The 70,952-nt window shown below is 42.8% G+C and overlaps 3 protein-coding genes across 4 annotated transcripts; 2 read left to right on the top strand and 1 right to left on the bottom strand.

Moving 5' to 3' along the window:
- Positions 1-14,330: 14,330 nt before the first annotated feature.
- On the bottom strand, positions 14,331-25,075 carry cmpk2 (cytidine monophosphate (UMP-CMP) kinase 2, mitochondrial). Of its 2 annotated transcripts, none has more exons than XM_072365383.1 (5): positions 24,418-25,075; positions 24,077-24,191; positions 23,507-23,708; positions 23,130-23,363; positions 14,331-14,473 (listed from the first exon to the last, which is right to left on the bottom strand). In XM_072365383.1, exons 1-5 carry the CDS (start codon positions 25,009-25,011, stop codon positions 14,386-14,388), a joined length of 1,233 nt encoding a protein of 410 aa, XP_072221484.1. In that variant the 5' UTR covers positions 25,012-25,075; the 3' UTR covers positions 14,331-14,385. The 2 variants fall into 2 exon arrangements, with proteins under 2 accessions (XP_072221484.1, XP_072221483.1); XM_072365382.1 differs by lacking the exon at positions 14,331-14,473 and adding an exon at positions 20,776-21,934 and having other exon boundaries at positions 24,418-25,074.
- A 696-nt stretch (positions 25,076-25,771) lies between these two features.
- On the top strand, positions 25,772-27,953 carry rsad2 (radical S-adenosyl methionine domain containing 2). The gene is made up of 6 exons (XM_072365597.1): positions 25,772-26,176; positions 26,260-26,421; positions 26,554-26,783; positions 26,873-27,022; positions 27,382-27,414; positions 27,647-27,953. The coding sequence occupies exons 1-6, from the start codon at positions 25,852-25,854 to the stop codon at positions 27,809-27,811; spliced, it is 1,065 nt and encodes a 354-aa protein (XP_072221698.1). The 5' UTR covers positions 25,772-25,851; the 3' UTR covers positions 27,812-27,953.
- A 1,988-nt stretch (positions 27,954-29,941) lies between these two features.
- rnf144aa (ring finger protein 144aa) lies at positions 29,942-58,451 on the top strand. The gene is made up of 8 exons (XM_072365088.1): positions 29,942-30,562; positions 45,948-46,098; positions 46,628-46,732; positions 48,455-48,515; positions 49,675-49,891; positions 50,827-50,974; positions 51,419-51,508; positions 53,173-58,451. Exons 2-8 carry the CDS (start codon positions 45,964-45,966, stop codon positions 53,302-53,304), a joined length of 888 nt encoding a protein of 295 aa, XP_072221189.1. The 5' UTR covers positions 29,942-30,562; positions 45,948-45,963; the 3' UTR covers positions 53,305-58,451.
- The last annotated feature ends 12,501 nt before the right edge of the window (positions 58,452-70,952 follow it).

Here is a 70,952-nt window from a genome sequence, read left to right on the forward strand (position 1 = left end):
TTCTTTTATGACCAGAGGGCAAGCTGAGTTTTGTGACAGTAGCAATGCGCGGCAGTAATTACGCTGAGTGTCTGCGGCCCTTCTTAATTGCTGGGAGAAGTTCCTTTGTGCCAGCGGTCTTCTTCAGAGAGGAGGGAAGAGGAAGAAAAAAAAGACAATAAGTCAGAGACAGAGAATATTGAGAGAGAGTAAACAATCCTTCTCTTGCTCTTTCCATCTATCTTCCCATTCATATCCCCTTACTATGCTCCTCATCACTGAGATTTCCTGTACCGGCTCTCTGTGCCTGTGTTTGCCGCTCTTGAGTAGAATATTGATGCTAATGGAATTAATTACTTATGGTGTTTTTTTCTTTCAACATGTGCATCCTAACAGTTTGGTCTGCTGGGGGAGTGAAGAGGAGGGGGTGGAGCGCAGGGAAAGCACAGCGGACTTTGACTGAGGTGGGAAATTAAAAAAGAGAGCTCTAAAAAGGAGATAAGTTGATGTGTGCAGTGAGGCCTCCAGACCTCAAGGACCTACTAGGAATACCACGCTCCTGATTAAAATCACAGCTATCATTAAAGCAGCCCGACTCGCCGCTTTTAATTGAAGGGTTTTAAACAGACTCTGTGACTTGACTATAAAACACCGAGAGCAGAGATTCAACCTGAAGGCGCTTTCTCTGTGTTTTCAGCCAGCACAGGCCACTGGTGTCGATGATAGATCCTCCTGCTGTTTTAGGCCAGCAGTGTTAATGATAAGCCAATTAATTTTTCCAAAGGAAATTGCATGACAGATACCCTGTGAGTTTTGTGCACAAACATCTCATCAGAGTTGCTTCCTTTTCTTCATGATGCTGTTTCTGCAGGCGTTGCTCTCGGTTTGCAGAGGTGCCGGTTAATTGTTGTTGTATTTTTATTTTTCTCTTATTTTACAGTCACTGTACAACCAAAATCCCCCAACTCAAGCCTGTTTTTCTTCACTCAGATCCCCTGAGATTCTGTTAGCGAGACTTACGAGATAATCTCGTTCATTGGCCGTGGCATGAGCTGAAACAGGATGTCAGAAGTATAGCCGACAAGAAAGCAAGAAAGCACTTTGTAAAATTTTATTATGCCTTGATGGACGATGTGCACCTGTTCTGATTACAGCCATAAAACAAAGATCCAGGCTTCATCATCCATCTCTTGAAGCGGAATATGCTTGGCGCTTAACTCAAATCCCCTACTGTGAGATAATAACACAACAGAAGACTTTTGTGCTTTGGAGGCTTTGGCAGGATTGAAAGTTTTTATTTTTTATTATCTGTTATTTGGCAAGGAAGATTACCTGTTTTCTGCTGTCTTCTCTTGTTAATTACCTCTAACAACAGTATGGTTATAGTTTGTCTGACACATTAAGCCATCCTAGCTTCTCTCATCATCCTGTCCCATCTCTCTTCTCCTTTACACTCCCATACTTTTGCAGTGTAGCTAGAAACTTAACCGGAGGCCTCGCTGCCCAGTATCGATCTGCGTGTCGTAATGATGGCTGAGAGATTGCTTGCACCGGGGAGTGATCTGGAAGCTGGAGTAGGATTAAGGAAGGCATGGATTGCCATCGATTTCTATCTGATACAATCATTTCATTTGGGCTCAGATCTCCTTCCTGGTGCTTTTTGACCCAATCCACAGCAGAGATCTTTTAATTCTCCCCCTCCCCTCCTCCCCTTAGAAGAGCCTAATGCTATAACATGCCACTCTGCTAACAGGGTTAACACCTCCTGTTGTTCTTGCCATTACAACAAAACTTATTAATTAAGGCCAAGCTCAGGATTGAGACCCCTTGAGAGACCTGAGACGGAATGAGGTCTTAGAGAAGATCTCGTCTTGACCGGCAGATTGGTCTGATAGTACACAGCAGTGCTCTGCTGTGACAGATTTGTGAAAGGCACAGTCATTTACTTTGATTGATTGTTTTGTGTGGAGAAAGCCCTATTTTCCCCCTGAAAATAAGGCCAATCTATTGAACAGTGGCGCATCGTCTGTGAGTGTTTTTAATTTGTTGTCTCGCCGTATCACTGCCACAAGATTTATGTCCACAGCTCAGCATGCAAGGGAGCCTTTTACCACTCACACTCACCGTACAGTGTGAAAACATAGATTGCTGGTGTGATAGATAAGTGATGAGGAACACTGACACAGTACATAGAGCCATTGAAATGATGCTTTCATGCTTCTTAGGAAATAGAGTATGAGCTCTAACTCTATAATCAAAACTCAGTGGTTATCGCCACAAAGTATGGGGATGGATGCTATCAGCTCAAATTCAACTCATATTATGTTTGCCCCTTCTGCTTTTCTTTCTAGGCTTATAGCAGCTTATTATCTCAGTCTTTTGCACTTCTGGGATGATGAATTTCAGATGTAAGTATCATGCTGACACATAGATGCTTTGTAAGGGGCTTGCTTCTAAGCATGCTCTTCAATTAGTCCAATTTATGTAGCAGGGCCTGGATTCACCTTCAAAGCAGGGGAGCAAACAGCCAGGCTACTATTGATTTGGCCCTGCTTTTCCTCTCGACCATTGATTAAATCTCCAGCATTATTTGCAATACAGGCCAGGGGGATGGCGTTATTGCTCTGCTCCGCCGTTACCCGTCAGTTTTCCAGGCCTATGAGACAGAGAAATAAGGCCACCAGAGCTAAAGTAGAGAGAAATGTGATGAAAAACAAGGAGCATCAACCACTTTACTCTCCCTCCCCTACGTTTTTTTTTTTTTTTTTATCTCCAGGAAGAGATTTGCTCCTAAATGAAGGTCTCACAGCGGAAACTAGAATTGTCGGGCAGAGTTTCCAGGAAATGCCCTCTCTTCCTGGGCCAGCTTACCATCACAGCCACTGGAGATGACGGTGCCCTAATCTAAGTGTTTGACCCCCTCGGATTGATTTATCGTAATCAACTGTGGACCAGGAAGAATCCAGAAGGATGCCTGTGTAGTGGGGGAAAGGCACCTTGGGCCCATACAGACAATCGCTAGACCCTCCATCAATTTACTCATGACAGGATCCAAAGACAGAGAGACACAGAACTGTTTCTGGTGCAGGTTGGAGAGAGGGGGGTGACCAAGGTGGGGATGGATAGATGAGTGTGTAGGTGTATGTGGTTGGCTGGTGATAGTGGGATATACAATAGAGGGTCCCATGGGTGGAGACAGCTAATTAGCTTTGTGAGAAAACGATCACACTAACAAGGCAAACAAACTTATTATACTACTCTCATTATCCCTCTTGTTCTCTGAGGAACATCACCAAAGCGGTAGTTTGAAAGACAGCTCTTCACCTGCAATTGCATAATTACACCTTTACACACTGCTCCTCAACAAAAAAAATAAAAAAGAGGACTGCCCTGGTTTGGAAAAATGCTCGTAAGTGAGGTATTTTGTGCTTTCACAGAACATTCTTTTAGTCACCTCTAAACTGGTCTTTGCAGGATGCGAGACCGGTTCAATCAAGTGCAAGATACAAAGGGAAATTACTTCAAAAGCACCACCTCTCACTTTCTCCAGGCATGACTGCATCACTTGCTTTATGTCAGTGGTGTATAGTACAGCTCAGTGATAAAAATAAGCTTTCCATATAAAGCAGCATCTGCCGGCGCAATCCGCACCAAGTGGCCAGTCTCAAGCAGCCACGAGAAGCACAAATACACAAATACATACACAAATACATGCTCTAATATCAGAGACAGGAACGTTAAACAGACCAGGCGACTGATATTAAAGGAATTTACAAAGTGTCAAAGCAACCAAGTTGAAGTTACTGAGACAGACTTGTAGATGGTGCACTCCGGAGGAGAAAGCAGTAAGGAAGCACAAGAGGAAAACAGGTGGGTCTTGAGGTGTTCTTGGAATTGTGATTTTTAGCTAATAAACTAAGCTTTACTGACTGGAAAAGGTTTTCCTGATGAGCATAACATAACAACCTTCCAGAGCAGACAGCAGAGTGCAGGGTGGGGAGACAACAGGTGAGTAACTCAAAGCTGACTGAAGAAGTTTCCTCAGGTGTCCAAAGGAAGTCTGTGCTTCTCAAATCCTGGCTCATTTTTAAACAAACAGAAGGTCCTAAATGCACACGTGTACAGAATCCCGGAAACAGGCAGAGGGAAAAGGAAAAAAAGAATTATCTCACAAGTAATCTTCACAGAACACAAGTCTTTTTTGGCCGGTTTTGGCCGTACAATAGTGCATGAATGTAGACAAACTGGAAGCAACCAAACGCGCAGACCCAGGCTCATAAAGAGAAGGACGTCAGTGCAGCCACAGGTGAGTCTAATGTGTCATCAAGCAGCACCGTATAGCCACGCTTGTGGGAAGGTATGAGCCGGAGGGAAAACCAATCAGAAAAAAACAAAAACACAGGAAAACACACAGATCCTAACAGTCGTGCTACTGTGGCTTAAACACACTGATTATCCAACATAAATTCTTGAACAAAGAAGGAAGGTCACCAATTTAGAGATGTATTTACCCATCAAGAGAGGTAGCCCCTGCATTTATGAACACATTCACAGCCTCAAGTGTATGGCGCAAGCACACAAACAGCCACAAAGTCAAACTCGAAAGCTCATAATCAGAGATGCATTCATTCAAGCACATCACCCCTGTGAAGCAGCATGGCCACTAAGTTCATGTAGGCTGGCACGACTGGCATATGGGCGCATGAGATATGTCATGCTGAACATAAAGGGACCAGGGTGTATAGTGAGAGCAGATGCAGTCCTCCAAGGGTGTGGTTGGCACCAGGCTGCTTTCCTTGGCCACAGTCCATGTTCTCCCACTGCTGCAGGACTATAGGAGATGCCTTTAATATGGCTTTAAGTCCCATTGAACAGTGGGAAACCCAGGGATCCAATTTAATACCGGCCAGCTGCCCAGCTCGTCTGATTGCAGTCTGCCATATGTAGTCCTCGCTGTGAGTGAGTGAGTGTGAGCAACTTGTGCGACTGTATGTGTGCGAGTTTCCATGTTTTAATGATGCATGCATGAGCGATGAGCACACAAGTGCCTCAAAGTTTCCTTATGTTTGTCTATTTACTTTCCTTTATGCTGTAGTTCTTTGACCAGCAAGCATAATGTGTAAAATGAATGTTCTAAAAAAATCAGTTGGAGAAAAAAAATCAAACACACAAATTCATTGACAAGCCTTATTGAATCAGAAAACCCAATAAGTATATGCCCGATACAATGAATTCAATAAATGCCCTTCTGCCAATGTAAAAGGAGGTGAGTAACAGACACCAGCCATAGTAAAAAAAAAAGGGAAATTCTAACAACAAAAAGGCCCCACTGTGCTCTGACTGTTTTAGGCGAAATGCCAAACCCAGCTACCCAGTTTCTGCTATGAGAGGGGCAAGCGACTGTTAGAGCTGAGGCTTGACACTGGGCCACAAGAGACCAGCTAACCTAACCTCAACAGTGACCCTCAAACCGCTGCAGGACTCCTGAGGCCACCCTCACTCCAAACAAGCAGATGACATTTATTGTACAGTGGAACTCACGGCTCCATCAGCGGTCTCATGTGGTGTCTATGCGCGTGAACAAACGCACGTGTGTAGTTTCAGGTCTGTAGCTTTTACAACAGGAGAGAGAGGTCTGGCCTGCGAAAACCTTTTTCGAGCAGAGCTGTGCCACTGTTAAAGCCAGATGAATTGATACAAATGTGCAGTGCTCCAAACGGTGATGAAAGAAAGATACATGAGAAGATAAAGTGTTTTTTGGGTGGATGTGTTTGTGTATTTGTGTGTGTGCCTGTGGTGTGTGCAGAGTAATGATGTGCTGTGTCTGATGGGAAAGTCACATCTTAATGATGGATGGTCGATTATGGAGAGATCTTTCTGCTCGTCCCGGGCCCAATGTGCTCTGCTATTAGCATGCATATAAATGGATCATACCCAGCAGCCTCTTCGCTCTCTCTTGCAACTTCTATTAGATATGCAGCCCTGTCTCTCCATCAATAAAGCATAGTCATACTGGGAATTAGCATTTGTGTGTTGTGTGTGTACATGCGGCATGTGAATATGAGCTCTCGGCTCTCATTAACTCTTTCAGACTATAGTGTCGCAATAACCTCTCCCCTATCAGGTGTCATGAGGGTTTCTTTCCCAGGGTTGTGTACATGCATGTGTGTACGGGAGTGTGTATAAGTGAGGAATGAGTGTTTTTCCAGACTGCGATTCTAACCCCATTTTTTTGTGATGTCAGGGGTTCTTAAAAAAAAGTGAAACTCTGCATTGTTAAAGAACTGAAAACTCATTTCACTGGAAGAAAAGCATGTTTTGTGCAGGGTGCAGTGAGAATCTGGATTCTTTAACATTCATTTTTACTATATATGAGTTTCCATGTCCGTGTGTCTTTAAGAATATTGTGTGTATCCATGCAAATACATCAGCATATATTGATGATATTGCTGCTCAAGCCTGTGACTGAACATAGTAATAAGCTGCGAGTTTCTGTCTGTGTGTGTGTGTGTGTGTGTGTGTGTGTGTGTGTGTGTGTGTGTGTGTGCATTGAGAGTACACTTTTGCCAACAGGCATTTCCTAATTTACTACCTGGCAGTCCTCAGCATGGAAGAAGCACGCCATCCAGGGATGCATAAATCTCTGTAACATTCAGGTTATTGCACTTTTTATGTTGAAATTCTGCTTGCCTTTGAATGTTACAAACAATGTTTCCTTTAACAGCACAATCTGTTCTACACAACTGCCATTTGTTTTATGGACTATAGGGGTTACAGCCGAGTGTTATCAACTGTCTCCCTCCTCGTTAATCTACAAAGGGACATCAGCATCATATTTAAGAGGGGAAAAAGAGTGAATTATGTAAAAGGTCTAGCAGTATTTTACATTTCAGATTGTTGTGGTAAATCATTAGTGAGCATAATTGAGATTGCTCCTGCAAACAACAAGATCGCATAAATCTCTGTGTCTAATATAGAGTGTGCATATGTGCATATGCCCATGTCTGTGAATGTGCTTCAGAAACCCCTCTTAATGATGTGGTGTGTTTACAGTTTGAGTCACTTTTTGCCAATTTATGATACACATAATTACAGACAACTAAACACAAGTGTCTATGAAGTTATTTGTAGTTTTCAACAACTGAGCAACTCATAATGTGTTCCTGCCGGCTTTCATTGAAGCAACTGGTGATAGTCATTTTCCATGCTGTAAGAAAGTGCTTCCCAGGATGCTCTCCAGAAATAACCGAAGGCAAATAAACAAGGCAGCAGTAAACACATTTGACAGAATTTGAGCTTTCCTTCACCCTGAGCATTGTTCAATAGTGCAAAATCCTCAGACCTCATCCGGTGTCAGTGGCATGAAACTGGAGCTTCAACACCACTCTCAGTTGGACAAATGGGAACATGGCAAGAGGTACATCACTACAAGCCATTTCTTAACCTTGTGAACATAATTCAGGAAAATCTTGAGGCTTGACGCGTCTTTGGTCTGTTTGGTATGCATGTCAAGTCGAATACACAAACACTACAACCCAATAACTCACGTGTTTGCACTCGAGTGGCAGGATAATCGCTGTAAAGATGTTGAGTGTGTGTGTGTGTTCAGTTGGTAGGACAGCAGGAAAGGAGAAGTTGGAGAACAGAGGGATAAGGCATGGTGCGGAGGGTGAGGTGAAGGGCAGTAATGGGGTCAGCCTCAAAGGTGAAGACTATAATCCATCAGTAACCTTTCCTCCCAGATGCAAGCCATACTGCCATGTGCAGAGTATGCATCTGTACATGTAAGCACACTCACATGCCGTAACCCCAGCATCAAACTCCAGCCCAGCGTCTGTTGTTTGATGAAAGCCAGAATGCCCCGCCAGATCACACAAATCCTCCTTTAACTTTCCAACAACTTTAGCATTATAGACCGAGCTGCGTCTGTGTTGACAATATTTAATGCCCAGGGATTATCCTTAGGGTTCAACAAAGATTTTAGACCACTGCTGTCTCACTGTGGGTTTACACAAGCTTTTGATGGATTCTATTAAGCAGCTGTGTGCTGTAGGTGTAGTTGTACCCTCTGGAGTGCTGCATCGCTTTTTAGTGCACTGTAGTTTCATGTTAATTGTAGGCTCCCTGTAGGTGCCAGCTGGAAAGCAGGGAATATCCCAAGCTGTCATCAGCAGCTTGCACTTAAGCCCCAAAATCCTGAGTTTTCATATTCAGTCATCTGCCCTTTTTTGCAAAGCTGAACATGCTAAAATGTTTGCCTCTTTTTTTTTTCTTCAGTCACCAGATGAGATGTTCAGCAACTACACCCTACTGAGATCTGTAAAGTAGGAAGCCAGATACAGTGAGGAACCACAAAATTAAATTTTCAGCACAGAGGCTGAAGTAGTCATTTTTCCTTTTAATAGTAAATTAAGGAGATTGCAGGATGTTGTTGGAATAATTCATATTTTGTGTTTGCCACTTCGCCTAAAGGGTGTATAGGCATTGAAACTTGGCTGGCCTTACAAGTGAGAGGAATGAGAGCTTTAAACCTCCGGCCAGGTTTTTCCTGGAACAAGGCAATCTCCTCCGCTCACAGAGCCTGCATTTTTAATGAGAACATCTGCTCCGGTGGCCCTCTGGTGGAACCAAGGCTTGCTTAATCACACAGTCGAGCCCCTCAAGTCCCTCACAGTGGGAACTGCTCAGCCCAGTGATCAGACAGAGCTAGCCACTTTGCACCAGAGCAAAGTACTAGCTGCTAGAGAGAACAGAAATGTGGAGGAGAGAGTACAGATGAGATACTATATCAGATGCAAACTTTACCCGTATCTGGTGGAAGTTAAGATGAGACACTGTAACAGACAGCAATCTTGTATCTGTCACTTACCTTTTCACTTGGAAAATGAGGTTCATCTATAATGCTGTCCTATGACTATCAGCACACATGTCAGCATAACCCTTTTTCCACACACTGTAAGTTAAAGCAACATTTTTTGTAAACAATACCTTGAACATAACAAATTGGTGTTAAATAAGTGCAGTTTTATTGTTTGTTTTTTTTTTTAAAAAAAGGTATGAGAAAGAAGTTAAATCAGGCTTATCTATTTTCAAGATTTTCAAATCATATAAATCAGTATATGAATCAGGGTCATGAACACTAAACATTTCACTTGCTTTTTACATTCTCTACACATTGTTTGTATTCACACATACATTGTTAAGTTTATTGAGCAACAATATGCATGATATGAAGATATTTTGTCGTCAAAGGATGGGAATGTGCAAAACAGCTCAGCCAGTTTGAGTCTGGTTGATTTAATACCTACAGAAGTAATTTGATCTCAAACCGCCTTGTCTGGGTGTGTTCATCTGATTTCGAGAGTTTGAAATACTATAATTCACTTCAGTCCAATTTTGGCCTGACCAACAGGATAGTTTGTGTATTTTCTTGTGTTGTGACAGCCCTTATTTAGGTGTTGACAACTGCAGTTAGGAAAATATCATGGCCTGGTTCACAGCTTCTACCACCTGTTAGAAAGCTCTGTTTTCCACAAACAACAGAGGATACTTTGCATACTTTACTTGTGCTTAGTGTCACAAAAAAATGGACAGTTTAACTAGTTTAGAGAGATAAACTAGATTTAGTTTAACGAGTATCTCAGTGTTTGCTGTGTGAAAGGACTGAAAGTTATTAATCATTCAATATCTGTTTAAAATAACATTTCTGCTCCTGTTAGGCTTTGTTCTGAATCTGTGTTTTAGGACAAGACGGCGCGGGGAAGTTCAATAACTCAGTATTTTTAATATGGAATTTATAGTCTCAACATACAATATTTCAAACCGTAATCCAAGAACAAACACGTACTTGGTATTTGGTAATATAGCAGTGTATTGATGTTCTTACCATACAGCACAGCCTTTCTCCATCTCATACATTGTATTTTTTACTGATGAGCTTTTTGTCACATAGACTAATGTGACTCTTATACGCATATCGCATAGAGCACACAAAGTTCAAGCTTGTCATCCACATTGTGACACACCTTATTTGGATGAAAAGACTCCCCCAAAGAAAGGGATTTGAGTCAGTCTGAGTCCAATTAGGCCTGTTTTATTCAAGACAGAAATGCATGAGCTCTTTGAAAGGCCGCATCTTGGATTCAGCTTTCCTTGTTTACTGTGTTTGTATTAGCCTGAGTTCTTACTGAGCCGCAATCAGTAGTTTCCTAAGATTGCATATTATCCCTTTAAAAGAACTGTGTGTAAGATTTTATTGATATCTGGTGGCAAAACTGCAGACTGTAACCAAATGAATTTGGAGAAAAATACAGAAAGCTTTCTCTGGAGCCGGTGTTTGGGTTTCATACTCAGGCCACTGTACAAACTGAGTGGTGAAACAATTTTAAAATAAAAAATAAATAGCAATAATTGTTCGGCTAACTAAACATGAACATGGGTATTTTTTAAAAAAGGGTATATTTCCCTCCTCGGTTCTCTGCCAAAAGAAGAGAACATAAATTACATCTACACAGCAACATTTACAAAAAGATATTACCAATCCAAGTGAAAATGCACGGACACAATTGATGCTAAGTAGTACACTGTGCTTACAACTTTTGCTTGACGTTGCAAGCTAAAAACCGTGAATTAGTTTGTCGTGATGGTGGTGTACAAGATACTTTTATTTGCAAAACTAGATGTGCACAGATATATTAACCCACTCCCCTTTAAGTGTGTGAGTGCATGTGTGTGTCCCTCTCAGTCCACTGAGTGCAGTGAAATACGAGCTGCTGGGATGCCGTGAGACTTCTAGCCTCTGGTTGAACCTCGAGTGAGGCCAACCTCTGCCTCCACCTCCACCAATTAGGAGGAAGCATAATGCAACCTGAAGGATGCACTGAGCCTGGCTGCTTTAAAAACACCCTCCCTGTGTATGACTGGTGCTCACAGCTTCATCTTTTCAGCTCAACTTTGAGCGTGGGTGTAAGTGTGTGCATCAGGCATGACTGTGTGCGGCTGCTGAGAAAGATAGATCCTCCCTCCAAGGGATGCACTCCCATCCTGACACTGAGTGTTATAGTTATTGCTCTTTCTTTCTCTCTCACAACCTTTTTCTCTCCTGACTACATTATCTTATCTGATTACTCTCTCAGCCGGGATGCGCAGACATACTGGAGACTGCAGTGTCATATAACATGCCTGTATATGACTTGTGGTTGCTACATGAGATATGCCACCACACACATCATACCACCGGTAACATCAGACTTTTCTACTTGCCTCTGAGACCTGACAGCTTCATTGTTATTAACCATACACACGAATTGAAGCAGAGACAGTCCCGCATATCAATGCTGCAGCAAAACACTGTAATTACATCATAAATCAAAGCAATCTCCAGCCAAGCTCTGACCAATTTGTCTGCAGACCTAGATTTAATGTGCATAGTGAGGTTGTCTTGCCCTTTGACTTGTGTACACCTCAGAAGGGAATAAGGAACTGTGAAAAGCACACTGCACGGCAATGAATGATACCTCCTCCTCGTGTTCTCTGTATTTTCAGCTGAAAAATAGCTTTCCCAGCTTTGGCTCATAAAAAGCCTGTGAAACTGTAGCTTACTATCAGTATACAGCACTATTAAATAATCCATATTGTTTTCAATGGCCCATGGGGACGATAGGATGGTATAAACATTAGACTCAGGAACAACCCTCCTGTAAGCCTTTTTATACGCCATGAGAACAGGTGTGAATGCTGCTGCCTCTCTGCTTTCAAACAATTGTTAGAGGTAATGAGAGATATCAAGCTTAGGATTCTGCTGCAGGTTGCCACAACACTTTCACATTGAAGTAATCCAAATGATGGTTTTCTTAAAGCGGTAAAATGCCAGCCAAAGAATATCATCTGAATTTTAAATAAACTACAGCTTTCAGTCTCTTTCTACGCATGCAGCTAACAGACTTGCATACTGCAAGACATAGCGCTTCATTGCATCATATGTAGTGTAAAGTGGAGGAGTTAACTTTAAATGGGCCACCGTGTTGCACCAATCCATCATTTTGAGAGCAGACTGACTTGTTTGAGGTCAGACAAAAGAAAAGATCAGTCGTTTAGGAGGGCAGAAAATCGAGGTCAGAGGGAAAGAGGGAAGGGAGTGTGGGGTGATCAGGAGGAAAGTGAATGAAAGACACTTATACACACACAGCTGCATCAGTCACCATTGTAAAAGGAGGATACACTTTCCTTGTGAAAAATTTTAACTGGGGTTTCCTTAGATTAACTTTTTAAGGACAAGTTGCATTCTCCTTTGAAATGTAATCCTGCCGTAAACCATTTTAGAAGCTATCGAATGATGGCAAACAAAATGTTCCATATTTATTTGCTGTTATTTGATATGCAGCCTTTCTGTTTCTCTTTGTTAGGCCCTTTTGTTTGTGCCAAAGTAAGCAAGTGAATGTTATCCTTTGGCTTCTTCATCGTTTTGATACTTTTTTACTATTTTATGTAACAAGAACGACAGATGATATTGTTGTTTTAAAAACTGCAGCAACCAGAGATTAAAGAAAAATATGCCAATGCTTTTTGGTTAAATAACGTGGTGTCATGTATTCCTGGAAAACAGGGTGGTTGTCTCTGGGCTGACTGGGCCGTAACAAAGCAATCGAAAGGACGACTGACTTTACAGATTAAAATGGTGCACTATGCGTATCATTCATGCCAAGACGCATAATACACTTTAAGGGTGTCTTAAGTTTCTTCCCATGAGCTATCCTCGTGTGGGAGTGTTGAACTAGAATTGGTTTTGCTTACATCTGGGTCTTACAGTAGATTTGCACTCCTGAATTTTTACTGTTTTCCATTTCCACCAGTCTTCCTCATAATGAAATGCTTGTCACAGAGATTTCCTCCCATGTTATAAATGTTAGCCCGTGTTGATGTTGGTGTGACTGTGTGTGTAGTCTGCGTGGAGTTCGATGCATGCATCTGTAAGATAGATTTAACCTCGTAACAGTATCTCCGCCTTTTGTTGCTAAACTTCCCTCAAGGTAACCCAGAGGTCAGTCTTTGTCAGGTGGTTTTGAGATTTACCAGTCGCATTTGCCTTCTACTCTCTTGTGAAGATGACTCAGTTGCTTTTGATCTAATGCCATTTCTGTAGTACTGTTCTGGGAACACATGACCATGTTGATACTGCACAGTACTATAGGTTGATTTGCTCTATAATTAAGCTAAAAAACTTTTAAAACCAGTGCAGCCATTACCATACATCCATTCTGGAGCCTATCCCAGCTGCCATTGGACGAAAGGCAGGATAGACCCTTGACAGGTCACCTGTCTATTACAGGGACAACACAAAGACAAACAACCACACATACTCACATTTGCACAGTCAGTTTAGAATCACCAATTAACCCTACATGTATATTTTTGGACTTTGGGAGGAAGCCAGAGTACCTAGAAGGAAACCATGTACAGTGAAAACATGCAAACTCCACATTGAAAGGCCCCAGCCAAGATTTGAATCCAGAGATGTGAGGCGCTGTGAGCTGACACTTCTGACTACCACACCACCCCTAGAAAAATGTATTAGACACGCAAATGCATTAGATCTCTGACTTCAGGCGAGATCTGCTCTGTTTTAAATTAGCTGACTCCTCCGCAGGGTCCGTGAAGGCATTTTGGAAAATTCGTTTTTTAAAGAAAACAACAAATCATTTAAACAGAAATTAATTCAAAAGAAATTCCAATTTTTAGAGTTTAGTTTACTGTTCTTCTTTGCTGCACTCTGAGAATGCTTTAAATAGAGGAATATCTACAGGGATGCCACTGTGTGTGTACAGTACGGGGGTTTTAAAAGACTGTCTCAAATGATTGTTAATGATATATCATTCAAAACTCCAACACAAAGAAAAAAAACGAGTGTAAAACTAAAAGCATACCTACAAAAATACTCGCTGCTAGTGTCATGACTTGTGCAATAAAATCCATTACATCTCTTGCTGGAAAAAAAGGATGTAATTCTCCAACTGTAATTGTTTTTTTTGGTGTGTTTTATGATAGTAAACCATAATTATATTCTTAATTGCAATGTTTAATGCTGCTATGCTCATGTGTGACAAAAATGCTAATTTAATTCAGCCTTTTATGTTACTTTTTAGTATTTAATGAGTCTTTCACACCAAAATTGCAAAAGATTTTGCTTCATGTATGCTGGATGATTGGAAAACGTTACCAACACCACAAATAATCTAGAAAATTGGTGTGTAAAAATCTATCTGGTGCTGTAAATTTTTAAGAAGTAAGCAAAACTATACAGCATTTTCTACAACAGGACTTCGTGCGAAAGCACAATACACACCTCTATCAGATAAAAACAGGCTGTTCTAACTCAAACATGATGTTGCATCCAATAGGCAGGATTAATCATCTTCCTGCAACAGAGCTATAGCTCCATCTTGGCCCGGAGGAGACATCAAACGTACTCTCCCTGCCCGTCTGCCTACTGTTTCCCCTGGAGAGACAGAGATGGGTTAGAGAGTGGAAACTGGCCTCTGGTAGTGCAACTCTCTGTGGAGTCCATATTGATTACACCTGCCACCGGCGGCTAGCTGGAGCTGTGTGCTCTGACAGCTGGCAGCGCAGGCCGAGATGGATAACTGCTCCAACCAGGCTTTAGCCAGGAACATCATCACTTGGCTCCATAGAGGGTGTTAAGAAGGCAAAGGTTTTTTTGTTTTTTTTTGGTTTAGTTTTAGTTTTATTTCTTTACCATGTGGTTAATCTGTGTGGAGTCTTGTTTTCTAAAATTTAAGTTTTGTGGCACACTTTTCATTTAAGACATGGAGAATTGAGATTTGTTTTTTTTCATCTTTGTTTTTTTCCATTTCTCCATTGGCAAGAAATGTAGTTAGAGAGAACGAAAAGAACTGAAAGCCTCTGAGTCAAACATTTTCAGGTCCTGTTTCTCAAAGCCTTGAATACATACAATCTGAACATTTCTCAGCCTTAAAATCCTGAAGTCAGTCCCACCTCATCACATGGCAACTCTTTAAGAGAAGCTTGCAGGGTTTTGAAAGGCTTTTCTCAGCACCAAACTATGGTCTTTGACTTTTCATGGATTTTGGTTCATAACCTCGTGTTTTATTTCTAAATGTTTCCTCCTTGTACATCCCAGTTAGTCTTGCTTCCTGCCTTCAGTTTTTCCACCTGGTTTCAATCAGTTGATTACACAACACTTGTGTTCTACTGATTGATTACCCTTCCTTGTATACACTCATGTTTTCCTTGTTTTCTTGCCAGACTGCCTTTGTATTCCAGTCAAGACATTTTGCTACTCTTTTTTTCTGATATTTGTTGCTTGTTTTTCTTTTTTTCTTTTCTCTTTTTCAGCTGTTTTTGGATTTAGCTCTTTTGCCTACTCTCTAATACTCCTGTCTTGTACCTGGTTATTTTGACTATTTAATTTTGCCACGTATGGCTTTTGTTCTGTACATAATTCAATTCTGGACCTATAGGGCGGGGGATTTTTCTCTCACCACTATAGTCGGATGCCAGTCTCCCAGAAAATTATAAATTATATCTGTAATTTATCGTAAATAAAACTTTACTCTTGTATCTGGGTTGCCTGTCTTACAATAATCTTCATATCACAGTTTACACATTCTAGATTTCAGTCTTTGACCCTTTAAATGTTTTCTAAGCATCTTTGAAACTGCCTGAATTAAGTGAATTGAATGAATTAAGTCTGGAGTTTATTAAATTACTCCTTCTCCTCTACCAGCCTGAGGACTTCTCACAAACTTTGTTTAGAAGGTACATGGGAAGATCTGGGAGATGAAGCCACTGTGAATTCTTACCCCTGTTCGCTCACAGTCCCTTTAGCAGTCTGCTAGGTATGTGGTGTTGATTATGGAGATGAGCAGCTATGAGCTCAATATTTTCCAAGGTGCAGTGCGAGGACTGTAAAGCAGGCAAAAGCCTCTGCTCCCACACAGGAGAGCCGTAGTGAGCTAACTAAATGGGTGTAGAGGGATTCAGACGGCTTAGTCAGGATAAGGAACTGGCTTCAAGTGGTATGTTTCTCTTATTTGTACTTCTGTCTCTCTATCTTTTTCCATCACTATGTGTGTTCACACCTCAAAGGTCTTATTTACAATCCTCTACTTCTCACAATGCATTCTGTAACAAGAGCAGCTGAAGGCTAACAAAAACTGAAGGCTAAGTCTCACTGGGTCATGTGGTTTCACAACGCGCACTCAGCTTACAAAAACGTTTGGTACGCTAACTTAACATTAGAATTAAAACGTCAAATTATATCCTGCATAACACAATGTGGTGCACTTTTACAGCGTTGTCCCCCTGAAGTTGAGCAAATGTTTGCTCGCCTTAATGATTCATGTTCTTCTGTATTAGTCTCACTTTCTTTGTCAGTCTGTGCATTGTAACTTCTTATTTCCCTGTAAGCACAGCATCCCCCAGCCACCATGCATCTGTCTTTGCAAGTGTTCATCAAAGAACACTGGCTCCCCAGACGCCGTTACAAGAATCCAGGATCAAGTTGCTCCACTTTTATTTATGTGTCATTCTGGGTGTTTAAATATCTTCCTGCGATGAGAGAGTTTAGTGTGTTTTGACCCAGCCATTATTTCAGTGGTAAAGACCACAAAAACAGACCTCAGAGTCTCCTGAGAGACTGTATCAAAGAGTAAGACCAGAGACAGAGAAGCAGAGAGAGAGAAAGTGAGTCAGTTTAGGTATTTTCAGAGTCACTCACTTGGCTGTCACGCAAGCAGCTTCTCAGCTGTCTGTTGATGCCTGTTGAAGTCGGAGACATGCCTGAGCATTAATAAAAGTGAAACAAAAATAAACCATTTTCAAGTATTTAAAAAAAATGCATAGATGCAGCTGTGTGGAACTTGGCAGTGTTGCCTTTGATTTATTTCTCTAGGGGAAGAAGGACTGTATTTGTGTTTGAAGGGGGGCAAATGTGGCACGCAGGAAGCATTCCAAGTTTGCCACAGGAAATCAATTTATTTGAGAGGGCAGCCAGGCTAAAAATAGGGAAGCCCCAAACAACTGCGTTGGAAAATAATTGCCCAGATTTTGAGGGAACGCTCAGAAAGAAGACTCCAGAGATTCAAAGTTTGCTCTGTTGCCTTGTTTTCATAGGAGTCTTACGGAAATATTAGTCTGGTCTAGTTGTCAAGTTATTTTGTTTTGGCATATTTCTGCTTGTCTGCAGCTGTCAAACACAAGTGAGTCTCAATCATTTTCTTCCCCGTTATGACGACTTACCACTCGTCAACACAACTGCCAACTGCCTTATTTGACAGGATATGATGATTTATCACAAGTTCTCAACAGTAAATAGACAATAACTGTTTTGTCACACTCCACTGAGTTCTAACTGGGTTTTTGGGAGCGTGTTAGGGGGTGCTGTAGGGGCCTAACAGGGGCTGATGTGTGGTTTTTAATGAGATCTCACAGCGGTGTTTAAATATTTAACCGTTCCTGGTGAAGCCTCCCCAACAGCCGCCAGGCAGAACCGGTGAGGTTTCATGCAATCATCACAGACAATACAGAGCCTTCCCCTGAAAATATCAGAAAATAAGCCAAACCTGAATATATAATGGCATTATGAATACACAGCCTGCTGTGCCTAATACCTGCTCCTATTGACAGAGATGCTGTCTTTGCCCTTGCAAATAAGCGCTCAGACACCATGACAAAGGGGTGAGCATGATGATGAAAAGCTGCTGAATTATAAATCTGTTTTTTAATGGGATATTTTCCAAAGTTTTCTTCCTCTCAAACAAAGTAATTCCCTCATCTCTGCCTCTCTTTTGCGCTTTCCTACTCATTTTAAGTTTTTGCCGTATGTTTTGCGAGAAGCATTTCACCAGCGATCCGTTCAACTCCTACACCCTTCATGTTTTTACATCCCACCACCCATCATTCACAGAGAGTGAAGCCGGGGAGTCTGCCACCACCTGCTGTGTTCAGAGGGATGTGGTGCTGGTGTGTGTGTGGTGTTTTTTTTTTTTTTATCTGTGCAAGTGTGAGGAGTGTGAAAAAAGAGGAGAGCCTGTAACTCTACAGTCTCCCCTCTTTCCTCACATACAAGGCTGGATGGACAAATTTATGATGTTCATCCTTTGATTTAGTCTCATGATTAAATCTGTGTGACAGAACCTCATCATTTTTCCTTGTTGCTGACTTTAAGTATTTAAAGAGTTTACTTTAGCACAATATGTTTCTACGTTTTACATACCCGTGTATACACACTTTTCATTTGGTTTTTGCAGTAACACTGTTTTAAGCATTTTTTAATCTTATTTAGCATGCTGCTTTCACACTCCAAACTTGGCAGTAGCAGGGTAAGAATTGTGAATATGTAAGGGAGACCTCGGCTGGTACGTGATGCTGCTTGAGGAATGCTGCAGAGTGGGGGTTGGGGCGGGTTGGTGACGGGGGTTGAGGTTGAGGATAGTATAAGGAAACATGCGTACCTGCCAGCTGGAGAAATCTGGAGGGACATAAGCCCACAGATGACAACATATCCACAACAACTCCCGTCACTCTTGCCACCCCCATCCCCATTTCCACCTCCCTTTCCTCCTTTTCCCATCGGCTCCTCTTTCCCCTTTTATCTCTCACATCCCCCACCGCAGATAACCCATCACTGCCTATATCAGTCCTCTAAAAATCCACCCTCAGTGCTCTGAGGCCCCACTGACTGAAAGGAGCATTATTAGCCCCTGCTAACCTGCCTTTTCACTGTGTAAAATGTTGTTTATTTGATAAGGGATGTATATAGACATTGCTGAAGGGTCTTTAGACTTTGGCAGACAGTTGGTGCCAAATCATATGCATGACTCCTCTTGCCATGCCGCTTCATATAGCTGCCAAGTGAGGTTCACTGAGGCTTTTGCCAGGGGACCCAGACAACTACTCAACCCCCCCCCCCACGACCACACTCCTAACACACATACACACACGCAGTAAAAACTCCTTGTACTTCCCCAGTGCCCTCTCTCCACCTCCTTCCCAACCTGTACCAGCCCCATGCCCTTCCATTCCTCATCCACCCCTTCAGTCTCCATACCACACTCATTATTAATGATCTGAGGGACAGTTTTCATTTGATCTATTAGTTAGGATGGGACAGCGGCTGCTGCGCTGCTGCATCCCCGCTGGATCTTTAATTATTTCATGGAGGGCTTTCCTCCTCACCGCTGCTCCTTCTCTGTTGTGTAGATGAAATATTGAAGCTGAGGAGTGTAGTGCAAAGTGGCCCCATACAGGGTGAGGCATGGGTGTATGCTTCCATGCACTGCATGTGTGCTCACTTGTCCCTTTGCCCCCACTGCTTTTTTCAAGCAAACTGTATATGTGCATGTTTGGAGATTGTGTGTGAAGCTGAGCTTCCACTGCAGTGCTCCAATGGATCCCATTTTTTTTACTACATGTGGGTCTAACTTTTATCTCGCAACTACAGTGGTGAAGTCACAGATTGGAAGCAGATTGCGTTAGTTATTAGCTTTTGCCTTGAACCACACTTTGAAACAGACAGTCAGCGTGTGAATGTGTAAATTGCTAAGAGTGTTAAAACCTCTTAGTGTGTCTTGGCTACCCAACAGAAACAACTGAAAATAATCCTTAATGTCCCAAAAAGAAAAACACTGTGACAAATGTGAATAGAATTATTTCCCGGCTTGTGTAATGCACTGTAATTATGGGCCATTAATGTCATATTACTGTGGTTTTGAAGAGCAGTAATGGCATGATGTCACCACTCCCTTTTTGTTGCCAAGAAAATCAATGCTTAACAACACCTGACAGGGAAATATGGCTGACACCAGAAGCAAACACAACTTTGCATTCAGGTATGATATATGGCCTAAAGCCTAATTGCTTTGCTCTCATACATTTAGGGCTCTCTATGTAAATGGCACATCCACAGAGTCACAGGCAGCTGAGGGATTATGAGTTCAGTAAACTGTACTGAGATACCTCATCCAGAAGGAATCCATACTCTATAAACATAATGACACCTTATTTTACTTTATGTGGCTACATGTGATGGTAAGATTTGCATTCACAGCACTCAGTAAAACACTGTGAATTGCTGCAACTGGAAGTAGGATTAGTTCATGCACTTATGTGGGGGAGCATTGGAATGACATTGATATACAGCGCTCCATTAATTGCCATATGAATAGGGTCTGCATTGGTTGGCGCTCTGCTGATGCATCACAGTAAAAGAGATGGGTCACTCTGTCTTCTCCAGCCCGCAGCTTTGCCAAGCTCATAATTACTAAAACCCCCAATTAATCTTCCCATCACATAGGCCAAATATACACTTCCTCCCTATATAAATGAGTTACAGTATGTGCTCTTAGAAAATGTGGGCGCTTGTGTGTGTGTGTGTTTAAACAAGTCGTGTGTATCTGTACAGTTCTGTGTGCTTGTGCTCATGAGGACATCAGGCACAAAGAGCATCTTATGATGTCAGTGCCTCTGTAGGTGCTTTATGAGACACCAGTTATCAATACAGGGGGCATCAAGGGAACTTACCATCTACAGTACACAATTAAAGGCACTGCTTTGTTAAACAGCAGAACAAATAATTGACATAATATTCACAAGCATTTTTGTACACAAGCATGAACAGTGGTCATTTTTTTAAATGCTTAAATTTACTCAAATAATTCTAGTTGAAATACAGAATAAACATGTTAGTACAGTCCTTGCACTTTTTTTTGAAGGTCTTCAGAAGAGATGACCACAACAGGAGACACCAAAAACAAGTGGTTGTTTTTTTAACTTTCCTTTAAGCCTTTATTTCTGTTGTCATAGTAACATGCATTGGTCAAAACATAAATCAGACTGTCTAACCTCTTAATTCAAGAGTAAATGTAGATTCAATTAAATAATTCCTCCAAGCATAGCGGATTGCAATTGAACAATTTCTGTAGAAATCCTAGACGTGTGTCTTGTTTGAAGTTCTGGTTGGAAAACTAGAAACAAATCATTTTTGCTTGGTGAGAAGTAAGATGCCATTCTGATTAGGTTTTGGGCAAATAATGAGACAATGAGGGACTATATTTAACACAGAAGAGTGATGTAAATGTTTTTTTTTTGTCATATGACTGTTCCTCTAATGATTATCAAAGCTCTGGGGTTTCAGGATTTATTCATTTGTATTTGACATTTTTATGAATAAACAATTATTGAAAAGATATATGACCAAAAAAAGATCTCAGATTAAACACTCCACATCTGATTCGTGCTTTTTACCTTTAATTTAGTTCAGCCAATAAAGAATTGTGTTGAACGAGCTTGTTTCAAAACATATGTGAAGAGTTTTTTTGTAGTTTAAGTGTGACCAATCATCTGACCGAGAGGCAGACTATATTAAGAGTTTTTTTTTTTCAGGCTGAGTCTGTTGAGACTCGTACTTTTTTGTTTCAGTACTTAAATGAAAACTTGCTTATACATTTTTCCACTTCCTTAGTGCCCATACAAATAAAAGTGAGGACACATGCTGTCTGAAGGCTACACAATATGTTCTTTTTAGAGAGCACACACATCAGTTAGATAAACAATTCTTGACAATACTCCACTGTGAGTATGTGTCTACATTAATATGTATTTCTGTTTGTAGCATAAGGTTCTGGCTCCTGGTCACTCAACCTTTATTCATTGTGAGCAAAATCTCCTCTCCACACTTAAATCTGGCCACCTGCCCTCCTGCAGTCACATTCGCAACACCTTACTGGCACCTAGTGGTCAAATACTGTACGGCATCCCCTTGACGCTTGCCTGCCAGCAGGAGAGATGGAGAACTGTTTACAAGTGGCATTTGCCCCTAATTAAAAGCAGCACTTGTTGGAGCACTAGGTCTGCAGAGGGACTAGCATCCACAGTGACGCAAGCTGGGCCACTGATCCTCTGATAAGCCTTCTCCACTCTGCGTAGACACACAAACACATCGGTCAACAAGTGAGAGACACAGGCATGTAAACAAGTGGCAACTTCAAGAATGTTTGATGCTCACAGCTTTGCTGCACAGTAAGATGCAGATTGCATTACAAGTGTGAGAAACAACACAGAAGCGTCAGGGTACAGCTTTTTCCCAAGTCCTATGGGCAACCGTCCTTGTGATAGTGACTGACAGCCTGCTGAATCTCTCTCTCTTCTGGGAGCAACCACCAACTCCCTCTATTTTCTAATTCTGCTGGCCCAACATCTGCCTGTCCCATGTGGACAGGCCATTATGTCAGGAAAGACGATGAATGAAAGTAGCCATCGACCTGTCTGAATAGCGTCTAACTGGGCCGGCAACGGCTGCGAGTTTTGACCAGCTTAATGGAGCACAGCGGCTCAGCAACTAATCACCTGCTCTTTCTCATCAGCCGCTTCCCTCATGGGGCAGTAATTGATTGTTAAGTGTTTGATAGATCAGACTAAGACTGAGCTGGCTTGACTGTGAATGTGCTGTACAGCATCTGCCCATCTGTGGTTTCGCAGTCAAAGGGAACTTGTCGCATCAAGTGTGAAACATTTCTTCAAATGACGTGTGACTCTGATTTTTTTCCTTCTTCTTTTGTCTGTCATTTCCTCCTCTGGGTGTCAGTAGAGTTTGGCATTGCCTTTCAATCCTAACATCAACTTCTCTATAAGAACTATTTCTGTGTTACAGTCTGTGCCTGGCAAAACTAATCATTGCCCTGCTCAGTCTTAAAATGGACTTTTTCCTAAATTTAGCTAAAATACTCATTTCTGATACAATTTACTGTAATTTGTTTGAGGACTTTTATAATAAAAAGGATAACTACAGGTTCAATGAATATTTCAATCCAATAAACCTTTTAAATCAGACTCATTTGCCTTAAAATGCTCCTAGACTTTTCATAGGCTTGAGGAGAAGTAATCCCAGTGAAACAAATGTCAAATAATAGATTAAAGAAAATGAAATGCCAGCAGTTGCATCAATTAATCTAGATTAAGGTATTCTAATCTCAGTGATTAATTTTCACTTCATTAAGTAATTGACATAATGATTGATTGTGCAAATAATAATTCAATGAGGTCATTTTACAGAATCAAAAGATACACTTAAACTCCATCCTTAACGTCCATTATGACCATGCACTCTGTCTCACCTGAGTCTGAAAAGTCGGTTGTGATCCAGCTCTTTCTCCTCATCAGTCTCCTTCTGACCTCTGTTTCTCAGTCTCCTCTTCCTCTCCTCGGGGGCCAGAGTGAGCAAAACCACCAAGCTGGGCTGGAGCAGGTCACTGGGCCAAATGTAAACCTCCGAGCCCGTCGATGGAAGGTTACTCACCGGGCCGTTCACCGCTGTGGCGATGGCATAAGCTGCTGTGCTGTGCCAGAATCTGGGGACAGATAACGGATGGTGGAGTGAAGGTGAAAGACAGATGACTGTGCCATCTGATGATTCTGTTAACATCAAGTATTGAGTTGGTCCCGGTGGGATCCAAAACGGGCTGCAAAACAGAGACACCTCTGCTATGTTTACCTGTCAACAATGATGGGAGTCTTCATGCCCTCTTGGCTTATTTGTTCTGCGGTGATGTAGTTCCCCAGAGCGTAGAAGGCTCTGCGAATGATGGGGGGCTCTTGATCAAAGCGGGCTCTCCAGGGGGCCAGGCACTCAGGGGGAGACCGCAGAAGAGTGGCCCCCAAAGTATCCCTTAGAGATTCCGTCAGAGTAGTCTTCCCTGCGATTGGGAGAGAGGGATGCAGGGAAGGCAGGGCATATTCTTATGACACAAAAACAAGAATTCTCTCTCTTTTTTGCAATAAATCTAATAAGGAACCGAAGCGACACTTGAACAGTTCCCCACAAACTCCCATTTGACCAGTAGTAGAGTATTCATGAGGTTTCCAAAGAGCATTAGATGAGCAAGCAACTCAATAAACCATTTTCATAGTGATGTAAGTTTTCTGAGGTCATGATATGCGATATTCCATTAGGCGAAGCTCACTGGCAGATAATGTTTTTAGCAGAGAACAAGCGGACATCACTTTAGCCAATATCTATGCATCACACTGATCCCATATTTATTTCCGAAGTAATGGCATTAACCTGTGGCATCCAGGCCCTCTATGACAACAACGGGGAAGTCTGGTTTTCTTATGGCTTCCACTCTGCTGGGAAGCATCTCCAGCACAGACTTGGCCTCGGGGATGATGTCACCACACTGCAGAACAGACAAAATCATTTTTGCTGCTGTGAGATGAGGCAGGAGGGAGTCATACACAGTGGTGCGCATGAACACACACGCTGCTGTGGGCCACCTGGGCGGTGTTAGATAAGTGCAGGACGCGGGCGCTTTGTTGTGCACTGCTGTGCCCTCATCCACCACACGAGCGCATCATTTTTGCCTAATCTTGCTGAGGCAGCTTTGTCATATTTCTTCGACATACCTTTTTTAAAACGTCACAGGCCTCGTCAAAGCTGTAGAAAACATCAGAGTTCTTAATGTTGAGAGTAGACGGGTGATACGTCGGCTCTTCTGCGGGTACCACGTTGTGCGCCTCTGTCATTTGTCCCAGTTCGCTCTCTGCGCGTGACCATAAACGTTGCGTCCACTGTCCATCCTCACTTCCAGAGTATGAACACACCAACACAGGGTCGTGCTGCTCTAAATCGCTTAAAAGTCGCTCGATCAGAGAGGAATTCTCCTTGATGCTGCTTTTTAAGAAGTAGCCCTTGATGAGAGAATCCTGCACGTTTGGCAGAAATGAGGAGAAAACCGCAAAATCGCACCCTGGAGGCAATTTCCTCAGCAGTATGTCTTTCAGCTCCCCGTAAAACTTTGCCTTTTTGATTCTGTCCGGACTGCACACAAGGACAGAGTAGCACCTGTCTTCCTCTTGGAATGCACTGAACGGACGTGGCACTTTAACTTTTCCCCAATTATTCTTTTGAATTCCAAAATATTGAGTCGCTCCGTCCAGCTCCAACAAAAAAACACGAGAGGACCACCGCGAAAGGAGAGACTTGACGTTTTTTGCCATCTTTTTTTTACTACGTGCCGCTGTGGTCAACTCTGACCAGCGTTTGTCGAGTTTAAGCGGCGCACCGGAAGCTGCCGGGATGGGAAAACGAAAGTTATCGCTGCGCAACAGGCATAAACGAAACTTAAAAGCCAACGCCTCCCATGAACTGTTTACATGAATCCGAAAGTTAGGCGCAAAAACATAACCAACAGCATATTTCAAAGGCAGCAATTAGACCCGGAGATATTGCTGATGACAAAGCAAACGTGTGCTCTGACACAGAAAACCTGGCTGGTCAGATTGCTCACCATTGTGCGTTTCACTGCCCGTACGTTAAAGCAATACCATAGAAAGCAAAGATTTATACATCTAACAAGGGCGCCCAAGTAAACACACACACACACACAAATAACAGTTCATAACCTAAAAGTACTACATTTCATTCAGTAATCAGCTGATAAACTGGCAGAAATGTGGCTTTTATTTTAATTTCTCACCAATTATAGACAGCCACACAGGACCTATTTATTCTACCGTGTAACCCTTTTACAGAGCTGTATAACAGCTTTACTAAAATAAAGAGTGTGAATGCTTATTCAACCACTTTGTTGTGTCTAAACTTTGGATTAGCACTATAAATGTCACCCCACATCCACTATCAGCTTCTCCACTACTTTATCTGCACCGTGTTGTCTGTAATTACGTCATATGTAGTCCCTTGTCACCGTCCAGTTTCGTTTTCGCTGTTTGTAAACAGAAACTGTCAGGCTGCTCAGCTGACCAACTTTCCACCCAGCTGCAGCCTACTTAAGCTGCGTCAAGAGTTAAGTTGCGTCGTTCACAGAGCAAGGTTTGAAGATGCTTCTCTCTTCCCTCATCGCGTCTCCGAGAGTGCTTCTGCAGCTCTGCGTAAGCACCATCAATTGCATTTTAGCGAGCGTCATCTCAAAAGTTAGTTACTGGACAAGAGGAGGCTGCAAAGGGAGGACTTCAGACGTTTCAGCTGGTTACAGTAAACCGGACCAACACGAAGACTCAAGTGAGACGACCCCGACGAGCGTCAACTATCATTTTACGCGCAAATGCAATTACAAATGCGGCTTTTGTTTCCACACTGCAAAGACATCCTTCGTCTTGCCTCTTGAAGAAGCCCAGCGAGGACTCAGACTACTGACGGAAGCAGGTAAAAATGTGCAAAGCAGTGGCAGGTGATCTCCTTTTCTCTGTCCAAGCCTGTTGTAAGTTGAAGTGGACTTCTTTTTTCAGGCATGGAAAAGATCAACTTCTCTGGAGGAGAGCCCTTCTTGCATGATAGGGGGGAGTTCCTGGGGAATTTAGTCCAGTACTGCAAACTGGACCTGCAGCTCTCAAGTGTCAGTATTGTCAGCAATGGAAGCATGATCAAAGAAAAGTGGTTCCAGAAATATGGTAAGATCTCACATTAGTGTCCGTTCTTTTTGGCCAAGCTCATCATGACATTCAGTAGTGTTTTAACTCTTTACCATGCTGTACACTTGTTACTATGCATTTAATTTCACCCTCTAATTTTCATTCTCCCAGGGGAGTACTTGGACATTTTAGCCATCTCTTGTGACAGCTTTAATGAGGAAACCAATCAGGTGATTGGCAGAGCCCAAGGCAGGAAGAGCCACGTTGACAACCTCTACAAGATCCGCAACTGGTGCCAGCAGTATAAAGTGGCGTTCAAAATCAACTCTGTCATCAACACCTTCAACATTGATGAAGACATGACAGAGGAGATAAACCAGCTCAACCCGGTCCGCTGGAAGGTAAAGATAAGAATCCAAAGTGTGCACGTCCGTATCTAATGGCTGTAATGAATGATGAATAACACGCCTCACATCATTCCATTATTAAGGTGTTCCAGTGTCTGTTGATTGATGGGGAGAATGCAGGAGAGACAGCCCTGAGAGAGGCAGAGAGGTTCGTCATCAGTCACCAACAGTTTCAAGAGTTCCTGGACAGACACGGCAGCGTTTCCTGCCTTGTTCCAGAATCTAACGAGAAGGTATGAGACTGAAAACAGTGGTTAAAAACATGGCTCTGTTCTTCTGGGAAACATATCTGTCCAGATTTTTAGAAATGTCTGATTCTTGGATTAAAGTCAGGGTATTTGGGAAAGTACTATAAGTAGTCTCTGTATGCAGTATGATTGAAGTAAATCCATTTGTTATACTAGGATAGTCTGACTCGGGATTTTAATTTCTCATTCAAATGAGGACTCAGCGTCAGGAACACTTACAGAGTGTTTTCAGTTGGGGGCAGAACAACATCAGCAGAGTTGGAAATAATGTGATAATGTTGGGAATGAAAAGCCAGACCCCGAACCAGCCTAAATTCAGTCTGTGGCCTTTGTTGTTTTCACAGATGAGGAACTCTTATCTGATCCTGGATGAGTATGTAAGTACTTTATATTGTTTAGAGCTGTTAATGTGACTTAGCCATGAAGTTTGCTTTAAGTATTTAAGTAAGAACATTTGATTCCACATTTGATTGGTATGACCATTGAAATTAGCAACTTGCGAATAAAATACATTTTTCAAAACTTTTAATACAGTAGTACCATATGTTATTATGTGATCCTTTATGTGTGTAACTCCCAATCTCATTTCCTCCTTCTTCATTCTTTCAGATGCGTTTCCTGGACTGTCGTGAGGGGAGGAAGGACCCATCCAGATCGATCCTTGATGTTGGTGTGAAGGAGGCCATTTGCTTCAGTGGCTTTGATGAGAAAATGTTTCTAAAGAGAGGAGGGAAATATTTGTGGAGTAAAGCTGACATGAAGCTGGAGTGGTGAAATTCTGCAGCTTGCTTTGCTTCACCTTTGCCATATATTGGCAGGTAATTTGTATAGTATACATGTTTTTATTTCTATATATGTATTTTTATAACTTTATGTGCTGCTTGCGATTGATGAAAAGAAAAAGTGATATTCAATTAAAGTATTTTAGATTAAAGGAAAAACTTTGAGAGTGTCTCTGTTTTTTTTTTTTTTTAATGTTATTGTGTTTCATGACGTTTCATGGCAACTGCAAAACAAAATAAAGTTAATTTCTCCTAAGATGGTTGCATGGCCTTCATGTCACTGTGTGATATTAGACACCATCCTGACAACACAATCTCACACTAGAATTTGTACAGATAACAAAACATGGCAGTTTCACTATAAAGGCCCAAAAAAATGGTAAAATTATCACACTTACTACTAAATACGCTCATAAGGATGGACATAGGAGGTGTAATATTAAGGCAGAGATAAGGCAGAGAATTACGGCTGTCTAGACGCATTCACTCTTGTAACATGACTTCTTGTGAAATCAGTGGAACCGCTCCCTTTTATGATCATTTTTATGACTGCAGCAAGTTGTGTATTTGAGTAAGAAATGTATTGACTTCACCTAAGCCTCACCCATGACTCATTCAGTCAGCACAGCAAGTGCAACTTCGATGGATATTTAAATCCAAGCTATACAAAGAAGTTTGGCCTGCCCTGTTGCCCTGGACAGGTCTCTTTTGCTATTAAGGTAACCTGGTAACTATGGCAGGAGCAAATCCAGCGGAAAAAAATATTTAAAAAGACAAACAAGTTTGTATCCTGCCCCATATTAATGAAACATTTCACTCTTGAGCTGCTCAAATAGATGGAAATTTCTGTATAAATAAACCAAGTTTCATGTTATAGGAGATTCTGCAAACCTGTGAAGTAAAAAAAAAAAACTCTTTCTAGTCATTCATTAGCAGAAATCTAATTGGCAAAGATCACTGAAAATTCATGTCAGTGTTTTAGGAGAAACAGCAGCTGTGACCACCCACATTTCATTTCAAGGAGATTTTAGTAGTCGTCAAAATTGCTGAACAAAATGAGAAGGCAACTAATGGTGTAGTGCAGAGTATACACAGATAGATGGAGTAAAAACACTTATTTCCCATCTGTAAATCTCCTCCTGTGTTCATTTAATTCAACAATGTGCTGAAAATCTGTTTTTTAATCTTTTTTTAGGGATGACAAAAGCATCTTCAGCTATGGACTCACATTGGTTGTGTAATCCTCAACTATTGTGTGATTAATATTAGTTTCATAATGATGCGTGCTCCCTGAAGGGTTACGGTTATGGTTGGTCAATTAGTCTAGTATGTTACTGCAGAAATAAGAACATGCCCAGTTTTCCACATGCTGGATAGAATCAAACTTTCATGTTTCTGCTGGTGTTAGTAAACGGGACAAATCCAGCAAATGAGTAAACATCATTTCACTTGCAAATGTAATTATAAACACGAGGCTATTTCTTATTTTTTTTCCACACTGTAAAAACATCCCTCTGCCGGCCTCCAGAGGAATCCAAACACAGCCTAACACTTCCAAAGAAAATGGACAAATTAGAATGAATAAACCATTTCTTTGCTTACTATTGAACAGAAAAAAAGATTCTTCTTTACAGGAGTTCTTCTGTCATCAGTGAATGTTGATTTTCATTTCAGTTTTTGGTGCTTCAGTTTATTTCTTTGAATGTTGTCCTCTTAGGGAAGATAATCGAGGTTGTCTAATCACACTGTGGACGGAGAATGGTGCCGTTACCATGTTTTTGGCACATTTTAGGTTAACAAGTGTACATGCTTCTGCTTGGAACCTGGTAATGATAGCTTGGGTTAAATACAGCTTCAGGACAACCATTCTTCAGTGATATTTGGTGGCAATCCAGGATCACACATTTTGTCACAGAAACTGATTCCACACCTTGGAGAATTAATTAATTGATTTTCTTTTTCCTTCTTGTCTTGTCATGTGGGCTATAAACTAAAACTAAGAAAACAGCTTATCTGTATGGGCAGATGTCTTCTTATCAATTGAACCGCCAAGGAAGGCGATTAGAGCATGTCACCAGCAGGGGGAGCTCTCGCCTGGGTGAAGGCAGCGGCTACTGGATTGTCCTCCGAGGGGCAGCGTCGGACAGCAGACTGGAAGCCTCACGCAGACAAATGGCGTCCGTCCAGTGAGAAGCAGCTGATTTCCCACCGAGCTTAGCAGCAGGAACGAATAAGAGGTAAACACGCCGACCCTGGGTGTCTTTGCAACTAGATAGTCTGATGCTTTGAGGCAGGATTTGCGGTGCACACGGAAGGCGAGACGTTGCGCACTCTTCGCTAACCGAGAGGAGACCGCTGCTGTTCCGGTGTATAAACGGTCTCTCTGTGAGGCAGAGCAGAGAGGGGAGAGTCGGCTGCAGCCTGGGCTTCCCGCTGGTTTGCTTTTCTTTTCATTTTTTTTTTTCCCATCTTCGCTGTGTTTTGTTTTTCGTCGGTGGCTGTTGGTGTCTGTGCTTTAAAAGGGCCCGAACCCGAACGCTGTGGGCGACAGTAGCGGGTCAAATGTTTCCACCCCGACGTTCCAGGGATACATAATGAACGTGGGCATCACCCCCTCAGAGATGTCCTCCCCCTCCGCCTGACTGACTGGTCGGCCGCCTCTTCGTTAATCCAATTCAGGAGATCATCTTTTCAACCCTTCCTGAGGTCACATCATCGAGACGGCGTTATCTCAGCAAGCCAGGTAAGGCTTTGTGCTTTTATTCTGTGTAACCCAGCGGAAGCTGGTCGTTTAATATCAATTATACCGTCATTTTATTTCCCTCAATCTCCCCCTTTTTAACTCTAGGATGCAGTCTAGCTGCTGGCAGTTGTTCGTAAGTCTATTTGTGAAGGCTTTTAACTCTGTATTAGCCTCATTTAGGTTGAACAGCTGTCGTTGGTGGTTGGCAGAGCACTGACTGCAGAGAACTGCCTGAAAATGGCATCAGCTAGGTTTGCTTTTTCCACACTGACCCGATGTGTTGCTGACACTTAACAGTTACTGTAATCATTGTCCCCAGCACAGCAGCCTTTGATAATCTTTGTCTCCCACACAACAGCTGCATCTGAACTTCAGGCGTAGCATGCACCGAGTGGGTGGCTCCACTGAGCTCTGAAAGGTCACACGGTGCCCTGGTATTTCCATTTTAAGCAGCAGGTCCCTCTCAGGGTTCAGTCAGATTATAGACATCGCTGCGAAACCAGGCTAATGGACAAACAGAGCTTCCCTGCGGAGCTTCTCTGAGGTGCGTGCTTCATCTCCTCCTCCCCGATGCGGCGAGTCTTGCCTGTTTGTGAGTGACAGTCTTGAGTCTTGAGCTACGGAAGAGCAAAAGACTGCCAGCGTCTTGTGAAGACATGATGTTCGTTAAATGTCACATCAAGGGGGAAATGGTTTGAGTGTGAGGCCTCCAAGGCCTTTATTTGGTTCTGCATGCAAGGCCTATTCAGACATAAACAGGCTTTTAAGACACCTCTCATCCGCTGTTATTGATTCTCACTCCGATTTCGTGCTTCTAGCCATATCACCGGAGTTGCATGTTCATACACGCCCCCTCTTTAAGACACATAAACACACATTAAGGGGATGGCGTGTGCTTGTCTTTGCATTTTAGAGACGCGTGAGCGATGCCACAAAACACCCTCCCCATCACTTCTCTTAAAGAAACTCACTCCCACCAGGGAACAAATGCATTGAGCCACTCCTCGCTTCCATCCTCTGCCACAGAATTGTCCAAAACCAGAGATGGATGATCTGCGCAAGGCGGTAGCGCGGTCCTCGGAATGACTCGCAGCGGTCCGCCTGGTCCCAGAGGAAAGTGGTGATGGAATGAGGTTAGGGTGCCTTGATCTCAGCACGCCATTGGAAGCACATGCAGGCTCACTTTCTTTATATAGACCAGGGGGATTGTTAAGTGTGCTGTGGCTTCGTGCAGCACAGGCCGTTTCTCAGCAAAGATTGTGTCAATCAAGGCTTCTCTGGGCTTCTCTGTACTGAAAAATCCACGTTGTCAGGTTCCAAAAGATCTGCCGAAGATGTGGTGTTGGTAATAAGGGGCTTTCATAAACCTAACAGCTGGAGAAAGTTTAGCGAAGACTTTGTTTTTGCCTTCACTCGGCGACCTTGCTGATTTGTTGCGTTACGGCCTGTTGATGGAGTATTAGTCTCATGTGTGATGGCAGTGTCAGCTCGGCCTGTTGTGTAAGTCATGGAAATACATCTTTTTTTCATTTATTTCGGTTTGTGATTTGTTGGGTGTCACTTCACCTTCTTGTGTAATCACAAAAGTGGGTAGGGGGGGAATCCGTCTGTCTTGGAGAAGCTGCCAGTGTAAGAGTTTTAACTCTGATCTTCGCTCGGTCGCAACCAAGCACCTGATGTTAAGGAGATTAGAAACAGTGACATCCATCCATCCAGTTTAAACGCAACGAAGCAGCAGTTAAAACTTCATTACTGTCAGTTCATGGCCTGTAAAGGCTCGTCAGCGAGGTAGCGCTGAATTTACGAGGGTCTGTGAGGACTTGGCAGCACTAAACGTTAAACTATGCTAGTCGGGTAAATAGGCTCTCTTTGAGCAACCTGTCTTTTATGTAAAGCCCATCACTGCAGTGTTTCATTCCCCCTTTATTCTAGTAACCTTTCCACACGCTGAAGAGAAGTCATTTTGGTGTAATCTGACTTCAGGGCGCTGCTGTTGCGCTGTCAGGTCGCCAAGGCTTATGCAACAACTTAAATGCCACTTCAGGGGGGGGGGTGTTGAGAGCGAGAGTTCAGGGCGGTGCCAAATTCCAGGTGAATAGTATGCAGGCGGGGGGGCACGCCCTGAACAGTCAACGCTGTAGAAAGTGATGTTGAACACTCAGAGCTCTTCAGCTCTGGGTTGTGGGTGGGTTTGTGTTGGGATGAGAAGGGAGTCGTTACAGGAGCATTATGGGATGCTGCGCTTTATTTTTCTTCCCTTCCAGGCAGCTGCTTGGCTTTTTGAAGCGTTCTCGCAGGCTCCTTTTTCTCAGACAGGTATGGCACGTAAAGCGAGACACTGATATGCAACGCTCCGACGGATCTGCTGACCGTCTGACACTTCCCAAGATTTAGCATTTCAGAGTGTGTTTACAGCTGGCCTCTGGGGTCCGGCGAGCGTAACGCAAACAAGATGCAAGCCAAAGTCATTTTAGACGGGGGGAGAAACTTAGCTCCGTCCGTTTTTATTTCCGTAAGGTTTATATGAACCCAGAATGATGTGCTTTCAAGCAACAGTCCTTTCAGATGCATACCAGCTGCTGAAAGAGGTTCTTTCAGAACATCTACAGAATATGACCTTGATTTCAGCGATGCAACCTCATTTTTTAAAAATATTCCAGCGTAGCTATATTGTAGTTTTTTTTTCCATGCAGGAAGGAGAAAATGACCCCCCCCCCCCCCGTTTGGACATTTTGGTGCCTGTCCCACCCATGATCTCTCTCTAAAGTAAATAAGAGAGAGTTGGAGGAGATGGTAGTTTTCCGCCCACGGTAATGTCAACAGACTTTGGCTCAACAACACGTCGCGTTTCATGTCTATTGAAGGAGGTACGGGTCCCACCGGAGCTCCACTGGGAACGAGCTCGACCTCTATCCCCGACGCTCCCCACCTCCACGTGAAAACAGGAAATGAAAAAACACACTCGCACTCTTCTGGGAGTCATTCTCAGGACCTTTGGAAATCACGACCTTAACTGGACGAATCACAGGTTTCTCAGCAGTTGGTTAAAAGCGGGTTTTTTATATGTTTTATAAAGTACGAATTAATGCGGCAACTACACAAATTACTCATGTTAGGAGAGACTTCTGAGTACATGCTCAAATAGTCTATGTGTGTGTATATATATATTTATATGTGTGTATGTTAGAGGCTGGTTGGAAGTGGTATATTGCAGCTAAACAAAGGTAAGATGATTCAGTTGTGTCACGTGTCATATTTGATCGACACTTGATATTTACAGCTCTGAAGCAAGGACGTCTCATTTTGTTTAATGCCTCTCACCTCGCTTCCTCGCTCCTCGTGTCCGTCCTCGCCTCTTCCACCCTCCTCTCTGGTGGGAGAGACATTTCTTCGGTTCCTTCGCTCCATTACATCAGCACCACCGTGCAGGGCTGGGGTTAAAATTCGTTTTGAGTTGGAAGTTTGCTTGTTGCCGTCATTTCCGCCTCCCTTCTCCTGCGCTCATTTGCCGCGCTGAGCGGCCAATCGGAGTGAGCAAACGCACCACTGATTCATGTTTAGGTCAGAGGAGTCCACTGAAAATAAATCAGATGCTTCAGACGTGCCCGGCGACTGATCGTCGGCTCGGTGTTTAAGGCCCCTCAGAATTCCCCCTCTTGAACCCATAAGGATGGTGAACACCTGAGGTGGCTACCATGTTAATTGTAAGTGTGATTTATACACCATAGCCCTAGTGCTTGAGAGCAAAGTCATCAATTTGTTGGCAGCATATGTTACTACAGAACCCGTAATGATGCCTTCACAGATGTGCGTCTTTATGTTCGGGCACCTGGCTTTTGAACTGTGTGGTGATAACAAGCCAGGTGGTCCCTTCCCTCCTGAACACAACATTGGTGGTTTCCGAAAAGAATTGAGCATTTTGATTTGTCAGACCACAGAACGGTTTTAGGCTTAGTGCCGTTCCATCTTTAATGGGATGGAGCGGGAAACTGGAGAGGCTGGTTAGTGTTTGTAGATCTTGCTTATGCTTTCTTTATTGGACTTTTAGGCGTTTTACCTTTGATTTGTTGAAGTATTGATGACCTGCATTCATTGACGGTGGTTTAGACCACACTGGGTGGCGTACCGCCTGAGGATTGCAGTCTTGGTTTTTAGCCTTGTTTCTAAAAATCTATACCTAAACCTTCTCATGATACTTGCATTTTTTTGTGTTTATCAGAATAAACCTATTAAATTGGCCCAAGCAGCAGGCAAAGCTGTTTGTTGCCTTGCCTTTCCAATGTATCGCCAGGATGTTGTCATCTTTTTCCTGATGTGTGAAGTCTCATCTGCCTTTGGAGAGTATTTTCTTTCCTTTCCTTTCCTTTTGTGGGCTAACATCCTTTGTGTGTCTGCAGCAAAACCAGCAACAGGATGTCGGAGCGTTTCCGAAGGTGGTTTTTTTGGGGCTTCCTCCATCTCATTTTAGGTTTTTTTGCTTTGCGCAGCAGCAGCTCGCCAGCAGCAGGCGACGTAAGGCCGAGGCGGCAGACGAGGCAGTGAGAGACGCGATGTGCAGCTGTGGGTGAGGTGTGCTTGTCAGAAAGCTCTCTGCGTGCACGGCATCCTGAAGTGACACTGTGTCTACACTCTTCTGTTTTGTCTGCAGAGCCGTAACTCGGCGATTACTGAAATTGCTCAGGAATTGTTTATCCCACTGTGGGTGTGAGTGCCACTGCACCCTTCAGATTAGGCTCTGAGTGGCTCTCTGTTGGAGTGGCTCCCTCTCCTCCTCTCACCGTGAAAACGCCATTGTCCACTGGAGTGACAGTCCTCTCTGTGCCGTAGTCACCCTTGTTTTTTTGTTTTTTTTTAGTACTCCCTGTGTCATTTCAGTAAAAGGATAATTGACACAACTCTGTTTAAGTCTCAGTTCTGTCCAGGCACTTGGGAATTAAGTTGATCTGAGGTGATCATGTGTTTTTATTTAGCTTCTTATCTCGCTGTGTTAATAGTTGATGGCATATTTTGCCATAACCTGATGAATTAGCCTCCTTGTGTGCAGAGACTACCCCTGAACAATGGCACACTGGATTCGTCCTGTGGTTTGTGTCTGTGTGCGCGCATGTGATAAGATCCTCTAATCGCACACTGAATGTTGATCCTTCTTTTGGACAAGTAAGGGGAAAAGTGGCATGTGCCAACCTCGGGTAGTGTTCATCGTTTCAAGTCCCCCCAGGCAGTCTGGCCAGGTTCATACCTGGCGTCTCTATCCATGAGTATTGAGGGACTACTTCTGAACAGATCTCATTTCCTTGCTCTGGAGGCAAATAAACCCATGAGTGATTTCTGCCAAAATCCTGCACCGGTCTCGTGTCGCCAACCAGCTCTGCACTGAAACCGATTCAATACCCTCAATAAGCTGTTTCTGGACCTGCCCCAACGGGCGATTAAATCCATTTTCATCGGGATCAGCAGTGACGAGTCCAAGATCTATCAATTTACCGACTTGATCTGCATTAGAGACGCAGACATCGGTGTCATACTCGCACACATAATGCAAGCTTTGGTTTGTTAGCTGAATGCACAACGGAGCTTGCAGTCTGTAGACACCTAAGGATCGTATTTTAGTCAATGTAAAGCAATCGTTTTGTGAATAGAACGGATGGCGAGGCCATGCACTCGTTTCGATGGCCACAAAGTGGTTTCTCAGTGTTCTTACGAAGTCGCCGTCAGGCATGTAACCAAAGGGCGTCTTCTTTCTGTGTCAGAAAGGGTCCAGTGGAGATTCTTCCAGGCACACTGTGAATGCAGCCTTTATGCGCTGCTTTTCAGCTGCTGCTCCCCGTGGGCGAGTCCGCAATTTGCCTTGGCTGTTTTCACGGCCATTGAGAGTTTTGTCCATCTATTGAATATTAAACCACCGTGAGTATAATGAGGTTCCCAATTAGGTTTGGATTCAAACTCCTAAGGAACTGTACTCTTATTTCGGTTTCTATTTATCAAGCCAACAGTGCAAACCCAACAAAAGCCACCTCAAAGCAGAACGAGTTCTGAAGGTCGGGTTCGAGCTTGCTGACAAGGAGCTGAGAGGTGCTATGGCCTTAGAAAAACAGTTATTCTCAGCGAGTGTAGAGTGCTTTTACATTTTCCTTCATAGATACAAATACCAGCATTGTTTGAGAATGTCAGACCGTGCACAACAGCGACCCGTGAGTTTAGTCTATCGGCTGTGATTTAGTCGGAGCGCGTAAATAATAACTAACGTTGCAAAGCAGTGAGTGGCAACAGCTTGCCAGCAGAGTCGACCCCAGGCCCGGGCTCCCCGCGTCTGTCGATAGAAATCGACTCTGTGTGGCATTTCTGTCATCTTCACTTAACTTCTGAGGCCGCAAGATGAGCCAAGTAAACTTTTTGGGGAGGGAGAGCAAGCTTATTTTCAAGTCTGCTCGGAGCCATGTCGAACTGGGCAGAGGACCGTCTTCTACCATTTTGTCAAACAACAACATCATTCAAGCTTTTTTTATTTAGTTTTTTCAGTTGTATTATTGGTTGTTGTTTGTGCACGAGACAACTTGACTGTATGTCATCATGTGTTCAGCACAGTCAAGTCAAGTTTTGTGTTTCTTGGGACAATAAGACTCTGTGGCCAAGAACTGCCCCTTGCTTACCCTCCGTCTGAATGGTTTTGCTCTCTGTATGTTGCTCACAAGTGTCTCATTGAGTGCCGATTGCCTCTCTGGTGAGGTCAGAACAAACAGCAGTGTCTGTCAGTTGTCGTTGGCTCTCCCTCAGGTGCTGAGAGATGTTGAGAAAGTGGCTTTCTGCCAGTTGACAGAAGAGTTCCCGGGAACTTGAAGCTTGATGAGGGTTGCGGAACATAGACCGCAGTGAGGTAATATTCCTTCGGTGTTGACTCTTTAGACCTTAAAGGGAAAAATAAACCCCGAACATTTCAAATGCTACGGGGTCTCGTGAATATTTACACTCAGTCATCGAGTGTTATCCAAGCCTCAGCTTTTCTTTTTTTGTCTGATGTTGCACTAAGGCTGAAAAACAATCCTTTTTAGGGATTTTTTGTTTCCTTAAGTCTTCTGTTTTTTTTTTTTTTCTTTTCTCGCTCTTCACTTGATCAGCTGTCATTATCTCAGATATTTTTCATCTCCATTTTTCTCCCATCCTCTTCCCACATAGTCCTGCTTCACTCGTTTGTTTCAATGATGAACAAATGGTGACATACAGTGCGGTCGGTTATCTACCTGTGTGTCTTTTTGGGTTAAAAATGTGTGGTAAACTTAAAAAGATTTAAGCCACTCGTGGGTGGCAACGTTTCTTTTACTGAAGCCCAACTAAGCATTTTTGTCACACGTGGCATAAGCAGCCCTCTGAACAAGCACATTAAAATGACATAGTGTGTTGGATCAGACTTCCACGACCTGAAACTGGCTATTTGGAGCCACTTCCCAATCCACCGCCTACCAGGCCATGCAGAGAATTTCCAGTTTGTTCAGCTTAGGATTGCACCTTTGCTTTGGGGTGGGTAATACAGTCCTGTAGGTCGTCACTGAGCGAAGACCTCCAGCTGGCACTTTGGTGGTTTGCAGCCAGCATGAGAATCAGCACCTCTGTGTCTGAGGCCGTGGTCCTCAGTTGGAAAAGGATTAATTTCCCACTCAGCATTCCGTGTGAGTTTCATCCCCAAGTGGAGGCGATATAGCATCTCCGGGCCCTGTTAATGAATGGTGCTTAGACCGTATCTTTGAAGCGCCTTGAGATGACATTTGCTGTGATTTGGCGCGATAGAGATTGAACTAAATTGAATTAAATTGGTAGAAGTGAGCTGGAGATTGAAAGGCAGTTTGGGGCAGCAATCCGTGTTCCTGTGTGTTCTGGTGAAGACGGTGCCGAGCAGTAAGGTGAAGCTGTCGATGTTCCAGCCCTCAACTATGGTAATGAGCTGTGGATAGTGCACAAAACGAGCTTCCTCTGAAGAGCGTCTTACTTCACCCGCTCAATCATCCGAGGCCGACTCAGAATAGTCTCTGCTACTGCGCACCAAAAGGAGTCAGTTGAAGCAGTTTGCACATCAGGTTAGGATGCCTTCTGGTTCTCTCTGTCGGCTGGTTTGGGAACGCCTCCGTGTCGGCTTGGGAGAGCTGGAGGATCGAAAGAACTAATTGTTGCCACTGTTGCAGAAGGCAGGTGACAAACATATTTACAATTAGACCATTCTCCCTTTGAATTGATCTCATGCTGGCCTTTTTTGTCATCCGCTTCCTTCCTTGCATGAGAGAGTGCCTCACTTTGTAGATCTCCTCAGCAAACTGACCTTTTGAAGTGGAATTGTGCTCGTCTGCTCATTGTCAGTTATGACGTCAAGGCTATTTTGACTTATTTATAGTTTACCAGGAGAGTTATTTAACTGTGGTAGCACTGGGATTCATTGTAAGCCTCAGGTAATTATTTTTACATTCACACTTTAATTTGGTTCGAGTTGTAGCGCTGATCACGGGGCGGAGGATGAGAGTTTTTAGATCAGAGGAGACAAATTTAGCATCGCTAAGAAAAGGAGATTAACACTCTTGGCTTGTTGGTACTTATTTATCTCACTGTTATCACATCGACAACTGAGCTGGCAGATAAAGTAAACACAAACAGCCCAAGCAGTCCAATCTGAGTACTTACATGCAGGAACTGCGGCTCACTGTGAAACAGAGCAATGGAAGGAGCTCAAGTAGGCACGACACTGGAGGTATTTTTTTGCCCTACATACCCAGATATGACCACTGTCAGTGTCTGTGTGCCCCAAACTGCAGCGACACGGGATGCACATAGACACACGCAGGTTCTCTAAACCACTCACGATGCCAAAAAGCATTTGGGTGATTGTGTAACTCCTCCGGGAATGGAAAAACTAGGCTCACCGCCTCTCTTAGCCAACCTCTCAGTGCACCCCTGTGTGTCAAGGACAGACGGCATCTGTCCCAAGCCGCTGTCCATCAAAGGGGGCACGACATCTTCCGCTTCGAGCAAGTGAGATGTTTAAAAGTAAAGTGTGTGCTTTGCTTTATAAGTGTGGGTTAGTTGAGCAAAAGCATGACAAGCGCAGTCATCCTGCGTTTATGGATCGTGGCTTAGGTGTTGTTTCAGAAGTGTGTCATCTAAATCAATCTGTAGCTCATAAACTGTAAGTACGTGACCTACATTCTGCTCATAATAGCTGTGCTCCTAATAGATGCAGGTATTTTTGTGTACTTGGATGTTATTTTTCACCAGGAGATGCCAGTGGTGATATGTTGGTGTAGTTTCTAATCCTGGTCACATCGTTGAGGTTACCAAGCTGCTTCAGCTTCAGCTTCAGCTTCAACTGCTACCTCATCGCCTGTGCTGCCCTCTTCCTCCCTCCAAAATGGTTCTGGAGAGTCGGATCGAGCGTACAATAGCATCTTTTTAGCGGTTTGGCAATGCTAATGGACGGATAAAAGCAGATAAAAGCTCTGCTTTCAAGTGTATTTCATGTAGTTATGTTGGCGGGGGTTTGGGTTTGACATCCATGATAGGAAAATGGAGAGAACTCTTCCTCAGGTTTTAGTTGAATCCCTGGGAATAACTGGGATAACTGGAAAGACGCTGATCAGTTCAAACTGCAAACAGCTGGTGAATAACACCATTTAGAATCTTTTTTTTTAACCAGTTCAGATGCAGTTTCCTCCCTAATGTGCATCAAATCTTCTCCAGAACAGACCTAAACTATCTAAAGCAAGCATGTACTTTCTGTGTCAGTCTGCAGTTTCCATTCGCTTTTTCCTATTAACATCTTCTCAATGTGAATAACAAATATGAACTCGGCTCGACGCGTAAGTGAAACGGAGCTTATTCCTAGAGAATTGTTTTTGTCTGTGCGAAATGAGCTTGATGGAAACTCTTTCATGAGACCAGAAAAATATCAGGCAGTTGATGTGAGCCAAGGGAGCGTGGAAAACAGCGGAAAACGGCAGAAACCCTCTCTGTCTCTTTCCTGTTTGCAGCTTTTCCCTCGTCATATCCTCTTTGCTGCAGAACACAGAGAGGATATGACATAGGTGCAACTTTGCAGCCAACTTAATTGACCACGAAGAGAAGCGTTGGGCTTTAGAGGGTGAAAAGGCAGGAAGGAACTGGGAGAAGCTACTTATTCCAGCCCCCTGGAGCGCCCTCACTGAACAGACAGGGCAGTCTGGCTTTCAGTTTTCTTTACATAACCACAATTGCCTGTGCTGTTCTTTGCACCATTACATCACGTGTTTTAAACGCGGGTGGATGTTGATTAGCGTTAAATCACATGTTTTTTGTGCAACTATACATTTCTGTGAAGTGCAATAAGAAGAAGAACTCCGAGAACAAGAAAACTATTGTGCAGACGGAGAGAAATGCCGACCAGAAGAAGCTTGAGACAAGGTCAGGTTTCGCTGATAGTGCCAGTCAGAACAAAGTTGGATTGCATCAGCCGGTATCATATCACGCCTCTTGTACAGTAATGCTGTTACTGCAAATGATGACACAAGTGGACATGTCGTGCACTGACTTCAGGTAGAATGCCGTCACCATTATTGTGGCCTTTTTCTCCATCTCTTGCCAAACACAGCGCTGCCCTCGCTGGTGGCCCTCCGTCGCTCTCCGTCCAACGTGCCGAGGAGGTTGACAGCTGGTTTTCTTTTAAATCGAAAGGGATACGAAGGTGTGGGGAGGGGAAAAAATGTGTGGGCTGCTCCCACTTTCACAACAGCCAACAGATATTAGCTGCTCTCTTCCACATCCACTCTAGGTGAGGTATATAAATGGAGCCTTATGCAATACTTTGATGTGACATTATATAATTACACACACACACTAGAAGCTGTCAAGCCGCGTGAAAACGGAGAGCAAATGGATCGTCACTTCCATTCTTCCAGGGTTTGCTTTCCTGCATGGCAGCAAGTCAGAGTGGAGACTGTGCGCTCTGCTGCATTGAGACCTATGAGTTTAGTTCCTAATGAATGGAAGGCCTGCATTGTTACATAGTTGACTGCTTCATTTTATAGAAAGGAGGAAATGTGCTGTCCCTTCCAGTTCCCCTAGTTTTTTTTAGGTGTCTTTTTCATTGTTTTCTGCCAGCGCGTAAAACCATTATTTTAGCCGACATTGATATTAATAATTCACCCGCAGTATTTTCAGGCCTCATTGTCGGCACCAGGGACGGATCATCGTGCACTGAAGCAGACCGCTTTGGTCAGATGGCAACAAAGAGGTGTCTGCAGTTTTTATCCGCTTGCAAATGTTTGTCAGCTTTGCATATTAATGACTTCAAACAAAGTGACGATTGCTCTCGAGCTTGCTGATCTGGATCTCGGACAGATTTAGGCCACGTTCGTTTATATTTTATTGAACTGAGGCCGAATCAGTCCAAGAAAATAAAGACTGGTTGTCTGGCCATGGCGTGGAAGCATTTTCTCTTTGTCAGGAGCATCTTGTAGCTAACCTTGATGCAAAGAGGTAACAAAAAGAGGGAATTTTTCTCTAAAATGTGAGCATTTCGTGCTGAGATGAGGCTGAATATGACTTAGATTCAGGAGACCCACCTGCATTTAAGTGTTACCATGTCAACTTGCAGCTCGATCGCCGGCGTTTGACATTTGAATGAACAGTGAGTTTAAATTTAAACACCTTAAAGCAGGCATCATAAAAGCAGAGTTTTGTAACTCTGTTTATAACGCTGTTTTTCTGCAGGAGACTGACAGCAGCAGTCCTTTCATCACATCCAGAATGATTGATAAGGGTGGATATTTGGGATCCGGAGAGATTATCGTCACGAGGAAAACGCCAAACACGGATAAGAAACACGAAAACTTGCCAGCTTTTTGAAAATGAGGCCGCTGCAACTGCTGCCAACTTCTGGTCAAACATTTCCGAGAACTCGTGGAAGGCATGTTTGGGATGGCGTTCGGTTTTCTTTGTGTGCTGAAGTTGACATTGATTCAAATATGCAGCATGAGTTTAAAAACAAACAAAAAACCCCAAACTTTTACAGACGCCATCATATGGACTCTGCTTCAGCTTCCTTCACTCCTTACTCCCTGGAGAAGCCTGCCACTCACACATCTCCAGCGGTTATGCAGGGCTTTGTTACTGCGTGTGTGTGTGTGTGTGTGTGTGTGTGTTTTTCTCTTGGCTCTGGAGTCACTGGAGCGTGAATAATGCTGAAGCCAGTTAATCTATGAGCGAATCCCTTTCAGACTGATAACTGACGCATGGTGACCACCACTTAGGATGGGTGTTCGACTTCTGACTCCCACTTCATTGGATTTTAATTGTCTAACTTGACCTGCTGAGACGCAAACGGCACTCAGGAAGGATGTAGTTGAAATGAGCTGCCACCGTGCACAATAGGCCCTATTGCTTGGAATATTCTGCACAGTATATGTACGAGGGGTTGTGTGTGTGTGTGTGTGTGTTTTCTCAGTGATAATAGACCATCTAGTTAATAATGCAGCAGAGAAATCGCACTGCACCGCCTTTCCGCATGAAAACAAATTTTCCCTTTGTTGCCGTCTCTCACTCGTTTCCCTCTCTCGACCGTAGGGCCTCGTTACAAACCATTTTATTTGTCCCCATCGACCCAGTCTGTCACCATTCGCAAAGCCAATATAGAGAGCGCAAGGTGAGAAACGTTTTCACTCAAAGAGCTGGAACATCCTGTGCTGTTCAGTGCAGATTGCTGCTTGCTGTCAGTTTTCGCAGCACAGACAAAATGGACACGTTTCCCTGTATCATTTGTGCGCTTTTGAGATAACGAAGGCTCGAGTCGTCTCATCAGGACTTACTTTGCAACTGTTTAGCTTCAGCGTCTGCTCTCAGTTTGGTTGGGATATCTTTTTAATAGCTCGGGTATGACCTAAACTCTATTACTCTGTCACATTTTTTAACAGCTCACCATAAACCAGACTAGTGTTCTAACCAGCCCTGAACACAGTAACGTGTAATAGAAAACTGCGTCTTTATCTTTATTGACAGACTTGCTGTTTACTCCTTCATTAAATGTGATTCTACAAAAACAGAAAGGGTTTGACAGATGCTCATTTAAAACATATTTCGCCACAAAGCTTGGCTTGCATTACGTTCCTTTAGCTTGGCTACAGTTAGCGATCCCTCGCCCACCTTGGCCATCACATCGTTCTGATTAGGACGTCTGCACATTGAGCTGTTTCGCGTTCTGTAATTCACAGAAGCGCTCTTCTCTATGGTCGCCTCTCAGTAATGTAATAAGAGTGATGGCTCAGGTGGAGTCTTTGGAAGATGGCATCGTAATCTGGGAAGTTAGCGCCACGGTTTTGGTGAAAAAGCACTCATGTGGGCCAATGTTCGAATGGACCAAATCAATAAGGACAGTGGATTGGTTGTTTGGAAATGTGAGAAAGATAGGACCGGTAGCACAGCTGAATCCGCCTAGCAACCAATTTTTTGGTTTCAGCACAAATGTATTGAAAGGATTTTGAATTGAATTAGCCAAGGGGTGAGATTTAACATGATTTTGGTGTTACATAGATAATACAAACACTCTTCTGACCTGTGACACTCACCTGTTGGCCTGAAATGACCTTCCTTTCATCCTTTTTCTCTTGCTTGTCAGCATGTCGGTCCACATTGTATACAGTGATCCATTATTGATATTATTATATTGGTTACTGACAGTGTAAGCCATACACTAAGAATTGGAGATGTTTTTTTGTCACTGAGTTTTAAATACATTTCTCCAGTTAAATCCTGCTCAGATACTGTTCCTTGTCAGGTGATCCTTACATTGCATTAAAAACCCATTAAGGTGTGCTACATTTACACTTTAGATAAAAATAATCCAGCAGTTGAGTTCCCTTTTAATGTTTTTGCGTTCCCTCTGTAATGAAAAGCGCACATCTTCCCACCCACTCCCTCGAGGATCATGTTTGGAAGTCCTTGGCTCCACCCTGATAACAAATTGCCATTTAAGCTTTTATATACAAATCAGCACCCATTTAATGGAGCCTCATCGCTGCTTTTTGGTCAACGTTGCAGAGGACAAAAACAGACCGAAGACAAGTCAAGTGAGTCAGACATTGAGTCCCTTTCTTACCCTCACAGTTTGCTTTGTCAGCCTCGGCCCTCCTTATGTGGATATGATGAAAAGATGTGAGGAAAGAACTGAGAAAATCTAATATGATTGGAAGAGATGTTTTAGCCCACTTGATCATTAGAAGAATTTACTAAGTGGCTACAGTGACGGCTAAAGAGTTAGAATTTTTGTTTTACTGAAATCCGCACATCTAGCCGGCAGATTCCCATGATACTGTGCTTTTCTTTTTCTTCTTAAAGTTGCTTTTGCAGTCATCGTGCCTCCCTTGAATAATCCTGAGTGTGGGGAGGCTTTTGCACGGTGAGCTGAGAGACTATCGACATGTTTAGAGATGGTGTAATTTCCATTTGAACATGTGTTGGGTGTGGTTTCAGCAGCCTCGTGAAGTAACTTAATGAGCTCGAAAGATGTGCGATTTGAGTGGATATCTCTGCTCAATGCAAACACACTGTCTCTAGTTTTGTCCACTCCCCTCACTCTGCAGCACATGCAGATTGCACACGAGTCCACGGAGCAATTATGTGAACTTTTGAACCCCCCCTCCTCCTGCTTGCTGTCCTTTTCTCTCACCAAGCAGACTATAACCAGCGAAAGCAAGCTGCAAATGCTCCTAGTCTCTTTTCCTCTGCCATGTTCCCTTCTATCCGTGCCCCCTCCACCTGTGAAAGCCTCCCTCAGCCGGTTGCTTAGCAGCACGGAGAGAGCTTGACAGCGTTGACGCTGCGCGCGCCGAAGCACTTCCTGTAAACAGCCGAGTGGGTGCTCTTTGCTCTCAGCTGCAGAGAAAAGGGGAGAGTGAGACGAGACGGCCTAAAATAACCTGTTCTGGCTCTCACAAAACAGCCCGAGACACGCAGCGAAGGGAGAGGAAGAAAAGCGTTCCGAGCGAAAGACTTCACAGGGAGCTGAGATAGCTGACGTAGATGGCCACGGGATTTTCAGTAGCTTTCAAGCTGTGTTTCCTTTAATGCCACAAAGTGTGAGGCTGCATTAAAGATGAACACGGCTGACATTGGCCGTTTATGCTCCAAAGCTGGTGTGAATCTGCACACACACGCTCGTTCGTTTGTGTGTGTGTGTGTGCGCATCCTCACAAGATGCCGCCCGCAATGCATTTGCAGGCTGTTGTCATGCAGTCAGGCTGATCGTGTCAAAGGAAATAAAGCACACCTTGTACTCCTGATATATGACGTAGAAACGGCCACCGACACTTTTTACCGCCTTATTTTTTTTTCCTCTGTGTGGCGTGATTAACCGCAGCTTTCCCCTTTGACTTCTTAGCTCCGTGGCGGTGAAGATGACCACGGCGCGCTACCGCCCCACGTGGGAGCTGGCCGTGGACCCCCTGGTCTCGTGTAAGCTGTGCCTTGGAGAGTTCCCTCTGGAGCAGATGACCACCATCACACAGTGCCAATGTGTCTTCTGTACGCTGGTGAGGTCTTAAAACAAACGTGTAGTTGTGCGTATGTGTATCTGAGATCTTTCCCACAGCAAAAGCCGCAAGGGAGCGTTGACGTATTGAAATGAGAAGTCGACCAGTCTGGTGTGCAGACGGGGAAACAAATACATAAGAGTGAGCTCTAAAAATATCTGCCACTTCCTCGAACACAGCCAGGGTGGAGGCAGTAGTTACCAAAGTGCAGTTACCACAGCTCACTGCTGAGGACAGCCACAAAGTAAACACAGCAAGTCCCGCTTGATATGGCATATTTCTTTTTGAATAGTTTTTTCTAAGATTAAAGTTATGAGTAAATCACCATGGAATAAAAAGTCATTATGTGTGTGTGAACGATGGCAAGCTGATGTGCCACCGGTGTTTATTCATCCATGCAGCCTTTTGAGCCATGTTTCAGTCTACCTGACAAGTTTAAGTCTTTTTTTTTTATTTAGTTTAATCTTTTTTTAGCTGACTGAATGGATACCGTAACAAATCATTGTTGTTCTCGTCTATTCCTCCTCAGTGCCTGAAGCAGTATGTGGAGCTCCTGATAAAAGAAGGCCTTGAAACTGCAATTAGCTGTCCGGACTCTGCCTGTCCCAAAAGAGGACACCTGCAGGAGAATGAGGTATCGATTAAAGGGAAAAGTTTGCTCTTTACTTTGTTGATAGATTAAACTGTTACAGCTTCTGATAATGTCCAGTGTAGAAGTCACGGCTCTGCATTAAACTAAGGCTTCACGTCTAAGTAAGGGAAGATGTTTTTTTTTTCTTTGTTTTGGTGCAGAAACATGCAGGATTTGCATGGACTTTGCACAGGCACCATAAGACTATATTAATGCAGAAAATGCTAAACTATTCAAGCGAGTGATCCTTGTCGTGTAAAAAAAACCAAAACAATAAATTTAAAAAAAAGCAGTTTGAGCTTAAAGTTAAAACTTTTATTTCCTGACTCTTTCAATGCAGCTACACTCGAACGTACAAACGGACGGGAGCACATGTTGCTGTGAGGAAAGGCATTCTTTTTCACACATTAGCAGACTAATTTGGCTAATCTTCACAGGACTTTGAACAGCAGCAGATGTGCAGACCCACAGTCTGAAGAAGCATCAGGTTAGCTTTCCTGCTTCGTGCTAGTAAGGAGATGCATCAGCACGATCTCTTGCTGTACCGTTAATCTCATTTTAAATGCTTCTTATCAGCTGCATAGAGTCCAGGTGCTTGTAAAAAACATAGTTGCTCTGAGATAAAATCCCCAGAGTTTCCGCTTGCTGTGGCCAGTTTGTTCTGCAGGTGTACAGCAAGCTGCGGCGTCTTTGTCATGATGAAGTCGATGCAGCCTCGTCATCGTCCCTTTTACGCATAAAACACTTCTAAAACAAACAGGAGTTGGAACAAAGTGCTGAACAGCTTAAACAAACCAAGAGAAATAAAACCATCCTGTGAAATCAATCTAATCGATTGACTAAAAGCGTTCGACAATGAAACGTAATGGAGCTCGACCCGTGTTCAATGCCAGTGGGAAGAGGTGGGTCTTTAATAACTGCTGGTGTTTTTAACGTCAGGACAGTTTATGTGAATCGGTAAATGGTTCAGATCAGCCACTGCCAAGGCGTTGTTATGCATTAACAACTGCATGATTTAATTTTCATGAAATCCATGGTTCCTTTTCTGAATCTGACCCCCTCTCTCGCCTCATTTTTATTCTTCCTATGGCCCAAACATGTGTGCACCTCCTGTTTTCATGCTGCTTTCCTTTTCCTCTCGTATAAAGAACTACACGATGGTGAAACTAACGTCTCTCCATCCTGTTCCAAGCTCACGCCCTACTCGAGCTGAGCGATACTGTCCACCTGCCAGTGTGTTTATTCCACTGTAATGAGCTGCTTGTCTGCCCCTAGAGCGGAAGCCTGTCTGCTGCTCCTCTTCCTCGTCCTTCATACAGTTTGGCTGATGAGCTCACACATTTTAACTTGATCTCAGTGGCTCAAAGGCACAGCGATGTTCTGCTCACCACAGCATTATGTTTCTAATCAATTAGCATCACTGGCAGTTAATGGCTAGCTACTCCTGACAGTCAGGCAAAGCAGGCCCCATCTCTTTCTATCCTGTCTGCAATGCCTTTGCCTTGTAATTGACTCTCTTTTATAAGGCCTGGTTGTTCATGATATTGACCCTTAAATCATTAACCAAGAGTTCGGAAACGGGATCTTCTGTAGAATTAGATTCTGACAAGTTACTGGAAGTAAATTTTGCATGATGTATGTAGAATTTCTTTTTGCAGCTTTTCCCTGTACATAAGCACCATGACCTGCTTATTTCCCTCCCACTTCTCTCCCATCTCCCTACAGATTGAGTGCATGGTGGCCACAGAGATGATGCAGAGGTACAAGAAGCTTCAGTTTGAAAGGGGTGAGTCAATATAAAAGCAGCCGTGGTGCGTCAGTAATAGCTCCAGAGTTCTCGAGTGGGTGATTGGTGGCCCGTGACTGTCAGTCGCATCCGTACATGGACCCTTTCTGTCCTCCAGAGATGCTGTGTTTTCCTGTGACACATGAAGGGATGATGACTGTTGTATCTGGCATCTTTACTTTTTTTTCTATCTTTCCTTTTTTTTACTGCACCTACATTTGTGATGCACAAACTAAAGAGAAAATGCATGAAGGAAAAGCTTCCCTTTTCTTAGTATCAGAGGTGTTTCTTGTTGGTTTGGGTCTGAAACGAGACTCTTACCACGGTGACGTACTTTCTTTAAATCATTTTAATGTCTTTCCTTGCTGTCTGCTGTTTAGACTGTCTGTAAAAACAACTGGAAACTGGAAAGATGATAGCAGGTCTGAATCGCTTTGCTCCATGATGTCAGCGTAGTTCTTGCTAATCGGTAATATTAGCGTTCCGGCGCTGCCAGAGATGGCAGGGATCAAGGCTCCTCACCTACACAGGGACACAACTTGTACACAGAACCATAAATCTGTACATAAAGATGAACAGAAAGGTTGGGATAGGGGTGTTTCCTGTGAAGGGGTAACAATTCTCAGAAGGAGCTTTTGATTCTGACTGGATTAGTGCAATCGGCCGTCATCAATGTCCCAGTCCAGTCAGGCAGAACAGTTGTTGTAACCAGTCCATATTTCTCGTACTGAGCCAAGAGCGCATGTGGAGTGTGCGTTTGTAGTTCTTGGCGGAGTAGCAAGAGGAAGGAAGGACAGGATGAAATGGCATCACGCCATGTACTTTAAACTGGCAAAAAAAAAAAAAAAAATAGAAATGTTTGGGGTTTTTTTGTTTTTTTTTAAACTAACTTGGAAAGTGACACAAATATTCCAAAGGTTTTTCGGAGAAGCCGTGGAAATGAACCACCTAGCAGACAGAGCTGTACAATTAACATGTCTACAACAAAACTCCTTCAGCACATTCAAATCCGATCCATGAAAACGTGAAAGTTTCCCCCGGTTTGCAGGGTGAGAGGTGCTTTAAAATCACCAGGCAGTCGTGCAGATGGAACTTAGCTTACTGCAGATTTCTCCTGTGATCCGGCTGCACTGACCCGCCGTTTATTCTGTACTATCAGAGGTGCTGCTGGACCCGTGCCGGACGTGGTGCCCTTCCTCCACCTGCCAGGCAGTATGCCAGCTTAAGGAAACGGATTCCCCAACTTTGCCCCAGTTGGTCCAATGTGCTGTATGTGCCCTCGAGTTCTGTTCAGCCTGCAAAGCCAACTGGCACCCCGGGCAGGCTTGTCAAGAGAGCAGCCTGCCCATTACCTCCTTCCTACCAGGGGAAAACAGGTACTCCATTTAATTCACCTCCATCATCACCCACCACAATAAAGCTGCATCATTCCTAACTTTCTTTTGGCATTTTGGATCATCGTCAATTATCACTTTAATGATCAATTGCTAAAGGGAACAATCATTGACTGCAAACCTTGTTCTAGAGTTTAAAAAAACGTGTTTTTAGTAGCTTTTCATTCCTCTTTGGCATGTTGCGACAGCACCTGTCAGGCCTCGCCTGCAGAAGCACTGCTAAGGAAGGATTTTCATTTCCTCACAGCTGTAGTATTGGCCTTCTTTTCATTGCGCCCAACTCACCTGACAAGATGTGGTGGTGATGATGATGATGGGCGCCACTGACTGAAATGACAGGATCCATAGCACGGCTCGGCTGAGCAATCACCAGAGCTCAGGCACAAATTAGCGAAGCAATCTGCTGAGTCTGAGCTGCAGTCGAGCAGGCTGTGATGGCTTTAGGGTTCATTTTAAGGATAACCTGATCTGTGAGGATAGAGAAGGGTTACCTGGATATGTGCACAGCTGACCCATTTCTTTGTCATATCCTCTTAGCGTGGAAATGACATTAGCTCTGCCAGCTTTCCTTCACCTGTACAGGTCCGAGCTCAGAGGCCACACTGGAGGGCGTTTTTACAGGGTTAAAATGAGGAAAGTGCAGAACTACATCTGCTCACTGTAAGGATGTCTCTGAGACCTTGGCTGTGACTTTCAAATACTTTATGGGAGCTTTGAGAATGAGGTCTGGAGAAATTCTGATGATTTGTCTTTCTCAGATTAATTATTAGCTATTGAACTGAGAACATTCCCATTCCTGTTATTAATAGCATCCGCGTCAACATTGAATCATTTGAAATTGCGTGTCGTCTTTGGACTAAAAAGAAACGACTAACTCGTGTCTTCCTCTTTTCTTTTCTTTTTTCTTTTTTTACCAGCTCTTTCTATAAGAACGAAGAGGACGACGCACCGATCAAGCGGTGTCCTAAGTGTAAAGTTTACATCGAGAGGGACGAGGGCTGTGCACAGATGATGTGCAAGAACTGTAAACATGCCTTCTGCTGGTACTGTTTGGAGTCTTTGGATGTGAGTTGAGCCTTATCTTATTTGGTTTCGCTGAAAAATATCAGGAAGGTTCCAGCAAAAAGAGCAAAAAAACATCCCGTGTGTAGTACACTGTCGCTGCCTTGCATGTAGATGTCATTTGTCTCCCTGTGACAGCAATATCTTTCCTTATCAGGAAATTGTTGTTTAACCTTGGAAGCTGATAAGGAAGGAATAGAATGCATTTAATTTTTTTTTCACCCCCCCCAATTTATTACAAGAGTGATGAAGATGACAGCCTCAGCTGAGGTTGGATAAGAGTGATGAGGTGTGGTGCCTTATGCAATCTCAGTTGTGCAAGCAGAGACGACTCGGCCAGACGGGTCATTTAAAAAGCAATTGTGTAAGAGCAGCCACCAGCGTCTTTCAGACTGCCAATGCTCAGCCATCCTCTGTACATGTGTGTGTGTTTTTTTTTTTCCCCAGGATGACTTTCTGCTGATCCACTACGACAAAGGGCCCTGTCGAAACAAACTGGGCCACTCCAGGGCATCTGTTATCTGGCACAGAACACAGGTGAGAACACCCACCTCCCCCCTTTTCCGGCCACGCCGCAGCATGCGGACATACATGTGCTCCCTGACGCTGCCTCATTTTCTGCTTTGGCCCCAACAGTCACATTCTGTGATGGGCTTGTTATCCTGACAGCACAATAGGAAAATAACAGTCTGGTCCACATGCAGCAGTGAGCGTCTGGTGCCAAGTGTCCTGCTGGTTCCAACTATGACTATTATCGACGCCCTTTCCTTTAGGATAGGTTTATGAAGCCAGAGGTATTCTTTACTCTTTGGTAACAAAACCTGCTAACATAACAATTAAACAACCCATAATTCCCCACTTGTGGTAATATATCTAAATGTGATTGACTCAATTTTCTCCTCAGTATTAAGCCAAATATTCTATTTGCGGGGTGGCAAGTCACTTTGTCCAACATACACATTGGCATCTGTTGCCTATTGGGGCAAGGCTGAGTCATATGATTACAGTTCAGCTTGTGGAGGCCAGTTTTAGCTTCACTGCTCTGTGTTTTTGCCTCTCTGTTGCTCTCCTTATTTCACCCTCCTTTTTGTTTTTGCTGTTTCATATCCAAGAAAGTCTTCCTCTCACTCCATCGTCAACACAAAATGTGCCAGGAAAAACCCATCAAACAATAATAGAAGACAAAAAAAACACGCAAAAGCTCCTCGTCTGTCTGTGTCAGACAGCAGTTGGTGCTACGCCTAGAAGAGACGTCACATCCTAAACACGAAAGCACCATTGAGATGTGTTAATGAGACATAACAATGTGTTCCTCTATAGCACAGCCAGTATAATGGAAGCAGAAATGTACAGTAGGGGGTGGGGTGAGGGGGCAGTCTGGTTAATAAACAGAAACCTGCCTGCATGTGATCCCCCTCAAAAACTGTCCTCTTATTCTCAAAACCAGAGGAGAACCGTTGCTCTGTGATAAGTCACTGTTGAATGTGACTAATAGTTCTGTAGTCCATTTTGTTGGCTTTGAATTTGCGGGTGTCTGCCTCCCCCATGTGGTGAGTCCAGCGAGCTACGCTTTTAAGAAGAGTACGATCCAATTTTTAAATCCTACACTTACCAAACACCCCAAACATGTTTAGTATTTATTATGCAACTGTCTCGCAGACAAAATGCTGCCGCAGGCACGCAGCCAGCTTGTGTTTGAGTTGATGCAAAAATAGCATGATTATGTAACCACGTGTGGAACATGAGGCATTATGTGACAAAAGCCATGGTAGGTTGCAGGCTTTGTTATGAGTAAGTAAGGTAAAAAAAATACATGTTTTATTTACCCGCCATCACCATTTTCCTTTCTCTAAACCTATATTAAGGTATTTTCTTGACTATAGTTGCCATAAGAAAGTTGCTGTTCTGAGTGATTGGCTGACCTCCAGTGGTCACTATGTGCTATTGCAGCTTTGCCCATTTGTGGTAAACAACTCTGACCTTTTTGTACACCTATAAAAAAAGTTATCATTTGGTTACTTATTTAATGCTATATGTGTAATAGGGGAAAAAACAAAGCATTTTGGGGATGGTTTTTGCCTTTTTTGACATTGATGCAGTTTTGCTGTCATGTTGTAATAGATAATACGATATTAAGTAACTGCTTGTGCTGGATTCTACTAAATTAGCTTGTTTCTTTTTCTGTGGCTGTGTTCCCGCAGGTTGTGGGCATCTTCGCTGGCTTCGGCCTGCTCCTTCTCGTCGCCTCCCCGTTCCTCCTTTTGGCCACTCCCATTGTCCTCTGCTGCAAGTGCAAGTGCAGCAAAGGCGACGACGACCCATTGCCGACCTAAACGCCACGAGAATCTTAAGTGTCGAGCCATTTCAAGGATGGGCCATCTTTTTCTGTCCCCTTTCACCCCTTTCCATTCTTTTCCTCCCACCAGCTTTGAGAAGAGCTTAATTTTTTTTTGGGCTGAGCCTGCCATCAGCCCTGGCCGCTTTGGGGATCCATTGCTCTGCATGAGAAGGGTAGAAAAGACTCTTGAGATGTTTCCTCTAACGAGAGGCGCGGGATTTGAAGGTAAGCGGAAGTCGGATTTCTCAAGGGGACCACCGTGTCCACGCAAGTAAGACTTTTGGTTGTTTGGACGTGGGGAAACTCTTCACCTCTCTGACTGGCCGCTGTGGTTCACTGCTGCGATGATGGATTTTGTGGGGGGGGGGCGAGTTATAAGAAAGAAAAAAAAAGAATTAAGAAATGCTTTTCTCTCGTATGGACGCTGTCGTGCAGGAGCCACCCGAGGAAGAACTTTTACTTTGCTACGTTTTGTTGGTTTGGCCATACACAACAAAGGTTTTTCCTCCACCACCACACTCGCTGTAGCTCTGCAGATTCAGTCAGTAGCAGAAAAGAGTTACGCCGAGCATGTTTGGTGTTCACTCGACGCGCCGCACACGGGGCATGATACCTTAGTCATGTCTGCGACTGGGGTAGAGATGAGAGGCTGGTGCCTCTCTCTCGAGTCAATGTACAGCATGTCCTCTTGATGATGTCAATGTTTTATAATCTCGCGCTTTTAATAGAACTGTGCTCAGAGTCGTGTCTACGTGTTGTACTTTCTAGTGTTTTCCAACTGTTAGGCAGACATATTAAAGGGGATTGCCACTGAAATCCAAAAATTCTTTATTTTTTTGTGTGTATGTGTGGTAAAATGACAATGGTCACTAGTTTTGTTAACATTTTATGCCCATTTTTTTTGTCATTATTAATATTCTTTCGTTATTGGATTGTATTGAAATGAACTCCAGATATGAACTGAATTATTGACATGCATACACTTTCCGTCGATTGAGTGGCACTGCCCTTTAATCTCAGAGTAATATATAAAGTTTATCAAAGGACTTTGTAGAAGCATTTTAATACTTCATTAAAAAGAGATGTCACTTCCTGTAACTCGCAGTCCCAAGGTGATGGTTTTTAGCCAAATAGAAATGAAATAGCCTTAAATACAAGAAGAGCCAAAATCAGGCATTTTCCCTTGTGCATTGAAAGAGTAAAGCAACAAATCCAAATAATCGCAGGGAAAGCATGTTTAAAGGCATCTTCGAACATGCTTAAACAAGCATTGCAGACAGTCGGTGAAGCCCTTTATCGAACTATGATGTCATCCATACGCCACTCTGTTAAATAGCCATAGTTTAAAAAAAGAAAAGAAAAGAAAGAAAGAAAAAGTTGTAAAATAATGTTCTTCATGACCAAAGGCCTGTATTTTCAGAGCCTATTTGAGCAGTAGAGCTGATCAACATCAGTCCAGCCATCATCGGGGATTTTCAGAAGTGGAACTCGGATCACGCCTCCCACTTTTCGAGACTCTTGACAAATACCTGCAAACTTGCATATTTTAGTGGTCAGACATTGATGTTTTGTTGTGTGTGTAGTTAAACCCTCCCAACACCAAGCAGCTATTCCTTGCAGGGACGTAAAAAAAAAAAAAAAAAAAAAAAAAAGCCTAAAGAGCAAATGTAAAAGAATGTTAAGTTTTCGGGCTCATGAATATTAAGCTGCTCTATATCACTTTATCTATGCAAGTTTGTACATTGCCATTCTTATAAGGTCCTAATTACCTGTATGTCATGAGAAAGGTTCTGTAAAGAGAGCTGGAAAATGTCAAGATGTATGTGCATATTATGGCTTTAAAGGAAAATTCTGGCCCTGTTTTCCTTTGTTTTAGGGTCTAAATGATTAACACGGGCCAAAACATGTTTGGAATTGGTCCAGTGCAGAGTGAGAGCACCATAACCAGCGATCATGGAACCGCTGTCATGTTTCAGGGGGCAGTTTGACTCATTTTAAGTCAAAACCCTCAAATAACTTTAAAATATTCTAATGAAATAACTTCCACTCTAAATGCAGCTGGGGGGTGTAGCAGCAAGTAAGATCAATGGGTTAAGGGTGTGTTTAACCTCAAGTCTGTTTACAACATTATTAAGCTGGTTCTCTTTCAACCTGGCTAAGTCGCCATGGTAACTGATCACCATGGGAACCTGTAGTCAGCTGGAGATACAGAAACTGCATGTATTCTTTTATGATCGGCCTTGATTCTTCAGCTAATAGAACAGATTTTAAAAAAACTAAACAGTTTAAAACTTTTTATTTTTTTTTAAGGTATCCACACCACGCCTTTTAACTCCAAACACTGACGGTCACCCTGTTGAAAGGCATCCCCATTCATTTTCCACAAACGTTGCCCCATTCTCATCCTCCAACTTCTCTGATCTCCTTCTTCTTGGTGGACATTTCAGTACTTTTGCTGCAGTCGGCCTCAAACTGAAAAGGCTGAAGGGAAGTCATATTTCACGGTAGTTAAAGACATATAACGCACATTAATCTGTATGGTGCATCTGTAACTGTAGCGTCAATGACTGTGGCAGCCAGATATGAGACCTGTTCCACCTTCTCGACCCTAACCCATGCCACATTGCAACCTAAACAGCAATGGCAGCCAACGAGTTAAAGGATTTGTCCAAATTTAATCAAAACAAAGACATTTTGAGTGTAATAAGCCATGCCAGCTGAGGTTCAACTGTGCACCTCTCATGCTAGAAATATTCATGAAGCATTAAAAAAAAACATTCTGAGTGGTGAAAATAAAAAAATCAGCTTACACAATGAACAATGTTCTGCGATCTTCCTTTGCCTTATTTGCACAAATCGTGTGATGACTCTTAATATTCCTTGTACCTGTAGCTGTCCATGACTCGTTCCTCTTGACTGATTGGAGGTATTGACACAATTCATCCGAGCTGTGTGGAAGAAAAGCCAAAAGGTCCTTCCCTGACAGCCGTCTGATTCTCACTCCCATTTGCACTGTTGTCTTCCTGCAACAGCTGAGACTTGTGTGAGACTTCTATTAAATGTTAGGCAGGAAAACAATGTCCAAGATCACAATCTGTCAGAGTCCAGGCCGAGTGCATGGATTATGCTGCTTTTTCCCCTTTTTTTAGCCCTATAAATCATTTGGACCTCAGATGATGGAAAACATCAAGGTTTAAAAACACCAGAATTTTCCTTTGATCAGGGACCTATTCTGAAGATGCTCCTTTCATTTCCATAATATAGAGTTTTGTTGTTGTTATCCATTTGTCCTTTGAATATTCCTAAAGGTTGACTTATTTATTCATTTAATTTTTAATTTTTTTTTCAATTGAATCATTTTACAAAGTCAAGTGAGAAAAAGAAAACCAGTAAAGTTATCATTTCAAAATGTTCACCCGCGTCAACTTGGCACAATTCTGATTAAACTGGTTTCAGTGTTTATTCTTTTTTTTTTTTTTAAAGAAGAAGAAAAAGAAAAAGCCACTTCGTCCTCCTTCCTGTTCTGGTGCGATTTGCGCCAGTGTCTGCGTAGCATTCCACGCCGAGCATGGCTACAACTACTAAAAGAGGTGGTCAACACTTAACGAGTAGCTAATCTAAGCTAAACAGTAGCTAATCATCGGCAACTCCCACCGGTCTTTGTAAATTTATTCAGCGTTAGTAGACATTAGTGGTAGCCTTAAATCTTTGAGTACTCTAAGCGTAGCTCGTGTTGCTTTCACGGACCTCGACAGCTGAATGAGCATGAGAAATATACAATACACTGAAAACCAGTTTAGTGTCTACCTTTCTTGAAGTTGATTTCCGTCCCTAAAAGATTCCTTTTTATCCTTGAAGCTTTCATTGTTTTTATGACAATCGTGCCAAGCAGATCTCCTGGAAAAGATAGAGACACTCAGCTGTCAGACTCGTGTGCATTCTGACTAATGCATTAACAGTTTCTACAGGGTGGAAAATATTGCTACTTTCTCTAAGCACTACACTGTATATTGGGTTCTTAGTTTTACTGTGGGGGGGGTGTCTGCTGTGATTTTTTTTTTTAAAGAGCCGAGCAGCGAAAATCAATGTCAGCTTGTCAGAAAAGTTCAAATGTAAGACTACAGCTGTACTGTTTGTTTTTTTTTTGTTTTTTTTTAATATACAAATTGACTCATCCAGGGGTTTGATGGATTGAAATGAATTTGATTACTGCAAAGCATTCGTTATCAAAGTCTAACTTCCATTTTATACGCACGGATGTTTGCTGAAGCGATAGATTCTGTATTATGCAACAAACATAAGGGCCGAGCAGGAAAAACACAACAATCACCGCGGTGTCGCATTGCGTAATTACCACTTATCAGGGCTCGACGCGAAGGCCTTCTGAGTAGAACCACTCCGCACCGATGAGTCGTCTGGGCGGGGGCTGTGTGTGGAACGGGATAATCTGACTTCGAACGGGAAAAGCAAGGCAAAAGTTTATTTTACACGGCTCGAGATCTACTCCGCAACTGTCCTCAGATCAAGTTTGGTTATGAGCAGCAATCTATATTTTAGAACTTACCGTGTCAAGAGATGAAGCTGCATGATTTTTCTCTGACCTCTACATGTTGAATATAACAGTATCGTAGCCTCTAAAGGTCTTTGGAGTTGTAGCATCGACCGACTCGCCATCAGGCTGTCTGTTCTTTTCACCTCTCCTTGGTTTAGCGGATGCATTTCGATGTTCAGCCATATGATATGTATCGTTGGTCAGCTTTCCTCCATTTAGGAGGAAGGCTTAATGTGTTAGTTACTTTTTTTGTTGTTGTTGTTGATTTTGTTTTTTTATTGCACCTGTTCCATTATCCTTTGTGTATTTGTATCATCTGTTTAAAGAGTGGAATTCTTTAAGCCTGAGAGCTCAGTTAATTATTAATTACTGTTGATAACAGAATATGTTACCATAGTAAAGGTTATCACACAGTATTTATGGGATTAGAGATGGTAAAAATTGAAAGTTAACTGACCTGGGTAACGGATCAGTATTGTAATATTTCATAATTGAATCAGTTCTGTACAACTCCAGACTCGGCATCTCAGTATATCTACATTTCCACTAACACTGTGACACCAGGTATTAAAGGTTATTGTTTTTTTTTGTGATTCTGCTCTCCTCTTTCTTTTTCTATAACATACCTCACAGAAGCCTTGCGGCTCATTATGGTGTGAAATGGCTCCCCCTGGTGTTGAAAGTGAGCTTTTCTTCTCCCGTTAGTGAGGACGTCCCTCGTACAGCGTGCAGCATTGGAAATAAATAAAGATCCGTTACAGACAGATTATACATTAAAAGATAAGTTGTGAAACATGAAAGCAGTTAGGATTATATGTCCTTTATGATTAATTTTCCCTTTTAGGGTGTTATTTTTTTTTATACCAGTAATGAACAAGGTTATTCCAAACGATACACCACCATAACATCAGAAATGACTTTTTCTTCTTTTATTTGCTCTGATCTTACCTTGAGTCACATGCTGTATTTAAAAGAAGTTTTTTTGTTTTCCTCTTTTCTTACCAATGATCTTTTTTGTAGAAGATACTAATTTCCTTTCATCTAGTCTTTAACTTGCATCAAGCGCCCTTCCTTCATATTCACGGAAGCCCTGTCTGTTGCGTTGCAGCTCTTTGTGTACATCAGACATGTGTCAGCCTTTTGTTAAGGTCTGCCAAAGAACAGGTTGTTCTCTCCCTCTCTCTGCCTTTGTGTCTATTTCCTGCCAGATGCTGGATTGGGAGCATTAACAAGACAACCCTGAAAATGAAAGTGCAAACGCTCGGCGATACATCATCCCTCGCCAGCTGCTCTCTGCTTGGAAGTCTCTCCACCAATCACAGGGCAGGACCACAGGAAGTTACCATCTGTGGGCACCATGGTGACAGGGTTTGTGGATGGGCGCAGAAGCTGATGTGTTATCAGAAGCAAATGAAGTATGATGCAGACAGAGTGCCAGGAGGTGCGTGGATGGAAATGGCAAGATGGACAGAAAGACAAAGAGCTAAACCTCAGAGAGAGCAGGGACGGAGAGCCAAACGGCTGCAGGGAGAGTGGGACGGATGAGAGGAGTCAAAGCCTTTGTACCTGCTCTGTATTTAACACAAGACTCTGCTGTCACACATGTGTGGGCTGTAGGCCCATCAGACTGCTCTGCTCTGCTTCTACCTTCCAACACACTGCTGCCAAGTCGCCGTCCTGCTCCCCAAAAGCATATTCTCCTCTGTTGCTTTGTACTTACAGACTCCCGACCTTTCAGTCTTTATCGACAGCATCGCTGCAGGAGACCGTTTAACATCTTATTGCAGTCAGAAGTCATTGTGACTCTTTTTTCTAATTGAACATAACTAACTGTGGTATCTAATAGTTTTGAAACTGTCGAACATACAGAACAGACACTGAATCAGCATGTTCTGGGCAGGGAGGGAACAGTAGTTCAAAATGTCTGAAGCAACAGTTCATATCTTTAAAAATAGTTGGTTTTTTTTCTTTCAAATTGGTAATCGCCGATCTAGTTCCATTTCGTTCCATCGTGTGTTTGCATTCTTTACCTTAAAGGCTTCTTTACTCTTTAAGGCCATGTCAAATCATAAGGCAGTGCAACCAAAATGAACAAACCACTTATTTTTTTCAGTAAACGAATCCATAGAATATAAAGAAGAAGCCAGAAAAGGTCTTGATTGTTGTCTGACGCACTGACTAAAAATCAAAGATTTAGTCATGTATGGAAAAGGGAATCGCCGCATGAAATGATCCTTTACATTTGTTCATCAGAATGGTAGCAGATCGAAGACTTAAACAGATTTCTGTAGCTTTGAGTGTCTCGATGTCTCTCCATTGTTTTGCGACCAGAATTCAGTGTATAGCTTTTGAAAGTGAATTCAAAAGCGAATGTCAATACAAGTGATATTCAAATAAACTTCATTTTAATTAAAAATCTGTCTGCCAGAAGGGGGAACTAGAGTGCTGTATGAAAGAGCACAGACTCTCCCTCAACAGTCCCACATCATGCATTTAAATCAGTCCAGTACCAAGTGATGCATTCTCTGCAGACGGATGAACAAGTATGTGTCTTCCTATCTTGCTGAAGATAAATGTAAAACCTCTTAAAAATATTCAAATCACCCATGTTCAAATGAATCCTGGAGTCATTCTGTACAGTTCAGCACCATTGTTTGTTTGCCTGAGTGCCATTTAGAAAAGGATAAGTGGTGTATAAGACAATATGAATCCTATCCTTTTTTTTTCTCTGTCCCTTTGAGATTTGATATAAGCTGTAATGCTGCTGTCTTCAGTCCTTATAAGTCACACTGATGGGTAGCATTTGAATGAGCACACATAAAGAGCTAAAAGCTCCCTGCCAGCTCACAGTAAGGGTTTCATATTAATATTGGGCTTACTTCCACAAAGCATACAGGATTCTTTAGTTGTGGTCAGGGGCCATTGTACATCAGCCACTGACTGTCATTAGATGACAGGGCCCCCGCCTCTGATCTATTTTATCTCGGCGTGTTGTTGTACTTCTCATTGTCCCTGAAGCTTATGACACCTGTAAGCTCTCATTAGCTTCTTGTTGTTCGGGATGGCCTATGGTCTGTCAAGTGAAAAAAAATAAAAATAAATAAATGGATGTGCATTTGTATTTGATAGTCTTACAATCATTTAAGTAGAGTTGCATGACTACCATCCACATGAATGTGGTTACAAACAAGTTCTGGTCAGAAATTTGCATTGCAATGATCAGCATTACAGGCAACTGTTTCCAACACGATTGCAACAAAGTGTAAAATGTGATTTGCAAGTATTTAGAGACAAACTTCTTCATCAATTAAGACCTGAGGCCAACCTTAAAGAACTCATTTGAAACATTAAGCCCAACAACTTAAACCATCAGCTCTTAACAGACATTTTATTGCCTTTGCCTTTATAATTCAGCACTTTTTGTTCTATAATTTGTTGATTAAATAACTTTTTTTCTTTTCCTCACTGACGAATGTCTCAGTTTTATTTGCAGCAAAACGGTGCTTCTTCCTTTCCGTTGCTCTCATTATCAAGCGTTTTTACTGGCGGTGCAAACAATTCTGCAAACAAGTCTGAATGTATTAATTGAAAACAAGCAAAAGACAAAATATCAAATGTTTTAACAGATAAAGACTGATAAAGTTACTTGTGCCGTCATGGTTGCTGGCTTTCAGCCCTCTTTTGGTCAATTAAGATAACTTCAATAAAAAAAAATTAAGACCTCAGGACAATTTTTTTAATTAATCCAGTCCATCTTAAATAAGCTCAGACCCTGAGAAAATGGCAGCAGTGTCGCTGCATGGTAGAGATTAAGACTGTGTACCCTAACAATGGTTTTCAAAAGGGTTTCGGGACTAATGCAGTAAGTTGCACTCCAGAGTTTAGTCTGTTTTTAATGCAGGGCTGCCTTAGGACACCGAGATTACAGCTATTTGTTACCGGTTTTCATCCTTGTCCCATACATACAGAGATTTCTCTGGATTCTCTGAATCGTTTGAATCTTACGTACCATGGATGATGAACCCCGAATTCTGGTGGTGAACCCCTCCCCATCGTTCCTTTTTTTAAGACTAGGTCTCTCTCTTCATGTCACTGACCTGTTGAATATTACATTGGTCCATAGCACAAAAAAAAGTAGCAGTTGCAGAAATTATACAATTAGTACACCCTCTTACTTACAAAATCATTAAAAGCCTCCCGTCATGTATACTCAAAACTGTGACCTACTCTATTTTTAAGGCACCAAAAACATTCAAATCCGTATGTTTTTTTTTTGTTTATGCAATTTCGAGCATGCATAGTTTTTCATTTGGTGGAACTCATAAATGTGATATTGCACAACTATCAAATGTTCCAAACGTTCATAAGGAGGCAGTAGGAGCAGTGGACAGCGCCATTACACCACAGACTGTAAATTTCAGTCCCATCCAGCCTAATGTTGTCTGACAGTGATTCACTCACATCAAACAGAAATTTAAAACTAGTAATCCTTGTAAGTGGCGCTATATATTGTTATCCATCAGTGTTGATGGCAGACTGGGTTCCACACCTGTCTCCCTTTCCTTCTCCCACCTGTCATGTGTCTCCCTTTACCTTCAGCTTTGCTTTAATTCATCCTCTTGCCACACTTCTGCCTGAACCCATCCACCTCATACCATTTCTTTTTCTACATTTATTTTTGCTTTTCCTTGCCCCGTGTCTGATTCTCCACTCTCCCGCCTGTCTTTCCATTTTATCTGGGAGAAGTTTGCCCGGGGTCGTTCACCTGAGCCTCCTTACCTCGGCTCTGAAAGGCCTGCTGGGAGCGCATGTCTGCCTGGTGAGGATAACGGTTGTTGAGGGCCGCGGGGAAATTTAACAAACTGTTTTCTGTCATGATGACATCCCTGAAAATAGTGAAGACCATGGGGATGGGGTTTGATGTAAATGCAATGCAATGCAATACAACAGACTCAAGAACATTAGATATTGCCATTACAGGTAATTCTGCACTGGAATACCTTGGTTCAGTTTACACTGCAGTCCATAAATAGATCTTTTTTTTTAATTACCGGAGGCTAATTCTATCTGAATTGAACACAAAGTTTGTAAAATTGAGCGAAACCAATTTTCAATGTACTGCTCCTTATATAATGTCAGTCATTCGTCTTTTTAGTCACTGGCAGTTGATGTGTGTTTGATTAGTAGGACTGTAAACATCAGCTATCAGAGATGACGTACTGTACCGAGCCCCCACTGCTCCTTCCACTACCACAGCTTCCAGCCATGCACCTGTTCCCTCAGCCCGCTCTATCCTCAAACACACAAACACAGAGAGACGATCGTGTCTGTGGTTTCAACTTGGCTTTTTCTCATTAAAGAGTCAGTGAAATTTGACAGGTTTTGACGGTGAAGGTTTCCACACAGATCGTGACAGATATCTGACAGCTTGACGATAACTGCTGTTTTATTGCAGACACACAGGTGTCCCCCGTGGCTGGTGACAATAGGTAGCTATGAGTGATGGACGGGGTCTGATGAAACATTACAGAGCTGGAACAGGAGGAAAATGTGCATGCTGGGACGAAAACAAGACAGGGATTGTGAACTTGTGTGTGGTCACTGTGAAACTGACTCAGTAATGAGGAAACTCATCAATCTGGACTAAATGCTTTGAAGTTCAGTAACTGTATTTACATGTACATTTCCAGGGTCCCTATTAAGCCCAGTTAATTAATGAGTTTACCCAGCCTCAATAATTCCTGCTCGTTCTTTACTGTAACACCAACTCCTTCACCTCCTCCACCCTGTAAATCAGCTCCGTAACGCTGCTTTTAATATTGCCTGAGTGCGCAGTCTTACAGCACGTTCTGGCGTTCGCTTCTCTTGCCTGCCCTCTGTCAACAGTAAACTTTCTGAAAAGCGAGCTTAACAGGCCGTGAAAGGGCAGCACAGATGGCTACATCCTAGGTGGTAATTATCAACCACTTCCTCCCAACAAAAAAAAAGAAAAGAAACAAGCGAAGGTGTTGCAGACAGGTCAACTGATGGCGCTGACATGTTCGCGGGCTCTCTGGCAGAGCGCTCAAACCGACGTACAGGAAAGGGCCTTCTGGAGCTCAGACAGCACAGTGACAGTGTCACAGGTCAACATGGCCATAAGAGGATGATTTCTGGCTTCAGTGAACATCAACATGAGGGAGCTCTATATTAAAACAATTCTAGTTGGCTAGAAAAATCGTTTTTCCTCAAACTCTTCTGCTGAATAACTGAATTAATTTCTCGTGTTCAAATGAAGTTCTTGGTTCTAACAGGTTAGCTCTCGTGTGCTGCAATGTACAGCACAATAGACAGGCAATAAAAGCTAATTAGTCTGAGTGTTTCAGCAAGGTGTTGATAATGGCGGCGTTTATGCGCACTTTAAACAATCAAGAAGCGATTTTTTCAAAGAGCTTAACTACTTATTTTGCTGTACATCTATTAAAATTGAAGGTGACAGCTAATTTGAATCCACTTTAATTTGGGGAAATTTAATACAGTACAAGGTGATAGGCAAGGCTCCCCCTACCTCCGTACAAGCCGACCGCCACATGCAAAAATATGTTAATGCTGCTCGTATTAGAATCTTTGTCTGGTTGTCATTCTCACATGGGGCACATCAAAGCCATATGACCTGATTTTGCACCTGCTGTTTAATTAAATTTACAAGACAGACACAGTCTCCACTCCCGGTGATATACAAATCTGGCTTTATTACCCCGGCACTGTAATTTACAAGGCAATTTACCGCTGGGCGGTAATGGTGCCTGCCAAAGTGTTCCCCCTGAAAAGATGCACTAACATGCACAACAACAAGTTATCCCATCTCCCTTCCTGAAGATGGAAACAAGAATGTCATATAAAGTTTAACCACAGGATGAGCAAAGCTATGTTCAGGACAGCAAGGCATCCATTGTACTTCACATCTCCAATTACTGAAATGCCCAGCACCAAATAAAACTAAATTGAACTTTTAACGTCCCACTCTGGCAGTTCTGAGTTCCTCCAAACAGTAAATTTAAAAGTTTTTGTCTGGAAACAACTTTGCAAGATGATTCCACAGCATCCTTTTCATTCAGTGAATGGGGAAACATGAATGTACAAATCTGGCCTTCCACATCTCCATCGCTAGCAGATAATGCTGTCCTTCCCTGTGCTTCCCTGTGACCAATAGGCTAAGGTGACCAGATTTGTGAAATGAAAATCGGGGACGTTTTCAATGCGGAAGTGAAAAATAAATAAGTCAATACACAACAAACCAGTTATTGCGGTCACTGGTCTCCTTTTCTTTCCTTTTTGCCGCCTCTAGATTGTTGTTGTTGACGCTGCTGCGTTTATACATCATACGACATCTTCTCTGGCGATGTGTTAAATGGCTACCATAGTAACTGGTGTTACTTTGAGTCTGCACGCATTCCCCCCCCCCATTCAGTGTCAAAATCGGGCACGTTTTCGTGGACAGCTTTGACCGGGGACAGGTCACCCAAAACGGGGACGTCTGGTCACCTTACTCAGGAGTCAGAATTTGTATTGAATTTTGTAAACTTGTAATTTCAGGGTCGCACGTGAAGGTGGGAAATTTGTGTGTCTGTGAGGTTTAAGTTTTACAAACTATTTTTACAACTTCAAAATCTTTCTGACCCTTATTTGATCCCATAGAGTGCTTTAAGTTGGAAAGCTTAAATCTCTGATTTAATGGCTCAAACTGTTACTGAGCAGCTTTTAGTTTGAAGATGACGGATCAAAGCGCTAAAAAGAATAAACTCTACAGTTCAGTATCCGAACAGAAGAATGAAAGCAGCTCGGAAAGGAGGCTGAAGCTGCTATTTGGTGGTTCAGGCAGATACACAGCAGCTTGTGGAAGCAGAGGGTGGTGGTTCAACTCCTGTGAATGCTGATGGCTTTTATAAAAGGAAGGGCAGGTTGTTAAGCTCAGAGTCGGATGGGCTTTTTGAAGCCAAAATAAAAAGAGAAACTTTAGGATTCAACCTTTCACTGTGTAGATGTTGGGTGAAACTTTTGAGTCTCTGAGAAGGTGGAAACTATGATCACAGAACTTTTAATGTTCAAGAAAGGCACTCAGAGAGAGTAGCTCAGGATGGTGGGACGCTGCCTGGAGTTGGACTGCTCCTGGGTTCAATTCCCTCAGATGGTGTGTGGACTATCACCTTTCATTCTTTCAGGAACCTAATCATCAATTCTCTCAAGGATAGAGACCAACAGTCATAGCAACGTTTGTGTGAAAGTGTAAAACCAATGCATTGCTAGCTCAGACTGATAAAACAGTGAGCTGCTGTTTGGGAGAGTTGGGGATTGAAGCCCACAGCTGCAAATTTCTAGCTGTGGGAACTGAGCTGCAGTTTATTTTTTTAAGAGCTTTGATCCATCATCTTCACAAACTAAAAGCTGCTCAGTAACAGTTTGAGCCATTAAATTAGAGACTCAAACGTTGCAACTTAAAGCTGTTTCACTCTTTCCTTTGGCCTCTAAAACCTGAAGACATTTAAACTCTTTAAGCAGTGCTCACAGGACTTGAACATATGAGCTCCGAGTCCCAAAGCAGTTTATTGAGCCTCTGAGTTACGACTCAGCTTGTTTATGCTGCTTTCTTGGCACTTTTTACCTGAGACTGATGACCACAGACTATATATTTTAGTGTTCCAACATGTTTCCTGTGAAGCAGCTTTGCTCATCAACTGTCTTTGGTTTGTTCAGCTGCTTGGTGTTGGGTTGGGACTCTTCTGTCTCATGCTCTGGTAAAGACCTGGTAAAGACTTGAAGTCAGTCCCTCTGCCTTCCCAAGCTGATATCTAACAGCCAGAGCTGTTCTTCCTGACAGAAGGTAAAGACTCTGCCTCCTCAGATCAGCAGGAACAGCTGAGAACAGGACTGAAACTAAACTTCACATTCGATGCAGATCAGTTTGGAAATTTACTGAAAGTAGTTTAATGATGGGATGGTGCTGATACCTTCTCTTCCTGTTCTCAATTGTTCCTGCTGATCTGCAACAACTCACATCTGACTGAATATTTCTTGGATGTGGCTGCTCACTCTGACCACACCCCACATTACAATCAAACATGGCAGCGTTGGGATGTGGATGTGACACACACAGTTGACCAGGACAGCTGAGCGGCCTCTTCTGGTCGCCAGTGAACGTGGACGCAGGTTAAGGCGTAACAGCGGCTGTCCAGAGATGGGGACTCAAGTCGCACTTAAGTTGCGTGAACAAAGACTCAAGACTTGACTTCAGACTTGCCCTCAAAAGACTTGAGGCTTGACTTGGACTCGAGGTTTGGGACTCACACACAATCTTCATTTCATGAAATTATTATTTCTCATCTTTATTTCATTAATTCCGATGTATGAAGGCTGATGGCAGGCTGAGCGCAACGTAGCCTCACGCATGCGTGCAGCCACTGATATCAAACTACTGTAACCACGGCAATGTCATGCTCATCTGGAACTGTGCCATATGTTGTCACATTTGGTTATAAAGTGTTCACGCAGACAGCAAACAAGCGAACGGCCACTCGCAAAGTGTGTGGTATCAGGATAAATGATACCGAACTTCATCAGGCACCTGAAAACGCACAAGGACAGGTCAGACTCTCTGTAATGTGAAAGGGAAACTTATCGAAAGCTAGCAAACTAATCAAAGTAAACAGTGCTGTAAACTATATGCAGATTATAGCTTCATTGTTCACAACACAGCGCTGCTGATTTATATGCAGCAGCCTGTGAAATTTGGAAAGGACTTTGGTTAAGTAACCTAGGTTAACAGTTACCAGATTAACTGTTAAACCAAGTCTACGTAGATGTAGCTTAACATTAATCTAATTTCTATTTTAAAACAGCCAAATTTTACAATTTCAGGGACACCTGATAAAATTTCAGGTTGACTAGTTCTCATCCACATTTAACTGCCCAAAGTGTTTATTTAAAACGTATTATAGGTTACAATAAGGTGACCAGATTTCTGAAATGAAAATCGGGGACATTTTCATTGCCGTGGTGAAAAATCATGAAATATCATCAGTATGAAATAAAAAACAGAGGCAAGTACTTTTTCATGTATGTTAACCAGCTTTTATTACACAAAAGGTGGAAATAAAAAAAAAATTGTGGCATTAGTTATCTCCTCATTCATCCACCTCCACCCCAGGAGGCTGGGTAGAATAAGAGCAGAAGAGAACATGAGAAAAACATGTCATCACCTGGTATTCTCATGCTAATGTTAACGTTACAGCTTCACCAATGACAGATATGAAAACAGTGTCATAATGTTAACGTTCACTGACTTTTATAACTAGTTAGGTCTTCAATTCAGAAAAGCAATCATAGTTACTTTAATGTTACATCACTTCTCACACACACGCGCGCACTCACAGCCAAGTCTACTGCCAGTTCACACAAAATAAATAAGTTAATACACAACATTCCATTTATTGCGGCGCTGATCTCCTTTTCTTTCCTTTTTGCCGCCTCCAGATTGTTGTTGTTGTTGTCATATGCTGTGCCCATATGACGTCTTCTCTGGCGATGCGTTAAATGGCTACCGTAATAACTGGCGTTACTTAGAGTCTGCGTGCATTTTCCCCCCATTCAGTGTAAAAATCGTAAAATGGGGACAGGTCACTCAAAACGGGGACTGTCCCCAGAAATTGGGGACGTCTGGTTACCTTACAATAGGCCTACCAATATTTGGGCCATTCGGCCCAGAGTGGGATTCTCAAGAAGCAGAAAGAATTATACATGGCCATATGCAAGTGGAAGTATCAGAATGGTAATGTAAATTTCTATTGCTGTCAACAATCTGGGAGCTCATAAACAGAACTAGGAGTCGCACTGGCTCTGGGAGCATTCCAGGAGTTCCTAAAGCTGGCAGCTCCAGGAACCTGAAGTTTCTGCTAGCTCTGGGAGCTGGGCTAGTTCTCAGAGCTAACTCAGAGCTTGTGGGCTATTCAAGAAATGGGAGCTCCTTTATTGTTGAAAGCAACAAAAAGTGAAACACTGCTATTCTTATACTTTCACTTGACTACCTTCTATAATTCATTTGGCTTCTTGAGTAAGCATGACACTCCCAGAGGTAGAAAAAGCTAACAGTAGCTAACAGGGCTAGCAGCACCCAGGAGACCATTGTAAGTAGCCAGAAGCTTGCTTCCTGCGGCAGCTGAGAGCTAACAGCTCTCTGGAAACTAGCAGCTCTCTGGAAACTAGCAGCTCTGACATTCTTGAGAGTTAACTATTGAGGCTTGTATCTGAGCGTTAGTATGTCCCCAATTGAAAAAACCTTATTAAGCTGCTTTCACATAGGATGCCATGATACGTTTCTTTTTCTAGATGTAATGCAGGCATGGATGAAAGATGTATTTCTCAAGTAGAACTGGACTAAACGACGTATTATCATAAACCTATAGATATCAAGGAATTTTGTAAAAGTAAAAAACTTTGAATTTCCTAAACTGTTGATATATAATCGACTATGTGAGGCACATTCGGCATAAAGGGAACACACAATTCAGAGAGAAAATTCTCTGCCTTCTAGTCTCATTATGCCTCAACACTGAGCAACATTCACACACACTCATACAGCACTTCTCAATTTATACAATATTATGGGCTATGCAGTGCTTTTTTCTCAATCATACATACTCACACACTGATGAACAAATCTGTGGAGACATGGGTCTTGCCTAAGGACACCATGATATGTGGTCTGAGGAAGCAGGGGATCAAATCAGCGACCTTCAGATTGGCAGACGATCTGTTGCTGCTGCTGTAAAATCTAGTGAATTGACAGGAATGGATAAGGATAAAAAAAAACAAAAGACCTGATACTGATACTGATACATTAGATATTAAGCAAAAAACAAAACTACTTATCAAATTCACTTAAGTTCATGGTTTAGTGAACAAACTCTTATTGACTGCAATATGGCAACAGAAAGCAACAAGATGTCTTATACTTAGAGTCAGCAATGAGCACAGCTGAGCAGCAGCAGCATAGACAGTAGTCAATTATGACGAGAGGTTTATTAAAAACAAGTTTTCACTTACGTATGCTTTGGGTGATAAATTAAAAAGAAAATTACAACCATTACACATAACTTTGAACACTTTCATTGCCTCATTAACTCTTCTCTCGACTCTGGTCTTTTCTGTAACAGCAGCAAGGTGTCAGTTTTCAGCTATTTCTCTCTCAAAGCATGTCCACAAAATTGAATAGCTAAATACTAGTTTCTGGTCACCCGTACCACAGTTCAACTGAAAAAAACTTGCAGTTGAGATGTAAGCGCACTATGAGTTGAGCTCGTGCCAACAAACTGTAGGCATCCTGGTTGTTGCTATTTAATCTGAACAACTGGACAGATGTGGAAAAACTTCAAATGCATTGAAATAACTCAGAATATCTTTAAAAGTGCTGTGTTGTGATGTAAAAGTTATTTGGTCCTTTCTCATGAAAAGGATGTTAAAGAAAGGAAAAGGTTAATGGAACATATTTAATAAGACACTCATATTGGGAAAAAAAGAACAAAAACATGGAGCTAATCGCCCCTTGGCCCCCTAATTCTGGAACTCCGGTGGTAGCTGAGGTCCAAGTATGTCATAGGTCTGTCTGTGCAACAGAAAGTGCCAGTTTAATGAAAAGGTGGAGAGATGGCTATGGTGTTCCTTTTTTTTTTTTAATTACAAAATTGAACGTTGACGGTCTTGGTTGAATGGCTAACTTTCTGAGGATGGTCAGTCTCTGCTACTGGTGTAACTTCAGAAGCATTTTAAGCCAGTACCATGGCCTTGGGTGTTCTAGAAAAATTGTTTCAAAGTTACTGACCCACAAAGTTCCATATTTCTTTCTAGCAGATTTGCATCCATACAAGCAGCAGTAAGTAGTGTGCCATGATTGATGGGATAGGTTGGGCTGGTAAGGTGGGATGCCTGTGCACAGGCTGTACAGCAGCTGTTTTCTCCAAGCTCGAGGAGAGCAGAGACAGAGAGAGTATGTGTGAAAGTGAGAGAAAGAAAGAGAGAGAGAGGTCGAATATAAAAAGCAAAGGGAGGGCAGAAGGAGG

The sequence above is a fragment of the Leuresthes tenuis genome, unplaced genomic scaffold (assembly GCF_036924035.1).
Source record: "Leuresthes tenuis unplaced genomic scaffold, fLeuTen1.0.hap1 SCAF_15, whole genome shotgun sequence".
NCBI lineage: Eukaryota > Metazoa > Chordata > Actinopteri > Atheriniformes > Atherinopsidae > Leuresthes > Leuresthes tenuis.

What these genes read in the sequence shown, in the direction of transcription:
- rsad2 (XM_072365597.1), top strand. Translation starts at nt 25,852, where the DNA reads ATGCTTCTCTCTTCCCTCATCGCGTCTCCGAGAGTGCTTCTGCAGCTC. An exon ending in CAGACTACTGACGGAAGCAG is followed by an intron (nt 26,177 to 26,259) that starts GTAAAAATGTGC and finishes TTCTTTTTTCAG; the next exon opens with GCATGGAAAAGATCAACTTC. An exon ending in ATCTGATCCTGGATGAGTAT is followed by an intron (nt 27,415 to 27,646) that starts GTAAGTACTTTA and finishes TCATTCTTTCAG; the next exon opens with ATGCGTTTCCTGGACTGTCG.
- rnf144aa (XM_072365088.1), top strand. Translation starts at nt 45,964, where the DNA reads ATGACCACGGCGCGCTACCGCCCCACGTGGGAGCTGGCCGTGGACCCC. An exon ending in AATGTGTCTTCTGTACGCTG is followed by an intron (nt 46,099 to 46,627) that starts GTGAGGTCTTAA and finishes ATTCCTCCTCAG; the next exon opens with TGCCTGAAGCAGTATGTGGA. An exon ending in ACTGTTTGGAGTCTTTGGAT is followed by an intron (nt 50,975 to 51,418) that starts GTGAGTTGAGCC and finishes TTTTTTCCCCAG; the next exon opens with GATGACTTTCTGCTGATCCA.
- cmpk2 (XM_072365382.1), bottom strand. Translation starts at nt 25,011, where the DNA reads ATGGCAAAAAACGTCAAGTCTCTCCTTTCGCGGTGGTCCTCTCGTGTT. An exon ending in ACTCCCATCATTGTTGACAG is followed by an intron (nt 23,364 to 23,506) that starts GTAAACATAGCA and finishes ATCTGTCCCCAG; the next exon opens with ATTCTGGCACAGCACAGCAG. An exon ending in AACCGACTTTTCAGACTCAG is followed by an intron (nt 21,935 to 23,129) that starts GTGAGACAGAGT and finishes GTGTCTACGCAG; the next exon opens with AGTGGAGAAGGCTTATCAGA.